Source organism: Trichomycterus rosablanca, chromosome 21 (genome assembly GCF_030014385.1).
Source record: "Trichomycterus rosablanca isolate fTriRos1 chromosome 21, fTriRos1.hap1, whole genome shotgun sequence".
NCBI classification, from domain to species: Eukaryota; Metazoa; Chordata; class Actinopteri; order Siluriformes; family Trichomycteridae; genus Trichomycterus; species Trichomycterus rosablanca.
This window is the reverse complement of record NC_086008.1, coordinates 12,092,757-12,164,845: the sequence shown is the minus strand read 5'-3', so window position 1 is coordinate 12,164,845 and position 72,089 is coordinate 12,092,757. Positions and strand designations below refer to the sequence as shown.

Below are 72,089 nucleotides of genomic sequence, written 5' to 3'. Positions count from 1 at the left end.
TTTTACTAAGGAGTGGCTTCCGTCTGGCCACTCTACCATAAAGGTGTTATTTGTGGAGTGCTGCCTGGATGGTTGATCTTCTGATAGGTTCTCCCATCTCCACAAGGATACGCTGGAGCTCTGTCAGAGTGCTGACTCACCTCCCTGGCCAAGGCCCGTCTTCCCAGATCACTTAGTTTGACCGGGTGGCCAGGTCTATGAAGATTTTTGGTGGTTCCAAACTTCTTCCATTTAAGAATGATGGTGGCCACTGTGTCCCACTCTTTGGGACCTGTAAAGCTGCAGCAATTTTTCTGTACCCTTCTCCAGATCTATGCCTTGACACAATCCTGTTTCTGAGGTCTGCAGATGATTCCTTTGACCCTATGGCTTGGAGTTTGCTCTGATTTGCCCTGTCAACTGTGGGACCTTATATAGGCAGGTGTTTGCAATTCCCAATCATGTCCAATTTATTGAATTTACCACAGGTGGACTCCAATTAAATTATAGAAACATCTGAAGCAGAATCAGTGAAAACACAAGCTGCATCCGAAATCGCATACTTACAGAGTATGTACTAGATTCGAGGAAGTACGCACCGCTCGGCCGGTAAAGAAGTACGCGCTTTGAGTACAGAAGTATGCAGTATGCACGCAAAACCCCTACGTACTACGTCCACCATCTTACCAACGTCAAGTGATGACGTGAGGACGTGATGATGTAATATCACCATAGTTACAGACCGCGTGCTCATTACAAGCCCCACTCGGCAAAATTTTGGCAGCTACAATGCATCTCAGCTCACTTTTGGGTGTCATATCAAAGGGTGTGCACACTTGTGTACATATGATATTTTACATTTAGTTTTTTAATAAATTAGCACAGATGTCTAAAAACCTGCTTTCACTTCATTGTGTGTCATTGTGGCTATTTTGTGTTAAATTTTGTGACAAAAAATGAACTTAACCTATTATAGAATGAGAATGTAATGTAATAAAACGTGCAGAAGCTGAAAGGGGTGTGCAGACTTTCCGGCTTGACTGTAAATGTATCCATCTTTGGTCACTTATATTGTTTCCTTTTGCTATCACATGAAAGTCATGGCCAGATATGCCTGTTTGTTGTTGTATATGTATCTAAATTTACTATATCCTCATGACTGCTGAGTTACGCTACAGTATTAATCTGTCACTATATCAAAGAACCTTTTTCATGTGAATGAATGTGTATAAGTGTGTCTGTATTTGACAGCTGTTTTCCAACTGACTGTTTGCTAAACTCCCCAGAGATATCAATAGAAAATTGCTTTTCTGCTCCAAAGCCACTTAGCCACATTAGAAGGCGTAATAGACTTTGCCAAGAAGAGGGCAGCAGCACACTTATCGATTGTGCTTACCGCGTGCAGTTGAAGTCAATTTGCATTCTGAATTATTCATGTCTTAAATAAAATCTTTGTTCTAAGTGTCGTAATATCTGGCTGCGGCAAAGTCGCGTCAAACAAACTTCGCCCGTTTTCTCTTATTAGCAGAATGTTAATGCGTATAAAGCACACCAAAATGAAATACAGGTGTATTAAATCCACAGTGGAGTAGGATCAATATAAGAAGTGCCAATAATGCACACCAAGATTGATAATATTCTTAGTATTAATGGCATGAATTAAAATTAGAAATAGCGTAAATGCCTAGCTTGCACTTTTTGAACTCTCTGGTTTGCCCTGCAGCATGAAGATCAGCAAGCATAAAATTTGTATGGACTTTCAAAAAAAAAAAAAATAGATGACTTAACAAGGCCTGCGGTAACATCTGACCAGTAGTTACTGTTCTTAATGTCATCAAATTTAAAGTGCTACGCAGACTGGCACAAGATTACAATCCGTGAGGTCCTTTTATAAAATAGTCATAAAAGTAGTCATAAAGAAGTCATATTAAATGTAAACCTTCAGTACAGGATATATTTCCCAAGTGAGCAGATGTGATCAGAATAAATGTACAGGTTCTACACAGAGCGGCCTGTTTCTAAAAATTCTGCCGGAGTTTCACTTATTTCACTAATATTGTTTGTATTATTTTTATTGTATTTGTAGAGTTTTTATTCATTTTTATTATATAACTACAGTTTTACAGAACTAGTGTAATGTGTTTTGCTCAATAATAATAAAATGTAAAAATAATGAGAATAAGGGCCACTAAGGTGGTAAAAAAAAAAAACACGCTGGAACTAGAGCTGGGATCTCGAATACATCATATCGTATTGAATCTCAGCTCTGCCTACCGACTGGGCTGGGCGGCTGCATGAATAACAACTGGCTGTTATTCATAGGGTTAAGGGGTAAAAAGTCAGATCATAGGTCCTCATAAATGGTGCAACTGCGGCCCCTGCTGGCTGACTGATGGCGCCTGCACAGGGCTGAGGAATAATGCTGATGGGGGTGTGGCCCTCCGTACACAGTGCCCGTCGGTGTATGAACTCGACTTTTGCAGGTGAAAAATGCAGTCTGTACTGACTGTACGTGCCGGAGGGGACGTGTGTCAGTTGAGAGGTATCCTCAGTCAGCGGTGAAGGGTCGAATCAGTATAGAGGACGCGATCAGGGTAATTTGACAAGACTAGATTACAGGAGAAAATTGGGGGAGAAAAGTGGAAAAAATAGAAAATTAAAAAAATAAATAAATAATGAGAATAATGTGATTGTAAAAAAACTTTTGTTACACTACACATTTGCAGTCATGAATGATAAATATAAAATAAATATAAAAAGCGTAGATGTTATTTTACAGTAATTTTCTGGGTAACCTGGGACATTTTTAAAAACAGTAACTTTTATTTAGCTTAAAAAATGACTTTGTTCTGGCTGACCAACTTGAATGTATTTTTAAATATAAATACAATTTTATTATCACGACTGTTTTTTCTCCCTTTTTTTAGTGCATTCAATTTTTACCCGATTGCATTACGCTTCCTCTCTACTGGTGCTGACCCCTGCCCCCAATTGAGGAGAGCAAACTGTCACACGCCACCTTTGACACGTGAGCAGTAGCCGACTGCATTTTTTCACCTGGATCAGCCTTGTGCACGGAGAGCCACACCCTGATCAGCATTATTCCTCTACTCTATACAGACGGCATCAATCAGCCAGCAGAGGTTGTAATTGCTTAAGTTATGAGGTCCCTGTTCAACGATAGATAGATAGATAGATAGATAGATAGATAGATAGATAGATAGATAGATAGATAGATAGATAGATAGATAGATAGATAGATAGTTTTTATTATATTATATATGTTATATAGTTTTTTATATTTAGTTTTAGTTCATGTCATGGAATACCCCCCCTCCCCCCTCCATGAACCCCAATGCACCTGCACCTGAAAAAATGGCTATATCTCTGATGGCTATAATGTTATAGTTTGAAAACAAATATATGTTTGACAGATTGGATTCATTTGGTGTGCAAAAAAGTTCTATGATACCATTTAACTTTGTGACAAAGCCTTCTGATTCCTTCTTACTGCTTAATATCTGGGTGGTTATGCGTATTACAAGAGCTATAATATAGCTGGTATTAGCCTTTCCCTGCTTAAGCTACTGTCTTTATAGCTCTGAAAGTTTCAAAGTCTATTATCAACTTTATTTGTTTTTATTTTAGTTAACAAGCTGATGTTGGAATGAAGCAAACAGCCGTCTAAGCATGATTTTGTTCTTGACTCAGTAGGAGAAAGTAGATGATGAAGCAGTTTAATTTCCCAAAGGCTGAATAAAACGTGGGGTTGAGAGGGAGCGGTAAAAATTGCTTCACCTATTTGTCCTATTAAAACTTTTTCCTTTCTTTTTAAACAAGTAAAAACATGCTTGAAATCTATCTATCTGTCTGTCTATCTAAGTCTATATATATATACTGATCAGCCATAACATTAAAACCACCTCTTTGTTTCTACATCCTTGTTTCTTGTATTACTGACTGTAGTCCATCTGTTTCTCTGCATGCTTTGTTAGCCCCCTTTCATGCTGTTCTTCAATGGTCAGGGCCCCCACAGGACCACTACACAGTAGGTATTATTTGAGTGGTGGATCATTCTAAGCGCTGATGGAGTTTTTAAACACCTCACTGTCACTGCTGGACTGAGAATAGTCCACCAACCAAAAAAATATCCAGCCTACAGCGCCCCGTGGGCAGCGTCCTGTGACCACTGATGAAGGTCTAGAAAATGACCGACTCAAACAGCAGCAATAGATGAGCGATTGTCTCTGACTTTACATCTACAAGGTGGACCAACTAGGTAGGAGTGTCTAATAGAGTGGACAGTGAGCGGACACTGTATTTAAAAACTCCAGCAGCGCTGCTGTCTGATCCACTCATACCAGCACAACACACAATAACACACCACCACCATGTCAGTGTCACTGCAGTGCTGACAATGATCCACCACCTAAATAATACCTACTCTGTGGTGGTCCGGTGGGGGTCCTGACCATTGAAGAACAGGGTGAAAGCAGGCTAACAAAGCATGCAGAGAAACAGATGGACTACAGTCAGTAATTGTAGAACTACAAAGTGCTCCTATATGGTAAGTGTAGCTGATAAAATGGACAGTGAATGATCAGCCATAACATTAAAACCACCTCCTTGTTTCTACAGTGTGTATATATATAAAATACATAAAGTTGGCTGTGTACAGTGTTGGAACCATTTGCAGTTGTGGTCACGTCCTAAATCCACCTCTATATCACACCTATAACACAACTTTAATCAATTATGCAAACAAAACCACAGTTTCAACTGTAGTAAGCAAGTCATCTAAGTGACTGTCTTTAAAATAGGCTTACCTTTTGTTTCAGTTCTCTCTGGGGGGTTTTAATGCACCGATGTTCTTTTTCAGTCTTTCTTGTGAGGGACAGTATTCCATTACAACAACAAATGACTGTGTCCGCTGATTATTTTTTTGGCTGCATCATCTTTATAGTAAACAACAGAGAATCACAGCACCATTATTCATTGCCTCCTGTACATAAATTTTCTTCTGTGGTGAGGAACAGTGGAGTCAGCTTTACCTGAACAGTTCATGCCTTGTAGTACTTATTTTTTACTAGATGTACTGTGTTATCCGCACTTGCACTTTATATAGTTAGGGTAGCCAGATACAGGTGAATTCCTAGCTTCCATCCAATGAGTCATTTACCTATACAATTGGTTGTGCACTAATCAGACATACTATTATTTTACTTTTTTTATTATTATTATTTTCTTTATGCATTTTCTCCCTTTTTTCTCCCTTTTTTGCACGTCCAATTGCATCATGCTTCCTCTTCACCAATGCCGATCCCTGCTCTGATTAAGGAGAACGAAGCTAACCCACACCCCCTCCGACACGTGGGCAGCAGCCGTATGCATCTTATCACCTACACTTTGACGAGTGCAGTGCAGCTCAGCTCAGACTCAAAGAGACAAGCACTGACCCCTGCAAGGTGCCTCGGGGTACTAACCTGGGTCCTTACACAGCGTCGAAGACCCCACCCCTTTTTAGTCGGGTCTTTTCCCACCCTGCAGACTTTAGTGGCTAATTTTTTCTGCTGCAGGCACTTGTAACAGTCCCTTTAAGTGGTATGAGCATGCGCATTATTGTGTGTGAGAGCATTCAGACATCGATAGATTAGCTCGGGTTGTAGCCTGAGTGTTCTATCCTGGATTGTGCTGAGTGGAAGTGTGGATGCTCCTATGCCTAATAAATACTCTTCATTACCCTGCACTGGTCATCTCCTGTGTGTATTTCCTTCGGAGGACAGGTCAAGTAGCTAAGCGACATTAGTCTCTCTCCAAGGGAGCTTCCCCACGCTAACCTGTCTGTTGTTCCTGCTAGTGGGTGCCCAGTCGACCGATAGCAAAGCTGAAATTCAAACTCAGGGAGTTCCCAGCACTGGTGCGCAAATTTAGCACAATCCATGTACTGTACATATTAATGTGACTCTTTTACTATCAGTTTGTTCATTTCACATTTATACTTCAACCAAGGTGACAAAATTACCTTGAAGTTTTCTACAGAACTATAAGTTTGTGTCCAGCCTTGATATTTAGAAAATGCTTTGTATATGAGTGAGTGTGTTGTTGAATGAGTTGTATGTACAGTATGTGGGTGGTAAGTCGGTTCCAGAACTCAGCGAATCTAGTGGCGTTGATCCCACCACTCCTGAGTCTTATGCAGACTTTTAGATCAATTTTTTAAATGTTTCAGTCAGTTTTTTTGTGGTATGTGGACACATTACCATAATAATGTCATATAAAAAAAAAACATGGGCATTAAACCTACCTCTCACACATCCCATTTAAAGCTCTAAAGCAGAGTGTCAAACTCAAGGGCAGAACAATTGTCTTAAAATACACTGTAAAATCGTACATAAACTGTGTCTCCCACAATGCATGCCGGTTTTGTGACCTGCAACGTGATCGCATCCTGCCACTAGATGATGTTGATATGAAATATTTACAAATAATCCCAAAATGTACAAGAAGAGAAAATTGAAGCAGAAGGAGGTAATTTAATAAAAGACGGGAAAGTGAATACAAGTTTTTGAAGAAAACTTCAAAAAGAAAAACAGGTACATCTCTTGTGTTATGAGGCCGTGTCTGTGGTAAAGAAGTACAATATAAATGTAGATATACGTACATTATAAATATACAGTAAAAATTTGGCGTTTTGACACCAAACACAGAATTTAGCCTCCAAGAAAAACCCAGCGAGATACTTCACAATCAGCCCTTTGAGGGCAACCATAATGCATACATGTGGAGCTTTCAGAGTGAATTTGACGGTTATTCCACACAAATGCAGATTCGTCTTAATTCGCACTTTGATGACGTTTTACCGCATCGCTCAACAAACACATCGAGTTTAGGGGTACAAATTTTCGACGAAGAGCATCGAGTTTAGGGGATGTCGAGTTACAAGGTACGAGTCAGTTTTTTGCAACAAAAAAAATCTACACTATCCACAAAGTATGTGGACATATTACTATAATGGCATCAAATTCAAATAACCATGGGCATTAAACCCATCTTCCACACATTACATTTAAAGCTCTAAAGCATCCACTGTTCTTCCACAAGATATTGTAGTGTGTCTGTGGAAATTCATACAGACACACTGGCCACAATGGGCAACATTTTAAGCACTGGACATGGCTAAAACAACTGACCCCGCCTATTAGCAAAGATGTGCACATTTCTACACATCACCTCTGAAGTAGCAGCTTTAGCAGTTTGTAAAAGCATGTAGGAGATTAATTATCTCCACCAAGAAAAAGAGATGAAATGCATCATTACCTTTCTTACTATTAAATTTAACTCTGCAGTAATTTTCAAGGTGCTGTATAAAGTATGTATTATTATTATACATATATCAATATGAAAAACAGTTCTAATATATGGGGCTTTAAAGTTTTATTATCCGAGCATGGAAAACTGCTAATACCTAGTATTAATCTTTACATGCCCATATAGAATGAATTTAAAATGAAGCCAAATGAAAATAAATGACATAAAACTGTAGTTTTTGCCAAACTACTATTTAAACACAGTGTCTGATATTGCCTTATAATAGTAAGACCCTACTACAGTTATGGGAAAATGTGCTTCCACTGATTTCATGGATTTTTTGTCACATTTTATGGCAGTCATTAAATTACACTCATAAATTGAATGATAAAATAAATGGAAGCTAAAATACACAGCACAGTCTTCATTAATAGTTGAATGTAAACCTAGAACAGAAACCCCCTCTGCACCCACAGAATCAATTGGAAGTTTTCTGAACTCAGTTACCCAAGTGGTGTTTTTAACTGCTTTAGGCTTTGGCATCTTGGACATATTGCCTAACCGATTACTAACTGAATTGCCTTAGGATTTCTAATGTAACAGACTTTTCTGTGGTGTACTGAGCTGACAATGTTTATGTACTGTGTTTACGTACTGAGTGCTTTTTGTCCCTTTGGAGATTCCATAATCAGTGGAACAGTGTGCTTCTCTACACACATGATCATCTCTGTGTAGTCTGTGCTGCGCCTCAAAAGAACAATCCAGTAAAGTATTATGCTTCCGATAGTTTGTCTATGTACAATTTATTTCCTACTTTATAAACTCAGCAAACTCTGAAGACACTCGGTTACACTAGGACCACCTCGTAATGCAAATTAAGCAGTAAACATGAAGCTGCTCAGGTGGCACAGCAGAGCTGGGATTTTGAGTACATCGTATCAAATCTCAGCTCTGCCATCCAGCTGGGCTGAGTGGCTATATGAACAACGTTTGGCTGTTATTCATACAGGGTTAGGGAGCCAGAGAGGGACCTCATAACTGATGCAATTACGACCTCTGCTGGCAGTTTGATAGTGTCTGCACAGAGTAGAGGAATAATGCTGATCAGGGTGTGGCTCTTCGTGCACAGGGCTGATTCGCATATGAACTTGGCTGGTGCAGGTGAAAAAATGCAGTCGGCTACTGCTCACGTATCGGAGGGGACGTGTGTCAGTTCGCTCTCCTCAATCGGGGCGGGGGTCAGCACCAGTAGAGAGGAAGCATAATGCAATTGGGTAAAAATTGGATGTGCTAAAAAAAACAGGCAATGATGAGCTCGTCCAAGTGTGGGGATGCTGGAGGAGATTCCTGCTGTTATTACGACATCTGGTGGCTGATCAATGGTGCTTGCACAGAGACGGGGGATAATAGAGATTGATTTGTGACCCACTTTATGCAGGTGAAAAAGAAGCGGTCAGCTACTGCACACGTGTCTGAGGAAGCGTGTTTTAGTCACAGCCCTCTTTGGTCAGGAGTGGAGGTCAGCAGCAATAGGTAGGGAGATGCAATCAGGTATTTGGATACAACTAGATTTAGGAGAGAAATGGGAACAAATGCATTCCTTGACTATTTCATTTACATTTTTTTGTATCAGTATATGTCTTGCAGAGAAAATAAGGAATATATAAGCCAAGAGATATGACAAAATATGTCAATGGTGGTGAAGACTCTATTCTCCTCAGCTAGGAAAAAGAATTAATGATTGTGCACAGTCTATGTGGGGCAAGAGAGTGGTAAACATGGCTCCCTGTCAGTTTGTGGTTAGCCAGTGAGTAGTAAATGGTCTTGTAAAAATCATAAACTGGCACCGATTTAAAGCTCTGTTAGATGGTTTGTGGGCTCAGTGCTCGGTGGGTAGCACTGTCGCCTCTCAGCAAGAAGGTCCTGGGTTCGATCCCCAGGTGGAGCGGTCCAGGTCCTTACTGTGCGGAGTTTGCATGTTCTCCCTGTGTCTGCGTGAGTTTCCTCCGGGTGCTCCGGTTTCCTCCCACAGTCTAAAAACATGCAGCCAGGCTAATTGGAGACACTGAATTGTCCTATAGGTACCTAGCTGCTAGGATGCATAAACTAGTGCATTGTAGTGCCGGTTCCAGACCCGGATAAATAGGGAGGGTTGTGTCAGGTGGTGGTGTGTTAGTGTGTGTTGTGCTGGTATGAGTGGATCAGACACAGCAGCACTGCTGGAGTTTTTAAATATCGTGTCCACTCACTGTCCACTCTATTAGACACTCCTACCTAGTTGGTCCACCTTGTAGATGTAAAGTCAGAGACGATCACTCATCTATTGCTGCTGTTTGAGTGTTTTAGACCTTCATCAGTGGTCACAGGACGCTGCCCACGAGGCACTGTTGGCTGGATGTTTTTGGTTGGTGGACTATTCTCAGTCCAGCAGTGACAGTGAGGTGTTTAAAAACTCCATCAGCACTGCTGTGTCTGATCCACTCATACCAGCACAACACACACTAACAGACCACCACCATGTCAGTGTCACTGCAGTGCTGAGAATGATCCACCATCCAAGTAATACCTGCTCTGTAGTGGTCCTGGGAGAGTCCTGAGCATTGAAGAACAGCTAACAAAACATGCAGAGAAACAGATGTCACAACAACAAACAAACTACAGTCAGTAATTGTAGAACTACAAAGTGCTTCTATATGGTAAGTGGAGCTGATAAAATGGACAGTGAGTGTAGAAACAAGGAGATGGTTTTAATATTATGGCTTTAATGTCATTTTTGCAGTTCACAGCCAGTATCCTGCTGGTGATGATGCTTTGGTTGTAATTACAAGGCACTTTTGTTACAATTGAGGTAACAAAATATGAGCAATAAAAGCAATAAAATAAAGTTGGGATATTTTGTAAAATGCCATAAAAACTAAAATCTGATGTGCCATACATTTTTAATTAAAGACAGATCTGGACTGCAGGCAGGTCAGTCTAGCACAATATTTTTCAAACCCTGTAAACCAAAAAATCAGTCACAGAGAAAAATATTTATAATTAAGTAAGCCGCTCAGGTCGCGCAGCGGTAAAATCCGCTAGCACACCAGAGCTGGTGCATAATGAGCATTGGCATTGTCTTGCTAAAATAACTATAAACTTCATAGGAAAGAACGTCACCCTGATGGCAGCAAATGTCTTGTACCTTTTGACTTGGGCACTGACACATCTCACACCGTGACAGATGTTGGCTTTTGCACATTTCACTGATAACAGTCTAGCTTGTCATTTTTGTCTTTGGCACTGAAAACCTGACATCTGTTTTTCATAAAAACAAACTTTTTCTAAGAAGAGATGAGCTCAGGCCAAGAGAGTATAATGATGGTTTATCATGCTTCGAAGACCCCACATTTTTAACTGGGATGTCTGGTCATGTCCTGCATGCTTTGAGATTTCTCCAAATTCCCTGAATCTTTTCACAGTATTATGTGTGGTAGATGGTGACAAACTGAAATTATTTGCAATCTTACATTGACAAATGTTCTTCTTGATTGAATTGGCAAGTCATGAGCAGCGATCATCTTTGCTTACAGAGTCTGAGCCTTTAGTGGATCCTCTTTTTATATCCAATAAAAATTCCCTCACCTGTTACCAATTCATTTGCTTATTGTGGAATGTTCCAAATTTGTCAACCTTCCGACTTTAGCGCGTCCAATTACCCGATTGCATCATGGTTCCTCTCCACTAATGCCGACCCTGGCTCTGATTAAAGAGAACGAAGCTAATCCAAGCCCCCTCCGACACGTGGGCACCAGCCATATGCATCTTATCACCTACACTTGATGATTGCATATGCGGATCAGCACTGTGTACGGAGAGACACACCCTGATTAATGCACTTTTTCCTCTTCTTTGTGCAGGCACCATCAATCTGCCAGCAGAGGTAGTAGTTGCATTAGTCATGAGAGAGTCCCTAGCCGGCTTAATATCCCACCTCTTTCTGAACAACAGGCCAATCGTTGTTCATTTGTCTGCTCAGCCCAGCCGGCAGACAGAGCTGAGACGTGATACGATGTAACCGAGATCCCAGCTCTGGTGTTCTAGGGTGTGTTTTACCGCCGTGCCACCTGAGCGGCCAAAATGTCCTACATTTGTATAGTTCTTTTAAAGATATATATATTCTTGATAAAATGTTGGTATTCTTTTGGTAAGTAACATATCGTTCAATCAAGGGCAAATGATCCACTTAATGCAAAACTGTCTCCATTTCAAGTGGTACATCATGAATACATGTTTGACTGCTGTAGTGGAGTGACTGTCATGCTTTACAACAAATTTACAACAAACATCTGATTATAGACTTCATTCCATGCTCAAAAAGAACTACGCCTTCCTCAAACTGCTGCCAAAATGTAAAAGAAAATGTACTTAATACAACTGTTAAAAAATGGTGTGGCCAAGTGGGAACCATGTATTGTATTCCGCAAGATATTGCAAAATGTTCGCCAAGACAAATGTTGTAACCAGACACTTCATCAGGATTTTTTTTTTTTTTTGCTTTATTGGTATTAAAAATTCTGGATTAGCGTATAGTGACTTTCTGTGTTCTTCCTCTTGAGTATCTTTTTCAGATATTTGCAAGGAAGTTAATAACTAACAGGAAATATAGGACACCCCGCCGGCATCCTCAGCAAAATGAAAATCTTTCAGACAGTAAACTATTTGTAGGAATAACTGCTGTGGGGCTAGAATATAACATATGAAATAATTTAGAAAATTTTCATAGTAAAACAGAGTACGTTTATTAATTTGCGTGCAAGCTACAATTCTGTAGTGTACATTGTCTTACTGGGAAGACTGAAGAGGGTTCGTTTTAAGTATTATTCAGAAGTACGTATATTTATGTATTAATTACGTTGGGTACTTGTACAGTGTATCACAAAAGTGAGTACACCCCTCACATTTCTGCAAATATTTCATTATATCTTTTCATGGGACAACACTATAGACATGAAACTTGGATATAACTTAGAGTAGTCAGTGTACAACTTGTATAGCAGTGTAGATTTACTGTCTTCTGAAAATAACTCAACACACAGCCATTAATGTCTAAATGGCTGGCAACATAAGTGAGTACACCCCACAGTGAACATGTCCAAATTGTGCCCAAAGTGTCAATATTTTGTGTGACCACCATTATTATCCAGCACTGCCTTAACCCTCCTGGGCATGGAATTCACCAGAGCTGCACAGGTTGCTACTGGAATCCACTTCCACTCCTCCATGATGACATCATGGAGCTGGTGGATGTTAGACACCTTGAACTCCTCCACCTTCCACTTGAGGATGCGCCACAGGTGCTCAATTGGGTTTAGTCCATCACCTTTACCTTCAGCTTCCTCAGCAAGGCAGTTGTCATCTTGGAGGTTGTGTTTGGGGTCGTTATCCTGTTGGAAAACTGCCATGAGGCCCAGTTTTCGAAGGGAGGGGATCATGCTCTGTTTCAGAATGTCACAGTACATGTTGGAATTCATGTTTCCCTCAATGAACTGCAGCTCCCCAGTGCCAGCAACACTCATGCAGCCCAAGACCATGATGCTACCACCACCATGCTTGACTGTAGGCAAGATACAGTTGTCTTGGTACTTCTCACCAGGGCGCCGCCACACATGCTGGACACCATCTGAGCCAAACAAGTTTATCTTGGTCTCGTCAGACCACAGGGCGTTCCAGTAATCCATGTTCTTGGACTGCTTGTTTTCAGCAAACTGTTTGCGGGCTTTCTTGTGCGTCAGCTTCCTTCTGGGATGACGACCATGCAGACCGAGTTGATGCAGTGTGCGGCGTATGGTCTGAGCACTGACAGGCTGACCTCCCACGTCTTCAACCTCTGCAGCAATGCTGGCAGCACTCATGTGTCTATTTTTTAAAGCCAACCTCTGGATATGACGCCGAACACGTGGACTCAACTTCTTTGGTCGACCCTGGCGAAGCCTGTTCCGAGTGGAACCTGTCCTGGAAAACCGCTGTATGACCTTGGCCACCATGCTGTAGCTCAGTTTCAGGGTGTTAGCAATCTTCTTATAGCCCAGGCCATCTTTGTGAAGAGCAACAATTCTATTTCTCACATCCTCAGAGAGTTCTTTGCCATGAGGTGCCATGTTGAATATCCAGTGGCCAGTATGAGAGAATTGTACCCAAAACACCAAATTTAACAGCCCTGCTCCCCATTTACACCTGGGACCTTGACACATGACACCAGGGAGGGACAACGACACATTTGGGCACAATTTGGACACAATTTAGACATGTTCACTGTGGGGTGTACTCACTTATGTTGCCAGCTATTTAGACATTAATGGCTGTGTGTTGAGTTATTTTCAGAAGACAGTAAATCTACACTGCTATACAAGCTGTACACTGACTACTCTAAGTTATATCCAAGTTTCATGTCTATAGTGTTGTCCCATGAAAAGATATAATGAAATATTTGCAGAAATGTGAGGGGTGTACTCACTTTTGTGATACACTGTATATGAGGGGTTTTCAACTTTTCTGTGCGGGGCACAAGTGCCTGTCCAGGGGTTGTGGCATTAACAGATTTGTTTACTTTTAAAACTAAAGCAATTCACCCACAGAAGACATATTTGATTAGTCTTGCTGACCACGCACACACGCACGTTTAATGTTATCCAGTTCAGTCTGGGGGTGGGGGGCGCAAGTTCGCGGTCGGCACACGAAGGGGGGCGCATGTCCAAAAAGGTTGAAAACCCATGCTGTATACAATGGATTTAGAATGTATTTAGAACAACGATAATTTCAAAACTGAAATCTCTTTTCAGAATTCAAACCCTTTGTTGTGTCACTCCAAATTGCGTTCAGGTGCATCCTGTTTGCTTTAATTATCCCTATGAGGTGATTAGAACTTAATCGGAATCCACCTGTTGCTCTGATTGATGTTAAATAGATTAAACATAGTTTGGAAAGGCACCCACTTGTGTTTACAAGGGCACACAATGTAAACTGCATTGAAAGAACACAAACCAAGCCATTAAGTCCAAGGAATGTGTTAGTGAATGAAACTGTAGCTATATTATAAAACAATATGTGATCCTGGGTGTTCCCTAACCTTAACCCCTTACCCTAACCTCTAACCCTAACCTGAGAATATTTTCTGGTCTGTTGAGACAAACATTAAACATCCACTTACCACATAGAAGCACTTTGTAGTAACAATTAGTCCATCTGTTTCTTTACGTACTTTCTTAACCTGATTTCACCCTATTCTTCAATGGTCAGGACCCCCACAGGACCACCACAGAGCAGGTATTATTTAGGTGGTGGATCATTCTCAGCACTGCGGTGACAATGACATGGTGGTGGTGTGTTAGTGTGTGTTGTGCTGGTATGAGTGGATCAGACACAGCATCGCTCCTGGATTTTTTAAATACCGTGTCCACTCACTGTCCACTCTATTAGACACTCCTACCTAGTTGCTGCACCTTGTACAGTAAATATAAAGTCAGAGACGATCGCTCATCGATTGCTGCTGTTTGAGTTGGTCATCTTCTAGACCTTCATCAGTGGTCACAGGACGCTGCCCACGGGGCGCTGTTGGCTGGATATTTTTGGTTGGTGGAATACTCTCAGTCCAGCAGTGACAGTGAGGTGTTTAAAAACTCCATCAGCACTGCTGTGTCTGATCCACTCATACCAGCACAACACACACTAACACACCACCACCATGTCAGTGCCATTGCAGTGCTGAGAATGATCCACCACCCAAATAATACCTACACTGTAGTGGTCCTGGGAGAGTCCTGACCATTGAAGAACAGCATGAAAGGGAGCTAACAAAGCATGCAGTCATTATGGGTAATTAAGAGTAGAGTGATGGGTAAAATAGCAATCATATCCATTAAGAAAAGTGAAAAAACGTCCAGGGATCTACTACATGCAAGGCTATGCTTGATCATATTTATGTTTTGTTTTATAATACAATTAAGTAGTAGTTATGTTTTTTCTATTTGTTTAGGATATTTCAAGTATTCAAGTATCCAGTAATCAATTATCTATGTTTTTTATTCGTCTGGGGCTGAGGCATTTGTATGTATTGTATAGCTGTCTGGCATACATCTATTAAATGTAATAGCTTTGAGTTACTCTAACCTCTTGGTGTCCAGGCCTTTCATGAATACTAATCCAGGATCCACCTCCACCAGCAAGCTATATCTTGTCTTTGATTTGTTTGGCCTGGACCCCAAAACTCTACTTAGATAAATGCATGCAATCAGCCAGGGCCTATTTTGTTTCAGTGGTGCGAGCACTCCTAATTTCCGCTGTGAACTGAAAGTTCTTTTAGGCGTAGTAAAGTTTTTTCCTCCGCTAATAAAATCATCACTCACTTCGCTGGGCACCTTGAGTGTGCGCGTGTAACCCATTTCCTAATTTAATGCCAGTTAAAATGTGTGAGTCTGCAGAACAACACTGATCTAGGAACCCTAAGGAAATTTAATTTGGGCTTAGGTTGTCAAGAGACCCAAGAAATAGACATTCTGGCAGGCTTGGTTACACGCGGGCTGGTGCCCAGTCACAATGACTGGCAATTATACAGAGAACATATTAGGAAAAGCTCTGGACATTGTCAAAAATATGTAGACAGCTAGTGGATTGGAATTATGCATATGCAAACACAGCTAGGGAATTTACATAGATAAATATGTGCAGTAGAATTAGTTAAATAATTTTGTCAGTTTCTGTCTGGATAGAAATGCCCTTGTCAACCATAAGTGATGTTATTGCAAAATGAAAACATCATAGATAATTGATGTCACATCCATGTGACCTACTGAGGATTTTTATATGGTGTTATCTTTTGGACAAATTGTGTGTCATTTTTTTCTGCGTTGGTTTTAAAAGATGGTATGATTCAATAAATTTTAAATCTGGGGATGATTGTATGTGCCAATCAATCTTGCATTCATTAATATACACTGATCAGCCATAACATTAAAACCACCTCCCTGTTTCTATACTCACTGTCCATTTTATCAGCTCCACTTATCACATAGAAGCACTTTGTAGTTCTACAATTACTGACTGTAGTCCATTTATTTCTCTACATACCTTTTTAGCCTGCTTTCACCATGTCCCTCAATGGTCAGGAACCCCACAGAGTAGGTATTATTTAGGTGGTGGATCATTCTCAGCACTGCAGTGACAATTACATGGTGGTGGTGTGTTAGTGTGTGTTGTGCTGGTATGATTTTTAAATACCATGTCCACTCACTGTCCACTCTATAAGACACTCCTACCTAGTTGGTCCACCTTGTAGATGTAAAGGCAGAGACGATCGCTCACCTATTGCTACTGTTTGAGTTGGTCATCTTCTAGACCTTCATCAGTGGTCACAGGACGCTGCCCACGGGGCGCTGTTGGCTGGATGTTTTTGGTTGGTGGAATATTCTCAGTTCAGCAGTGACAGTGAGGTGTTTAAAAACTCCATCAGCACTGCTGTGTCTTATCCACTCATACCAGCACAACACACACTAACACACCATGTCAGTGTCACTGTCCTGAGAATGATCCACCACCCAAATAATACCTGCTCTGTAGTGGCGAAAGGTGCCAATCAAATGTCCACGAGCCAAATTTTCTGCGCTTTACATGTAATTAGCTGAAAACACCTAACAAGTCAAGCCCACACTTCCCACAGTATTCTGTTAAAAACTAAATAAAAAGCAAAGGAGATTAATTCAACACTCTTGACTGGGTCATTCTTTTTTAATGAGTCTGAATTCATTAACATCACCTTTAACTTTAGTCTTTTTTTAGCCATATACAGTAATACATGGTATTTAGATAAATTACAGTGTGACAAAAAGTGAGGATTCCTGCAAGGCTACCAATTCTAACCTAAAGAATATTTCTAAATTCATATTCTTTAAGGATCATTAAACAAATCAAACTTAATTACTGATCTAAAGTCACATTTCATAGTGGTGCAATGTGTTAAGTAAAAATGATTGACACTATGTTCATCAGTAAGAAGAGTTGTTTTGCCTGTTATATCCCATTCCTTCCTGGGGATATAACAGCTTATACTTTTCTAGAAAGGTTTCTTTGCAATATTTAAGCATGTGTCTGTTGGAATTTGTGCATTTGTGAGGTCAGGCAGTGATTTTAGAAATGAAAGGCCTGGCCTTCGGTTTATATGGAGTTCTTTCATTCCAAACTTGTCAAACCGTGTCTCAGTAAGAATTGCTTTGAGCGAGCGCCTAGGTGGCGCCGAGATTCTTAACTTCTCGGTTCGAAACTTGGCATTGCCACCGGCTGGGCGCCATCTAGCGGGCATAATTGGCAGTGCTTGCAGCAGACACTAATTGGCCACCGTGTCTGCTAGGGGGAGGGATGACCGGACTACGTGGGTGGGGTCTCTATCTGGGAGCAGATAGAGACGCCTGTGCAGAATGCATGGGTGAAAAGAAAGGGTTCACTAGGACTGCGCACGTGGCGGAGGAGGCGTGATACATAAAGTCCCAGAGGTTCTCAATTGGATTCAGGTCTAGGAAACGTAAGGGTCAGTCAATCGCATCAATGCCTAGAGCTGCTCAGGCGGCGCAATGGTTAAAACACACCCTGGGACACCAGAGCTTGGAACTCGAATACATCGTATCGAGTCTCAGCTCTGTCTGCCAGCTGGGCTGAGCATCCACATGAACAACAATTGGCCTGGGTGGGATATTGAAGCCGGATTGGGACTGGCTCATAACTAATGCAATTACGACCTCTGCTGCCTGATTAATGGCGCCTGCAGGAAGACGAGGAAAAGAGTGCTGTCAGGGTGTGTCTCTTCGTACACCATGCTGATCCTGGGTGTATGGGGTGGCCAGGGTGGGGTAGCACCTCTGATGGGGGGGGTTGCTGTGTCCTTTTACAGGACAGCTCCTTCACCATTGGTCGCCGTATGCCCTGCCACCCAGCTCTCACCTGTGGCTCCAAGTAGCCGTAGCATGCACGGCGGCCACACCCTGGTAAACTGTTTCGGCAGATGGGCTAAACCAGGTGAGGGTAACCGACGGGGCTCAAACCCTCGGCGATGACTACTAGGACTTGCTCATCCTTGCATGCCAAGACTGGCACCGGAGGACTGGGCGTTGGATGGCCAGAAATTAGGTTACAGCAAGACATTGTGGAGTGTCCTGGGTACGTCTGAGCACTGAAGACCTGTAGCCAAGGAAGCCACCAGTTGTAATGTTTCTTTGTGCCACTGGATCCCGACTTCTGCGGCCGAGAGGGTAGGGTTGTTTCTGTGCACTAACTTCCTCACCGAAATCTATCTAAGGTCCTATTGCATTTGGTAGAGCAGTTTTATGAGTAGCAGTGTGTATGCACTCATAAAACTGTAATCCCTGGCCCTGAAAAGTGAAGTGATTTTTTCCCTTTTGCTTCATCACTCCTTTCTTTCTTAACCTTTACATGAAGCAGATAAAGCTGTTACTGTCAGTGCCAGTTGAGGCAGACGGGCAGCTGATAAAGTGCCCAAGATGACTGCCAAAAATTTCAGAGAAACTCAAAGATTATCCAGTCCCATGCACACCCAACACAGAGATCATCTTAGAGTTAAATACAGCCAGAAGTGCTTTATGTAATGTAGCCGCTAGCTGGTGCTGGGCTGCCAGGACAAGCCGATTTAAGTAATGAAATAATAATTATGCTTGTATAAAGTTGTTGCAAACCTTGGCAAGTACAGGGTAATTTTGCTGTAACTGATGGTCCACATCTACTGAGGTTAACTGATTTAAGATGAACAAGATTACAGCAAATATGAAGTTACAGGCCTATGTTTGTACAAAAAAGGTGTTTAGCTTACATACACTATATGGTCAAAAGTATTTGGACACCTGACCATAAGCTTGTTGGTCATCCCATTAAATAAAAAACAAATTGTATTAAAATAGAGAGACCTCTATGTGACCTTTCTAGCTAGAACATTGCAACCAATCCTCTGAAAATGCATCTGTCTGTGGGCCTTTGTGCCTATTCAGTCAAAAGAGTGTTAGTATGACTGGGCACTGATGTTGGTCAGGAAAGCCCTAATTGATGTTCCAGGTCATTCCAGAGTTGTATAGTGGTACTGAGGTCAGGGCTTTGTGCAGATCACTGGAGTTTCTTTAAACCAAGCTTTTCTTCTTGTCTTTATAGACCTTGAATTGTGCACTGGGGCAAAGTCATGCTGAAACAAGAACTAAACTGTTCTGCAAAGTTGATAGCATCTAAATTTACAGTGGTACCTTGTAACTCGACGTTCCTCTAAACTCGAAATCTTTGAAAATCAACACCCTTCAGTGGTTCTCGATGTGTGTGTGACTGCCACTTTGTTCAGCGCTTGGCTGAAGCAGTGCACTAACAAGTCATCAAAGTGCGAAAATGAGACGAATCTGCATTTGTGTGGAATAACCATCAAATTCACTCTGAAAGCCCCATATATATCTGTGTTTAGCTGGATTTATCTCGTGTCACTTTTAAACTTGTGTTATAGCTCGAGGTTCTGAGAGATTGTAAGAATCAGCTTTGCAATCAGTTTAAAACACATTGCAATCAGTCTAAAATGCTTATATCGTAAAACAAGCTTAACGTGACTTAATGAATTAAAAGAACGACATAGAAACACTACACCTCTCTTAATTATAACTGCTTAAAATTTCTCTCCACTAATGAAATTCCTTGCTTGTTGTTTTAGTACAATAAGTCACATTAAGCTTTGTGTACTGCCACACTCCACAGGAAATAACAGCATAGCAAGTGCAAAAGCGGTTTTGCTGCTTCTCATGTGAATGCGCTTTTACTGAACGGAATACGGTATTCCAAGATCAAGCATCTCCATGATTAAGAAGCATAAGGAAACAATAAAGAAGTAAAGGTAAAGTGTGTTTATGGTATTTTTAATTAATTATTTTATTTTTAGTGTATAAGTGTCAAAAACAACCCCATTATTTTACATGCCTAAACTACAACCCCTGGCAAAAATTATGGAATCACCACTCTTGGAAGATGTTCTGTCAATTGTTTAATTTTGTAGAAAAAAAATAAATCACAGACATGCCACAAAACTATCATTTTTCAAAATGTCAACCTTCTGGCTTTAAGAAACAATAAAAAAAGAAACAAATATAATAGTTGTGGTCAGTCACAATTGCTTTTTTTAGATCAAGTAGAGGAAAAAAATATGGAATCACTCAAATCTGAGGAAAAAATTATGGAATCACTCTGTAATTTGCAGTTTAAAAACAAAACATCTGCAGCAGATTAGATTTGCTAATTATTCTTCAGTTTAAAAAGAGTGCTTACACCTCGGAGAGCTGTTGCACAAAGCAGATTGTCATGAATCATGGTTCCAACACAAGATATGTCAGTTGAAACAAATGAGAGGATTATAAAACTCCTTCAAGAAGATAAATCATTGTGGAATGTCGCAAAAGATGTTGGTTGTTCCCAGTAAGCTGTGTTTAAAATCTGGACCAAGTACAAACAAAATGGGAAGGTTGTAAAAGGGAAGCATACTGGTAGACCAAGTAAGACATCAAAGCCAAATATGTCTTGAAAACAGAAAATGCACAACAAAACAAATGAGAAACAAGTGGCCGGAAAGTGGAGTCAATGTCTGTGACTGAACTGTAAGAAATCACCTAAAATAAATGGGATTTACATACAGAAAAGCTAAACAAAAGCCATCATTAACACCTAAAAAGAAAAGAACAAGGTTAAAGTAGGCTAAAGAAAAGCAATCGTGGACTGTGGGTGACTGGATAAAAGTGATCTTCAGTGATGAATCGCGAATCTGCATTGGGCAAGGTGATGATGCTGGAACTTTTGTTTGGTGTCTGTCCAATGAAATTTATGAAGAACTGCCTAAAGAAAACATGTTAATTTCCACAGTTGTTGATGATATGGGCCTGCATGTCGGGTAAAGGCACAGGGGAGATGGTCTTCAATAAATGCCAAAGTCCACATTGAAATTTTGGACGCTTTTCTTATTCCATCAGTTGAAAGGATATTTGGTGATGATGACTTCATTTTTCAAGATGATAATGCATCTTGCCATAGGGCAAAGGACGTGAAAACTTTCCTTCAGGAAAACATATAATGTCAATGGCATGGCCTGCAAATAGTCCGGATCTCAATCCATTTGAAAATCTCTGGTGGAAATTGAAGAAAATGGTCAATGACAAGGTTCCAACCTGCAAAGCTGATCTGGCAACAGCAATAAGAGACAGTTGAAGGCAGATTGATGAAGAATACTGTTTGTCATTAGTTAACTCCATGCCTCAGAGAGTTTAAACCATTATAAAAGCCAGAGGTGGTGCAACAAAGTAATAATGGTGCAGTGTTTTCTAATGATTCCATAATTTTTTCCTCAGATTTGAGTGATTCCATATTTTTTTCCTCTACTTGATCAAAAAAAAAGCAATTGTGACTGACCACAACTATTATATTTGTTTCTTTTTTTATCGTTTCTTAATGCCAGAGGGTTGACAGTTTGAGAAATGATAGTTTTGTGGCATGTCTGTGATTTTTTTTTTTTCTACAAAATTAAACAATTGAAAGAACATCTTCCAAGAGTGGTGATTCCATAATTTTTGCCAGGGGTTGTATATGCAGTTCCACTGGACCATGGAACGCATTAACAGGTTTCCCATACATCCTTATAGGAAAAAAACCTTGAAACTCAACACCTTTTAAACTCAACGCCACTCCCAGAACCAACTGACATTGAGTTTCAAGGTACCACTGAACAGAGGTAGCTGTTAGCAGATTGTCAAAATATGCATACAGCAGCTTAGAAACACACACTGGAACCAGAGCTGGGATCTCGAATACATCGTATCGCGTCTCGGCTCTGCCTGCCATATGGGCTGAGCGGCCACATGAACAACGATTGGCCTGTTGTTCAGATAGGGGTGGGATATTAAAAAGCCGGATAGGGTCTCTCTCATAACTAATGCAATTACGCCCTCTGCTGGCTGATTGATGGCACCTGCACGGAGATGGGAAATGAGTGCTGTCAGGGTGTGTCTCTCCATACACAGTACTGATCCGCATTGCACTCGCCAAAGTGTAGGTGACAAAATTCATTCTCCTCAATCAGAGTGGGGATCGGCATTGGTGGAGAGGGAACATGATGCAATCGGACAATTTGACTGCACCTATTATGTGATACAGTGATCTTTTTGTCAGGGTTGGAAGGAAAGCTCAAACTACCATCCAGTGCTAGAAGGAAATGGCCAGGCAGGCATAGGCACTTTGCATCCTAAGAAAAAAAATAACACCTTAAAACTTGACTGAAGTTCTTGCCTGGTAATCTGTTACCCCATGACTGTGACTCATCATTATCACAGAAATAGAACAGCTGTGGAACCATTAAACGCCTGATGACCTGCACAGGACCCTGACCCCAACTTCAGTGCACACCTTTGGGCTGATTTGGAACACTGGTCAGGCCTCTTCCATCACAAGCTTTCAGAGGTGGTGGGCTAGCAGAATACACTGCTGTGCCACCTGGGCGTCTTGTTTTTAATTATGCATGCTTGTATTTTAGTAAGACAGAACAATAACAGTATAAAGACATCGAGAGCCAGTCAAAACAAACCCAGAGGAGCAGACAAAACAATCAGAGAAGAGTTTAATCATAAACACAGATCTGAAGACCATCTCAGAGGACCTAAGGATTATTCAAAGCTTAGTTGTGTCTGTATTGTGTCAAGTATACAAATATAAAAGTACAGATATACAGCCAAGGTCAGGGCAGCCTGTAAACTTGAAGTGAACTTTTAAGGGAATTGGTTTGATTGGCTACTTAGACCCAATTGTCACTGACTGCTACTATTTAATATGATATCAACCATGCCAACACGCTACATAAAAATTGCCGCTATGAAAATAAGAAAAAAGCATATACTGAAAAAATGTGTTAGGTGTTAAGTGAAAGACTTCCCAGCCAAGTGCACATCGTTGTACTGTCTGAGAAGTCGAGATAAGAGGTGATTTTCTGCTTGAATTCCGGAAATCAGTATGTGTCATAAATCTAACAAGACACTTCAGCTAGGTAAACATCTTCCTGAGTGTGTAATGTTGCAGTGGTAGCATTATGAAATGTGGTCAGGATTGATTGGAAAATGAGTGGTGCGCATTACAGACAGATCAGGGATGTTTTTCTCTGCCAAAATGCTTAAACCTAGTAAAAAGTAGTAAGCACCCCAAAAAGCAGGCTGCCAAAGCAACTTTGGAGTGGTTCATAATAACGAAATCTAAGGATCATAACCCAATTGAACATTCAATCAGTATCACTCTATTTTACCAAGTATGTTACACATAGAAAGCATTTATCTTGATGATTTGGTGAGCAAACATACACTGATCAGCCATAACATTAAAACCACCTCCTTGTTTCTACTGACTGTAGAAATTGCCGGTGGTTTAGACATTAATGGCTGTATATTGAGTTATTTTGAGGGAAGAATAAATGTACACTGTTATATAAGCTGCACACAGACTACTTTTCATTGTGTCAAAGTGTCATTTTGTCAGTGTTGTCCCATGAAAAGATATACTTAAATATCTGCAGAAATGTGAGGGGTGTACTCACTTTTGTGATACACTGTATATACACAGTATATATATAGTATAATTCAGTATATTATACTTTTTATATATTATATTATACTATACTAGATTTTCATATATAATATAATATTGTAATATATAACATAATATTATATACTAATAGAAAATAATATTAATAAAAACAATAATGTAATAAATTAATAAAATAATACATATTTAATATCCATATATATATTATTTAAATATACTGGTGCTGGTCATAAAATTAGAATATCATGAAAAAGTTGATTTATTTCAGTAATTCCATTCAAAAAGTGAAACTTGTATATTATATTCATTCATTACACACAGACTGATATATTTCAAATGTTTATTTCTTTTAATGTTGATGATTATAACTGACAACTAATGAAAACCCCAAATTCAGTATCTCAGAAAATTTGAATATTACTTAAGACCAATACAAAAGAAGGATTTTTAGAAATGTTGGCCAACTGAAAAGTATGAACATGAAAAGTATGAGCATGTACAGCACTCAATACTTAGTTGGGGCTCCTTTTGCCTGGATTACTGCAGCAATGCGGCGTGGCATGGAGTCCATCAGTCTGTGGAACTGCTCAGGTGTTATGAGAGCCCAGGTTGCTCTGATAGTGGCCTTCAGCTCTTCTGAATTGTTGGGTCTGGCGTATCGCATCTTCCTCTTCACAATAAGGTCAGGCGAGTTTGCTGGCCAATTAAGAACAGGGATACCATGGTCCTTAAACCAGGTACTGGTAGCTTTGGCACTGTGTGCAGGTGCCAAGTCCTGTTGGAAAATAAAATCTGCATCTCCATAAAGTTGGTCAGCAGCAGGAAGCATGAAGTGCTCTAAAACTTCCTGGTAGATGGCTTTGTTGACCTTGGACCTCAGAAAACACAGTGGACCAACACCAGCAGATGACATGGCACTCCAAACCATCACTGACTGTGGAAACTTTACACTGGACCTCAAGCAATGTGGATTCTGTGCCTCTCCTCTCTTCCTCCACTCTGGGACCTTGATTTCCAAAGGTAATGCAAAAATTACTTTCATCAGAGAACATAACTTTGGACCACTCAGCAGTCCTTTTTGTCTTTAGCCCAGGCGAGACGCTTCTGACGCTGTCTCTTGTTCAAGAGTGGCTTGACACAAGGAATGCGACAGCTGAAACCCATGTCTTGCATACGTCTGTGCGTGGTGGTTCTTGAAGCACTGACTCCAGCTGCAGTCCACTCTTTGTGAATCTCCCCCACATTTTTGAATGGGTTTTGTTTCACAATCCTCTCCAGGGTGCGGTTAACCCTATTGCTTGTACACTTTTTCTACTACATCTTTTCCTTCCCTTTGCCTCTCTATTAGTGTGCTTGGACATAGAGCTCTGTGAACAGCCAGCCTCTTTAGCAATGACCTTTTGTGTCTTGCCCTCCTTGTGCAAGGTGTCAATGGTCATCTTTTGGACAACTGTCAACCCCATGATAGTGTAGCCTACAGAACTAGACTGAGAGACCATTTAAAGGCCTTTGCAGGTGTTTTGAGTTAATTAGCTGATTAGAGTGTGGCACCAGGTGTCTTCAATATTGTACCTTGTCACAATATTCTAATTTTCCGAGATACTGAATTTGGGGTTTTCATTAGTTGTCAGTTATAATCATCAACATTAAAAGAAATAAACATTTGAAATATATCAGTCTGTGTGTAATGAATGAATATAATATACAAGTTTCACTTTTTGAATGGAATTACTGAAATAAATCAACTTTTTCATGATATTCTAATTTTATGACCAGCACCAGTATGTATGTATATATATATATATACTGTATATATATATATATATATATATATATTATATATATATATTATATATTATAAATGATATTATATAATAATATTTTATAATAATATATTAATATATAATAATATATAGGGTTAGGGTTAGACTTACGGTTAAACTAGAGTACCAGGTTCACAAAACCCATGTTGCTCTGCAACAACCACTCTGCCAATTGTGCCACCATGCTATGCCCAGGAAAAGAACATATATATAGATTAATTATTCAGAGAAAATTGTAGGTGGTGACTTGGCAGGTAGTGTGGGTGCAGTACAGCACCATAGTCCTCTAGAACTGTAGTGGGTGGGTTTGTTATTGTAAATTGCATGAGTGAGTGAGTTTCATTACTGTATTTCTTTATTAAGTTTATTGTTTCCAGTTGGCTATGAACCCACTGCAACCCTAATCAGGATTAATCAGTTGCCTAAAAAAGTGCTATAAAAACATTGTTCTGTATGAGCCTGTAGGCATCAGTTGGATAAAAAATTTGGCTAAAGCTAATACTACAGTTTGAATCACTTGTATAATTAATTTAAACAGTATTTTAAACCATTGATCTTTTGCACACTTGTGTTGTGGATTTGATTTTGAATAGATATAACTGCAGGATGGCATCATGGCTCGGTGGGTAGCACTGTTGCCTCACAGCAAGAAGGTCCTGGGTTTGATTCCCAGGTGGAGCGGTCTGTCTTTTCTGTGTAGTGTTTTCATTGTGTCCGGTTGGGTTATTCCCAGGAACTCCGGTTTTATCCCACAGTCTAAAGACACGCAGTCAGGAAAATTGGAGATTTTATCAGCTCCACTTATCATATATAAGCACTTTGTAGTTTTACAATTACTGACTGTAGTCCATCTGTTTCTTTGCGTACTTTTTTAGCCTGCTTTTCCCCTGTTCTTCAATGGTCAGGACCACCACAGAGCAGGTATTATTTAGGTGGTGAATCATTCTCAGCACTGCAGTGACACTGACATGGTGGTGGTGTGTTAGTGTGTGTTGTGCTCGCTCATCTTTTGCTGCTGTTTTAGTTGGTCATCTTCTAGACCTTCATCAGTGGTCACAGGACGCTGCCCTCGGGGCACTGTTGGCTGGATATTTTTGGTTGTTGGACTATTCTCAGTCCAGCAGTGACAAGTAAGTTAAGCTGATGAAATGGACAGTAAGTGTAGAAACAAGGAGGTGGTTTTAATGTTATGGCTGATCAGTGTATATACTGTGGCGCCGGCGAGTAGGAAGGAGAGCGTCGGGGCTGCGAGTGAGCTGCCCTTGGCAGTTCACTCAGTGGATTAGGACAGACACTCATTCATACACACAGACATTCATACAACAGACAAACATAAAGGCTGCCTATCCAGCCCTCACCGTAGCCACCCCAGCCCCAACACTGGGCTACACGGCCACGGTAAGTACGGACAGCATGGCCGCAAGGGCTTCTGGGTAATGCCCGTGGCGGCCCCCTAGCGGTGACACTACATTGCCCCCTCCCTAATGGTCAACCGACCCGGTGACCAACTCGCCAGCGTTCACTGGGTGGCTCCTCGGCCAGACCGCACCCCATTACACTGCCGAGCCGCTCTTCCACCCACTGCTGGACCGGGCACCCTGCCCCTACAGCCACCTGGGCTAGCGCACTCAGACAGACCGGACATATTGGCCCACTGTACCACCAGAGCCACCCAAATGCCACAATCCCACTTCTGACACCAATGTGGCGCCGGCAAGTAGGAAGGAGAGCGTCGGGGCTGCGAGTGAGCTGCCCTTGGCAGTTCACTCAGTGGATTAGGACAGACACTCATTCATACACACAGACATTCATACAACAGACAAACATAAAGGCTGCCTATCCAGCCCTCACCGTAGCCACCCCAGCCCCAACACTGGGCTACACGGCCACGGTAAGTACGGACAGCATGGCCGCAAGGGCTTCTGGGTAATGCCCGTGGCGGCCCCCTAGCGGTGACGCTACAATACAGTACAAATACACAATTTAATTTGGTTCAGTTTTGGAATGTGGATGTACATTTCTAAGAAACTTAGGCTGAAAATAATTCTCTATGTAAAGTCAGCTGAGCCGAATTTAATCAGAGCATTTAATCATCTATAAAAATGTATGATATCTCAAGTCTACTTCAAGAACACAGAGAACAGCTCTTCTTTACATAAAATAAATGAAACACATCTATTATTAATGTTCTTCTTTATCTTGCGAGAGATACGTAGAACAAGAGCTGAATATACCCTCCATTCTTAATGTAAGACCCTGTTCTACTGAATTCTTTATATTCAATAGTTAGTCTTTGTCATATCAAGAACATCTTGTTAAACATGCATGTGTATGCATAGCTAACATATTATAGCATACCTGGGCACTGGGCACATCCAGTAAAGTTTCATATTGGATGCTCATTAAATTTGTTCATTAATTTATTTTACCTTTAAAGTTCATTCCAGACACACTCACTCTCACACTTACTCACACCTATAGGGCAATTTTTTAGTGCATCCAATTCAGCATTGCATGGGGGTTTTAGGGGATTGGAGAAAACCATAATACCAAGAGAAAACACACCCAGACCTAAGAAGAACATGATTAACGTCTCCTGGACAGAAGATCATCTTAAATGCTTGTTGTCTGTCGCAGCACTGAGCATCTTGTATGCATGTGTGGTTGGAAGGGTGCATTTGAATAAACGCAGAAGGGATACCCCCTGGAAACAGCATCAGTGAATTGCTGGGTATGAATTGAGCCGTGAGTATCAAATGGTCAGATTTAAAACGTTTCAACATCTTTGATGTAAATTCTATGTCTAATTATTTAAGATCCCAAAATTGCACACTTTCGAGACTTTGGATCTGTAAGCTCTCTACATAGACAGCATATTATGTCATCATTTTATGTCATCCTACGCACTCTTGAAAAGGAGGCTGTCTGAATTCTTAGATGCATTCAAATGCTGCCTACTGGGATGCCTTATTCTGAGCGATATTCTGAGTGAATAATGAGGGAGCTCCGTGTGCTTCCGCAACCACAAAGGCAATCCCAGCAATCAGTGCAGCACAATTTTTCTCACAAAAATGTTCTAATATGATGGACGGAAACCAGTAGTGAGTGGAGTTATTTTCAAATGCAAGTAATTCTCTTTAGTAGTTACATTTTTATGTGTACAAGTGTAATTTATTTGCATTTTTTTTGCATATTTATTTTGGGTTGCAATGTAGATGTTAGCTGATGTTAGCTGATGTTAGTTGATTTTAATAGCCTGAGGCTAACTCTGTTATGCCAAGTTCACACTACACGACTTTCCAAGCCATCAGGTCACTGTACAGTTCACACTACACAACTGGATCTCTTGTAATCGGGAGTCTTTCAAGTTGGTGTGTATTTCACACTACACGACTGGAACAACTGGAATCGTAAGCGAGCTACTCTGGTCTCCCAAACTACGTTTTGTCATGAAAACAAATGTGAGAAGTGACGAGGGGTTTAATGATACCACGTCCAAAAATGCACGTCAACAATAAGCAAGCGATCAAAGTTTGTGCGCTAATGTGCAGCGTAAAAACAAAGAGGAAAAATAAATGAATCCGAGTGAATTGGGCTACATGGCCAGCAGGGATCGTCTGTTCTGTAGTGAGTTGGAGATTAATAAATATTTTTTGCAATGCAACATTGGTGTTATGTTTTGTAGAGAACGATCAGGTCAGAAATACTGTAAAACTTAAGTGTGCACCCCTGTCCCACCTTTTTACATCTCCTCCCCTGCGTTTCCCCTCACCCTGTCATTGGCTGTTCGACACCGCACTCATTGCCAGTCGGCCGACTCATATCCAGATAATAAGCAAGCTAGATATCGGCGAGCCGCTCGGATCGAGTCGTTGAACAGTTCACACATAGTAATTGAGAGCCGAGTTTCGATCGCCAAGCGAACGCAGAGTTGCTCCCGAGCCGGCAAATCTAGCGCCGACCAGTCAGCGAGCGAAAATCAGGGCAAAAATCATGTAGTGTGAACTAGGCATTAGCTTAGTAAGCTAACACTGGGGCGGTAAGCTAGGATAGCCAAGACGTAATAACTGTCTAAGAGGTGTGTCTTAATAATCTGCCTTCTAAAGTTTAATGTCAGTTAGAATCCTCTCTACTTAGGCAGCTGCTTAGGTAGGCAATAGGCAGCAAGGCAGCTCATTAGCCAAAAAATGACATGTCTGTTTTGCAGATTTGCATTATTCTGTATATGATTTTTGAGTGTAAAATAAGAGTGGTTCAAATTCAAATACGAAGGGATCTTCAAAAAGTTTCCGCACTTTAATATTTTGGTTGGAAACGGTGAGGGTGGGAGGAGTAGTAATTGGTCATGTCTGAGAGACTAAGAGAGAGCTTATAGTCTGGATTTAGCGCCATCTGATTTCCACCTTTTTCGACCACTCAAAGAAGCCTTAAGAGGAAGAAGATTTTCATGTGATGATGTGAAAGCAGCGGTGCATCAGTTGCTACACGCTTAACCAAAAAAATTTTTTGCTAATGGCATTAATAAGTTGGTACTATGCTGGGAAAAATGCATCGGAAAGTGATTATGTAGAAAAGTGACGTAATTTGTTTTTGAAATTCTTAATAAATAGAGTTTAAAACCTTTTATTAATTCATTTTCATGTTCCAGCAGATGCTCCTGGGTGAGGCCTACACACAGCTGTCAACTGCTATGTCACACAAATTATTATTTCTGGTGGCTCAGATGCAGACATGACACGACGCGATATGAGGAATTTCAAAGAGGCCGAGGGTAAATAACAGCATGTACAAACACAGCGGATTCACTTTTCTCCCCTTTTTTGTTAACTGGTCACACTTTTTAACTTCTGTTCCACTATTTACAAGTAGCAATAAACACAATATTACTTTTCCTCAAGCTGTATTGGGCACATCTCATGCATGGAATTAGCTTTACATGGTTTAATATACCAACACAGCAACCCAGGGATGTGACATTTACTTCGAACCTTGTTTTTCATATGGGCTGCTATTTACAGAATAATCATATGGTCTAAATAAAAGTCACTTTAAGCATTATTGGCTCATCGTAAGAAAGTAAAATTTAAACACAATGAACATGAGAATTCATGAGAAGGTAGGACTGGAAGATACACTATATTGCCAAAAGTATTCGTTCGTCTGACTTCACACCCATATGAACTTCAGTGACATCCCATTCTTAATTCATAGGGTTTAATATGATGTTGGCCCACCCTTTGCAGCTATAACAGCTTCAACTCTTCTGGTAAGGCTTTCCACAAGGTTTAGGAGTGTGTTTATGGGAATTTTTGACCATTCTTCCAGAAGCGCATTTATGAGGTCAGACACTGATGTTGGACGAGAAGGCCTGGCTCACAGTCTCCGCTCTAATTCATCCCAAAGATGTTCTATCGGGTTGAGGTCGGGACTCTGTGCAGGCCAGTCAAGTTCTTCCACACCAAACTCGCTCATCCATGTCTTTATGGACCTTGCTTTGTGCACAGGTGCACAGTCATGTTGGAACAGGAAGTTGGGAGCATGAAATTGTCCAAAATCTCTTGGTATGCTGCTCAGCCATGGAAACCCATTCCATGAAGCTCTCTAAACACTGTTTTTGAGCTAATCTGGAGGCCACATGAAGTTTGGAGGTCTGTAGCAATTGACTCTGCAGAAAGTTGGTGACCTCTGCACACTATGCTCCTCAGCATCCCAATCGCTTCCACTTTGTTATAATACCACTGACAGTCGACTGTGGAATATTTAGTAGCGAGGAAATTTCACTTGACTGGACTTGTTGCACAGGTGGCATCCTATCATGGTACCACGCCGGAATTTATTTCACCCATTCTTTCACAAATGTTTGTAGAAGCAGTCTGCATGCCTACAGTGTATCACAAAAGTGAGTACACCCCTCACATTTCTGCAGATATTTAAGTATATCTTTTCATGGGACAACACTGACAAAATGACACTTTGACACAATGAAAAGTAGTCTGTGTGCAGCTTATATAACAGTGTAAATTTATTCTTCCCTCAAAATAACTCAATATACAGCCATTAATGTCTAAACCACCGGCAACAAAAGTGAGTACACCCCTTAGTGAAAGTTCCTGAAGTGTCAATATTTTGTGTGGCCACCATTATTTCCCAGAACTGCCTTAACTCTCCTGGGCATGGAGTTTACCAGAGCTTCACAGGTTTCCACTGGAATGCATTTCCACTCCTCCATGACGACATCACGGAGCTGGCGGATATTCGAGACTTTGCGCTCCTCCACCTTCCGCTTGAGGATGCCCCAAAGATGTTCTATTGGGTTTAGGTCTGGAGACATGCTTGGCCAGTCCATCACCTTTACCCTCAGCCTCTTCAATAAAGCAGTGGTCATCTTAGAGGTGTGTTTGGGGTCATTATCATGCTGGAACACTGCCCTGCGACCCAGTTTCCGGAGGAAGGGGATCATGCTCTGCTTCAGTATTTCACAGTACATATTGGAGTTCATGTGTCTCTCAATGAAATGTAACTCCCCAACACCTGCTGCACTCATGCAGCCCCAGACCATGGCATTCCCACCACCATGCTTGACTGTAGGCATGACACACTTATCTTTGTACTCCTCACCTGATTGCCACCACACATGCTTGAGACTATCTGAACCAAACAAATTAATCTTGGTCTCATCAGACCATAGGACATGGTTCCAGTAATCCATGTCCTTTGTTGACATGTCTTCAGCAAACTGTTTGTGGGCTTTCTTGTGTAGAGACTTCAGAGGAGGCTTCCTTTTGGGGTGACAGCCATGCAGACCAATTTGATGTAGTGTGCGGTGTATGGTCTGAGCACTGACAGGCTGACCCCCAACCTTTTCAATCTCTGCAGCAATGCTGACAGCACTCCTGCGCCTATCTTTCAAAGACAGCAGTTGGATGTGACGCTGAGCAAGTGCACTCAGCTTCTTTGGACGACCAACGCGAGGTCTGTTCTGAGTGGACCCTGCTCTTTTAAAACGCTGGATGATCTTGGCCACTGTGCTGCAGCTCAGTTTCAGGGTGTTGGCAATGTTCTTGTAGCCTTGGCCATCTTCATGTAGCGCAACAATTCGTCTTTTAAGATCCTCAGAGAGTTCTTTGCCATGAGGTGCCATGTTGGAACTTTCAGTGACCAGTATGAGAGAGTGTGAGAGCTGTACTACTAAATTGAACACACCTGCTCCCTATGCACACCTGAGACCTAGTAACACTAACGAGTCACATGACATTTTGGAGGGAAAATGACAAGCAGTGCTCAATTTGGACATTTAGGGGTGTAGTCTCTTAGGGGTGTACTCACTTTTGTTGCCGGTGGTTTAGACATTAATGGCTGTATATTGAGTTATTTTGAGGGAAGAATAAATTTACACTGTTATATAAGCTGCACACAGACTACTTTTAATTGTGTTAAAGTGTAATTTTGTCAGTGTTGTCCCATGAAAAGATATACTTAAATATCTGCAGAAATGTGAGGGGTGTACTCACTTTTGTGATACACTGTAGGTGCTTGGTTTTATACACCTGTGGCCATGGAAGTGATTGGAACACCTGAATTCAATTATTTGGTTGGGTGACTGAATACTTTTGGCAATATAGTGTACTTGGTATTGTTGAGTCTTGCTTTAGTAAATTAACCCATACTGATCTTGTTACCATGTAAAAATCTATGATCAGGCTAAAAACTATATGATCACTATGAGAGGAAAATGTTCATTTACACTAGAAGTATTAATACATAATCAATTACTACTTGGAAAATGTAGAAATTATTAGGGCCAGCAGTCATGTTCCAATATTCCAAGAATACTGCTATTAGAATGTTACTGGATATGTTCATGGTGTATTTTCAATGCTGTCCCAGCTTTTTCTGATTTAGGGTTGTATATAAAGTGTGTATATGTACACTGATCAGCCATAACATTAAAACCACTTACCATATAGGAGCACTTTGTAGTTCTACAATTATTGACTGTAGTCCATCTGTAGACCACAGAGCAGGTATTATTTAGGTGGTGGATCATTCTCAGCACTGCAGTGACACTGACATGGTGGTGGTGTGTTAGTGTGTGTTGTGGATCAGGCACAGCAGCGCTGCTGGAGTTTTTACATATCGTGTCCACTCACTGTCCACTCTATTAGACATTAGTTGGTCCACCATAGATGTAAATTTAGAGACGATCGCTCATCTATTGCTGCTGTTTGAGTTGGTCATATTCTAGACCTTCATCAGTGGTCACAGGACGCTGCCTACGGGGCGCTGTTGGCTGGATATTTTTGGTTGGTGGACTATTCTAAGTCCAGCAGTGACAGTGAGGTGTTTAAAAACCAGCACAACACACACTAACACACCACCACCATGTCAGTGTCACCGCAGTGCTGAGAGTGATCCACCACCCAAATAATACCTACTCTGTGGTGGTCCTGTGAGGGTCCTGACCATTGAAGAACAGCATGAAAGGGGGCTAACAATGCATGCAGAGAAACAGATGAACTCCAGTCAGTAATTGTAGAACTACAAAGTGTTTCTATATGGTAAGTGGAGCTGATAAAATGGACAGTGAGTGTAGAAACAAGGAGGTGGTTTTAATGATGGTCTGAGAAACCATTAGGGCAGATACTTTTAATTCTAGTATTAGATTTGATTACAGATCTACTTGTATTCATGCATATAGACTATTTAATCCATTACTAATTCACCCCAGATATCACTGTAAAAGTTAACAATGTCATTATCAACATCGTTTTTAGGTAAAAACGACTATTGTGTGCTACCTATAGGTCATGATTGGTATTACAGATTGAACATGCACGCCTAATACATTATAACGGCAGCAGAATCTGTCGGTTTAAACTATTAGATTGTGTTGTGTCTTGGTACATGAACCGTAAGAGCAAGTTATTCAAATAATGCACACGACAGCAAGCTTGATCACTCTTCTTCATTATCCGCCATAATAATCCTTTTCTCCTTTTTTTGCATCTCCTCTTTATTCCTTTTCTAACAGTGCGACCAACTGGTCAAACCAAGTAACAGTATTTATGAACATGTACTTTTCAGAATGTAACACAATACATGAATACTACTGTATACAGGACACAACAGATTGTAACTTAAAAGCTGTATTAGAAATAACATTTAAAAGTAGTAAAAAAAAAAAAGACAGTAAAGGCCCTTTAACGTCATCATCTACTCAAGCCAGAGCGCGTGTGTAACGTCATAATGGGAAAAGTGGTTGCTATGGTAATCTAACCAGAGTTTCATCGCTGCTGCCCTCAACGAGCATCAGTTACTCAAACACGCTACTAGAGAGCACACGTTTATGCAAACCCAGCGACTGAATTATTGTCATAATCTTATATTTCTGGACGGTATATTGTTATTAAGTGTAAGTAAAGGTACTTAATGATCCTGAACATATTGCAGCCAGCCGGGGTTCCATAAAGCTTTGTGTAATTAATATTTTTCTTATTTCAACAGGAGGTTATAGTCCCACTATTTGGATCTAGAAAAATAATCTGTTTCCTCTTTGCTGCCTTTGTTCAAGATGATGAAAAGGTAGCTGTCACATCCACATCTTAAGATGAAATAATTACATTATCTGAAGTAAAACCTGTTGCAAGGTATTACAGGAAAAGTTGTAATAGTTTATCACTTTAATATATGTATGTAATGTACTGTATATTGCAATGTATGTAACTTTAGGTCATCCTTTGTAAACGAACTGAGGACAGCTGAGGATATGGAATACGCATCCAGAAGGAAAATAGAGGTACCCAGTTCAACATTGTTTGCACACACAGCGACTTCAGACTCGTGACTCGCAAAAAATGACTTGTTGACAACAAAAGTCGGCAACATTAGTTATGTGTGACCATTATATCTTAAATCTTAAATCTTCAATGGTCAGGAGGACCACAACTGAGCAGGTATTATTTAGGTGGTTACAGTGAGGTGGTTAAAAACTCCATCAGCATTGCTGTGTCTTATCCACTCATACCAGCACAACACACACTAACAGACCACCACCATGTCAGTGTCACTGCAGTACTGAGAATGATCCACCACCTAAATAATACCTGCTCTGTAGTGGTCCTGGGAGAGTCCTGACCATTGTAAAACAGCATGAAAGGGGGCTAACAAAGTATGCAGAGAAACAGATGGACTACAATCAGTAATTGTAGAACTACAAAGTGCTTCTATATGGTAAGTGAAGCCGATAAAATGGACAATGTGTGTAAAAACAAGGAGGTGGTTTTAATGTTATGGCTGGTCAGTATATATATATATAATCTAACATCATTCTGATCGTGTCATTTTCTGCTCTCTAATAACGCTCCGGCCGCAGCGCACGCAATAGGTAAATGTTCCAGCCAGCTTCCAGCATAGTGATAAAGCGTCGCTCCCTACTCCCTACTTTGAATATGCATCTCACTTCAAATGGTGGAATACCTTACGTAGTGCACTTCACAGTAACAGATAATGTGAATGAAACGCTCCTACAGAATTGGCACTAATGATTGAAAGAACCGCTTTCGGAACCAATCAGATCTTCTGATTGTAATTTTTAGTAAGAAATGCTGTTATTTTCATGTATTTAGTTTGCGTCACACAGTTGATTGTCAATAAAACGCTTGATCGGCTTTCTAACAAGTTCGGGTTTTACTTCACAACCGGGAAAAGTTTGGAGGTTTTTAATTATAAGCACATTTACAAAATAACATTATATTCCTAATGGGACACACGGTTATAAATTTAACAGTATCTGGAAGAACATAAGCTAAGGTAAGCAGTGGTTTTGGATATTTTGCTGTGTTTGGGATTTTGACCGCTGTGCCGTAATTTGAAATGAAAAAAAAAAACGTCAGTTTAAGCTTTTAACTGGTACCTAGGAAAGTAAAGGCACTAAGTAAAATGGCAAAATACAGTCACTAATCTGTTGTTGTTTTTTATCTGAACTTACAGATTATTTGTTTATTTCTACGCTACATTTCTAGTATATGTTTTGTGTAGATTATATTGACTCGTGACTTGACTCGGACTCTAGCCTAATGACTCAAGACTCGACTCTGACTCGTATTTTGTGACTTGTGAACATCTCTGGTTTGTATATATACGTAGAAATGAAACATTCTTAATTTCTACTTTGGTTTTGATGATACTGTTGTTAAGTATGAACAGAATATGTTCAGTCTCTGAGCTACACTGTAGAAGCACAGAGAAATCATTGGTCATGCTGTTTTGTTTACAGATTGGATCCTTGGATGTAATTAAACTGCGAGACCCAGACCCACAGTCCAACCGGACCAAAGGTAGTGGGTTCTGGAAAGGCTTGCTGAATATGATATGTCCCAGCAAAAGGAGGGAGCAGAAAAGGATTCAAAAACAGCAGGAAGAGAAAAACGCACTGCATGAGGTGCAAATGCTGAAACTGGAGATTGAGAGAGATCTGTATGAATTAAAGAAGCAAGTGGACAAAAATGAGAAGGAGAGAAAACAAAAGAATCAGAGGCTGCAGAAAAAAGAGAGAAAAGTCAAGAAATTAGAAGAGACCAAGCAGCAGCTTCAGCTTGGAATGCTTAGAGAGATGGATAGAATGCACAAGGAAGAAGCTCAAGCTCAGAAGGTTATTTAAGACTGTGTTTATACTATTGCTAATGAGAAAGGAAGTGGGGGGGGGCATATATGTATATATATATATATATATATATATATATATACAGGGGTTGGACAATGAAACTGAAACACCTGGTTTTAGACCACAATAATTTATTAGTATGGTGTAGGGCCTCCTTTTGCGGCCAATACAGCGTCAATTCGTCTTGGAAATGACATATACAAGTCCTGCACAGTGGTCAGAGGGATTTTAAGCCATTCTTCTTGCAGGATAGTGGCCAGGTCACTACGTGATGCTGGTGGAGGAAAACGTTTCCTGACTCGCTTCTCCAAAACACCCCAAAGTGGCTCAATAATATTTAGATCTGGTGACTGTGCAGGCCATGGGAGATGTTCAACTTCACTTTCATGTTCATCAAACCAATCTTTCACCAGTCTTGCTGTGTGTATTGGTGCATTGTCATCCTGATACACGGCACCGCCTTCAGGATATAATGTTTGAACCATTGGATGCACATGGTCCTCCAGAATGGTTCGGTAGTCCTTGGCAGTGACGCGCCCATCTAGCACAAGTATTGGGCCAAGGGAATGCCATGATATGGCAGCCCAAACCATTACTGATCCACACCCATGCTTCACTCTGGGCATGCAACAGTCTGGGTGGTACGCTTCTTTGGGGCTTCTCCACACCGTAACTCTCCCGGATGTGGGGAAAACAGTAAAGGTGGACTCATCAGAGAACAATACATGTTTCACATTGTCCACAGCCCAAGATTTGCGCTCCTTATCAGCCATAACATTAAAACCACCTTCTTGTTTCTACACTCACTGTCCATTTTATCAGCTCCATTTACTCATTCTCAGCACTGCAGTGACATTGACATGGTGGTGGTGTGTTAGTGTGTGTTGCGCTGGTATGAGTGGATCAGACACAGCAGCACTGCTGGAGTTTTTAAATACCGTGTCCACTCACTGTGCACTCTATTAGACACTCCTACCTAGTTGGTCCACCTTGTAGATGTAAAGTCAGAGACGATCGCTCATCTATTGCTGCTGTTTGAGTCGATCATCTTCTAGACCTTCATCAGTGGTCACAGGACGCTGCCCACGGGGCGCTGTTGGCTGGATATATTTTTGGTTGGTGGACTATTCTCAGTCCAGCAGTGACAGTGAGGTGTTTAAAAACTCCATCAGCGCTGCTTTGTCTGATCAACTCATACCAGCACAACACACACTATTGCTCTGTGGTGGTCCTGTTGGGGGTCTTGACAAAGAACAAAGCATGTAGAGAAACAGATGTACTACAGTCAGTAATTGTAGAACTACAAAGTGCTTCTATATATTAAGTGGAGCTAATAAAATGGACAGTGAGTGTAGAAACAAGGAGAAACAAGGAGGGTGCATATGGTTACCATAAATAGTAATAGTAACATGCTACCAAATTATTATCGGTATTAACTATAAATTAAACATATTTGTTTTTTGTTTTTTTTTGCTATAGAGAAATAACTTGAGACACATCGTGCAGGAGTTTTTGACAGTGAAGCGAAGACCAGGAAAGAATATGGCTTGGAATAAGATAGATGACTTTACCACAGCAAACCACAACCTGACACAAGGATCATCCAGGATACAAGATTCAAACCAGGTGAACCAGTGGTTTAAAGAGAAGCTGAGTCGAGGTGGAGCAGTGTTCGATACTGCACAGCTTTATAATGAATCTGGCACTGAGAGTCTTAGGAAAATGTACCACCACCAAAAGGCCGAGACACTGAGGACAAAAGAGCAAGAGGAGCAACTGAGAGGAGAGCTGGAAGAGATGAAAGAAACCATGAAGCAGACAGAGAAAGTGCACAGGTTGGAGATGCAGGTGGAGACTGAGAGAGCTAAATGGACTTTGTTACAAAAAATGAAGAAAGAGCAAGAGTTGGAGAGAATGAAGGAGGAAGAGAAGGAAGAGGCATTAAGGCGGGAGCTTGAGAAGCTGAGAAAAAGAATAGAAGAGGCAGAAGAACTGAGGCAGATCGATCAACTGCTGTATGCTGAGGAAGTAAAGCGGGAGCAGTTAAGAAAAAGAATGGCAAAAGAAAAGAAAACCCTAAAGCAGCAGGCTGAGAGAGAAGCTGAAAGAGTCAAAGAACTGCACGAGGTAAATGAAACAGAGGAAAAGATTGAGGAAATACAAATGCTGGAAAGGCAGGAACAGACTGAAAGAGGAATAGAGGACATGTCAACGCTGGTGACATTACAGAAGGAGATCAGAATCAGAATATCTTTATTGTCATTATACCAGATATAATGAAATTAAGGTGCAATACTCTCTAGTGTTATAAACAATACATTTAAAGAAAAACTAGAATTTACAAAATACCAAAATTTGCATTTGCTAAATTAACAGAAATTACAATAACAATAATGACAATAACACAATAACACACAAAAATAGACTTTCTGTCAGTAACAAGCTGGTGGAAAATTGCACATTACCCTTAGTAAACATTGTAGAATTGCCAGAAAATTGCACATTACCCTTTGTAATTTAAATTGCACATTACCCTTTGTAAACATTGTCCAAAAATTAACAGTCCCATTGTTAGTAAAATTGCACAGTCCCATGTGTTTAAAATCACTTATATAGAAATATTTAATGGAGTAAAAGATGGAGATAGAGGCAGAGATAGAGGATAATACTCCAACAATGGTGACATTACAGGAGGAGATGGAGAAAGAGGCAGAGGTTGAGGATGAAAAGCCAACACTGGCGTCATTACAGGACGAGATGGAGAAAGAGTCAGAGGTTGAGGATGAAATGTCAACACTGGCGACACTGCATGAGAAGATGGAGCCAGAGGCAAAGAGGCAGGATGAAACGCCAACACTGGCGACATTACAGGTTGAGGATGAAACGCTAACACCGGAGACATTGCATGTGAAGGTGGAGACAGAGGCAAAGAGACCGAATGAAATGCCAACACTGACGATACCGCAGAAGGCAATGGAGAAAGTAGAGACAGAAAACAGCATTAAAGAATATGAGAGCAAAGAAGAGCAGATCCAGGAGAAAGCAGCCAAAGTAAAAGAACTTGAGGTGAAAACTAACAACCAATCGGATGAACAACTGGATGCGATGAGAAATGAATGGAGAACATGGGGACTGCAGAAGGAGACAGAAAGCAATGAGGAAAAAGAAGAAGATCTGTTCAAGATGTTTGGGAAGAAGCAAACTCAAACACAAAATCAGAAGGAGAATCGTACTGAACCGCTGGTTGCACGAAAAAGAGAAAGAACACAAAAGGTGCCAGAGATACGAAACAGCATTAAAGCGAATGAGAGGAAAAAAGACCCGATGCAAGAGAAGGCAGCCAAAGTAGAGGCAAAAGACACCAGCGTGATGAAGGAAATGGATTTGTTTGACATGTTTGTAAAAAAGAATGACAAAAAGCAGACCCAAGCTCAAGATGAAATGAAGAATCTGACTGAGCAGCTCGCTCTGAGGAGAAGAGAAAGAACACACAAGGTTCTGGATGAAACGCTGGTGGAGAAAACAGAGAAACGACTAACAAAGCCTTCTAACATCCAGCACAGAGCAGGGAGACAGAGAGAAAAGACTGAGAGAAAACATCTGGATGATGATCTGATTCTGATGTTTGGAGCTAAATAAAAAGAGGTAAAATATGATAACATTTAAAAATGTAAATCCAAAACTGAGATTGGTATTGAGTGTAACTTAAACTTTGTTCCTCACAGGAGCTCTCTTCAGCATGAGACACAAGCAAACATGCAGAATTTAAGTTTGTGACCCCCGGACCTCCACCAGTTGGGATTATGACTTGTCTTTTTTTTTCTTTTTTTATTATTTGTAAATAATCTCAACAAACTAATACATTTTGCAAAAAAGTTTGGCATGTTCTTTATGTTTCATTTCACCGTGTTCTGTGATAGCGCTGTTCCACCAAAAGAACCCTGGTTCTTGAACCGGTTCTGTTCAGGTTTCTTTGAACCTTGGTGTTTTGTAGAGAACCAACACACGTTTCCACCAGCTTTTGGGAACCAAACCTGCGTCATCAACGGTGGTCGTTGCGCAACGAAAGTAAAGAGTACTACTCATCTGCAACAGCCATTCAGAAATTAAAACACACTGATCTACTTAAACTTTAAGCATTTTAAAAAATCATCTACTACTGCCACATCTAAAAACACTGTTTAAACACAATAAAAATCACTTTATAAATGATAAATTGCTCACCTGAGATAAAGATCTTGTCCCGGCTTGGAGATCTCTCACATCCTCAACCATTTATCCATTAGTGTTATGAAATAAAACAAACTACATCGTTTCCTGTTTAGCCACAAATGTCCTCTACAAAATCCAGCAGGGTTTAATAATCTAAAAATGTAACAGAACTTTAACGGAAATTCTCAACTCAATTCTAGTTGGACCATCGCGTTTGATTGACATCAACATCTTCCAATTGTGGACACTTTTGTTAAACAAGGCAAAACTGGTGCTAAATGTTCTGTGTGTAAAAGTTAAAATAAAAACAGCCGTTTTGCATAAGTGTGATGTATGTTCTGTATTTATTCCTTTAGAATATTTGTTTCACAGTCTGAGCATTGCTATTTAGATAGCTAGTTTAACCAGTGATAGCTCAGTGGTAGTGATAGCTCAGTGGTTAAGGTACTGGACTAGTAATCAAAGCCCCACCACCGCCAAGTTGCCACTGTTTGGGCCCCTGAGCAAGAATTAACCCAAAAATTGTGTTCAGTCATAACTGTAAGTAGCTTTGGATGAAAGCGTCTGCTAAATGCTGAAAATGTAATGTAATGTAATGTAATGTAGCCATGGTGCATTGAGACTGCTTAGTTGTTTGAGAGGAAAAATGACGATATCAGATTGGTATTTGTAGATACTCAATTCGCAGTATCGGTATTGGTATCAGACATGAAAAAGTGGTATCAAGCCAGCCCTAGTAATTACTTATAAAAATGTTACAGCAAGGACATGTAATGTGCTTTTCCCATTGGCTGATGGCAGAGGGTAGCAATTTGTTTACCTTAATAAGTGCATTGAATGTGTCCATGGCTCTTTCTGAGCTAATCCTATTTACCAGCAACTGCAAAAATAAATAATTTACCAGCACAAGTTTTAAAAGTTCTCCAGTTCAATTATATACACATGACATGCCAGTATAAATCCTTATATGTGGCGGCTGCTACAGTAAACAAGCTAAACAGTTTATCAGGGCTTTGGTAATCAGAAAGCTCCTTTGAAGTGCTCTTTTTATTCAAATTACATATTACATGGACCATGTTTTGGATATTTCTTTTGCATCATTTCAAATTAAAGGGTTTCTTTTGTGTCTGAGGCTGAGCATTATTTGTGAGTGTCTTGAATGTTAGGTAACGTATTCCATCCTGGGGGAAATCTTCCTCTTCTTTCTTATAATGGGCATGACGGCAAGCTTTCCATGCAGAAAAAAAGGAATAAACTTTAGCATCCTTCATCAATGCAGCACAGACACGTTTACAACTGCTGAATGGTGCTCCAACCAGAATTTACCTCAAAAACCTATTGGCTCTAGATGAACGGACCATTACACCTTAACTGCTGGGTTTAACGGCAAAACTGGAAGCGCTGTAAACAGCCAATTTGTTCCACTTTGGCTTGTCAGTAGATTGTAAATCGTCTTAATGATGGTATTGTGATGTTCTGTTGCATTCAAACCTTTTTTTTATCTTTGCAGTAGGAAGCTATGCTTTACATTCTTCAATTTCATTCATAATTGTAATATTTTCAGACTTTTGTTTTGTTTATGCATTTTCTCCCCTTTTTCTCCCTTTTAGCGCGTCCAGTTGCCCCATTGCATCATGCTTCCTCTCTACCAATGCCGATCCCTGCTCTGATTGAGGAGAACGAAGCTAACCCACGCCCACTCCGACACGTGGGCAGCATGCCGTATGCATCTTGTCACCTACACTTTGACGAGTACAGTGCAGCCCATCACTGTGTACGGAGAGACACACCCTGAGAGCACTCTTTTCTCATCTCTGTGCAGGCGCCATCAATCAGCCAGCAGAGAGACCCTATCCGGCTTAATCCCACCCATATCTGAACGACAGGCCAATCGTTGTTCATGTGGCCGCTCAGCTTACAGGCAGAGCTGAGATTTGATATGATGTATTCGAGATCCCAGCTCTGGTTCCAGTATATGTTTTTACCGCTGCGCCACCTGAGCGGCTTAATATTTTCAGACTTCAATATAATAAACAAATTGTAAAGCTCACTAATTAGACAGTACTTTGGACCAAACAATGTTCTACCTTCCTCTTCTTTTCATCACTAAGACAATGTTATGTAAACAAGTTATTATATATTATTAGACAAGTTCCTGTCTGTACCATTATGGCATTATGGGAATATGATAGTCATTGCAGTGGCATTGCATCAACCTTGGTAATTGCAATGATGTGACAGGGGTTGATATACAGTAGATGGCATCATAGCTAGATGTCCTGCCGACCTTCAGATTGAAGGCCAGGTTCATCTCCTCTCATTTTCATCCTCCTGCTATTTCTGCCATGCAGGTTTGTAAGACAGTAGATTACACCAGCAACATGTAATTAGGACTTATTTGGATGGGATTTGAGTGTCAGGTTTATGGATTCCTCTAGTGATAACTGTTGGGAGAATGTGTTATTTTCTTTGACTGCTATTTACAACCCTTATATTAAGTTTTAGACTCCTGAAAAAAACTAAAACCATTTGCTGCACCTTAGTGCAAGAACGTTTTAGTGCAGTTGTTACAAGAAAGCAAATAAATCTAAATCAATGAAGTGAAGGGGAGAAGGGTACATATAAATGACAAATGATCGGTGTTTTTTTTTTTTTTTTTTTTTTTTTTTTTTTTTTAGAGCAACAGTAGAGCTATATATCATTTTTAAGTTACAAATAACAATCCACTGACAGCAGCTGTAACCTAGTGGTTAAGGTACTGGTCCAGTAATCAGACGGTTGCCAGTGTAAGCCCCACCACTGCCAGGTTGCCACTGTTGGGCCCTTGAGCAGGGCCCTTATACCTCATTTGCTTAGATTGTATACTGTCACAACTGCAAGTAACTTTGGATAAAAGCGTCTGCTAAATGCCTAAAATGTAATGTAAATCAAATCGGATGTTTTTCAGATTTACTGCTTATTATTATTTATTATTATTTTTTGTTGTTATCATTATTATTTTTATAAGCATTATTCTGATCATTTTCATTATTATTAGTTTAATTATTATTTAAATTTCTATCTGTCCATTCGTTTGTCTGTGGTTGCTCTAGTTTGACCATATCTTGTTGTAATCACACAACACTTGGACCCATGAAGGTAGGTTTAGATTTAGGATTAGGGTTTGAGAAAATGTTTGTACAAACTTTAACTGAACTTTTGAACTAATGCTTTTATTTCCAGTAGGGTGGACTATTGTAATGGTCTCTTAACTGGACTTCCCAAAAAGACCATTAAACAGTTACAGCTCATTCAGAACACTGCTGCTAGAGTTTTAACCAAGACGAAGAGAACAGAGCACATCACTCCAGTTCTAAAATCTCTACACTGGCTTCCGGTTAGTTACAGAATAGAGTTTAAAGTGCTGCTACTAGTCTATAAATCACTGAACGGATTTGGCCCAGAATATATCTCAGATATGTTTAGAGAGTATAAACCCAGTAGATCTTGGTCAGCTAGTCGAGCCCAGAGTACAGACTAAACATGGTGAAGCAGCATTGCAGTTACACTGCATATAACTGGAACAGACTGCCAGGTGATATTAGATGTGCCCCAAATGTAGAAATGGTTAAATCCAGGTAAAAAACTTTTCTCTGCCGATCAGGTGGTGCAGCGGTAAAAACACCTGCTGGCGGAATATCCCGCTGCGCCACCTGGGCGCCCCAATACTGTTAAATTTTTACCAATAACAATATCCCCACCTCAATAAGTCAGAGCACTATGCCATAATGACCAGTTTCTCTCATACATTACAAGTCAGATAAAATCTCCCGGAATCTAGAACGAGCGACCAGGAGCGACACACACATGCACACGCAGGCGACACAGACTTTTCCCCCGATCGCGTATGCACTATGTAGGGAACATAAATCCGTTATCTGATATACAATTTAGCGCACTGTGTAGGGAACATTAATCAATTGTCTAATATACTGTCTAGTGCACTATGTAGGGAACATAAATCCGTTATCTGATATACAATCTAGCGCACTGTGTAGGGAACATCAATCAATTGTCTAATATACTGTCTAGTGCACTATGTAGGGAACATAAATCCGTTATCTGATATACAATCTAGCGCACTGTGTAGGTAACAATAATCAATTGTCTAATATACTGTCTACTGCACTATGTAGGGAACATAAATCCGTTATCTGATATACAATCTAGCGCACTGTGTAGGGAACATCAATCAATTGTCTAATATACTGTCTACTGCACTATGTAGGGAACATAAATCCGTTATCTGATATACAATCTAGCGCACTGTGTAGGGAACATTAATCAATTGTCTAATATACTGTCTACTGCACTATGTAGGGAACATAAATCCATTATCTGCTATACAATCTAGCGCACTGTGTAGGGAACATTAATCAATTGTCTAATATACTGTCTAGTGCACTATGTAGGGAACATAAATCCGTTATCTGATATACAATCTAGCGCACTGTGTAGGGAACATTAATCAATTGTCTAATATACTGTCTAGTGCACTATGTAGGGAACATAAATCCGTTATCTGATATACAATTTAGCGCACTGTGTAGGGAACATTAATCAATTGTCTAATATACTGTCTAGTGCACTATGTAGGGAACATAAATCCGTTATCTGATATACAATCTAGCGCACTGTGTAGGGAACATTAATCAATTGTCTAATATACTGTCTACTGCACTATGTAGGGAACATAAATCCATTATCTGATATACAATCTAGCGCACTGTGTAGGGAACATTAATCAATTGTCTAATATACTGTCTACTGCACTATGTAGGGAACATAAATCCGTTATCTGATATACAGTTTAGTGCACTATGTAGGGAACATAATTAATTATGTAATAGACTATCTAGTGCACTATGTAGGGAACACAAATCATCATCTAGTTATACTTTCTAGTGCACTATGTAGTGAACATGAATGCTTTATCTAATACTCTGTCTAGTGCACTATGTAGTGAACATGAATGCTTTATCTAATACACTATCTAGTGCACTATGTAGGGAACATAAATCCGTGATCTGATATACTGTACAATCTAGGGGGGATTTCGGTGTCCGGGTCCAGGGGTACCTCCCTGAAATGAGTTTTTGAAACTTGGGATGTCTGAAAATATGACGTCCTAATAAATAAATAAACTCTCATACATTCTCTCTCTCTCACACACACACACACATTTTTGCTCTTTTATTTTATTTGGCTAATTATTATTATTATTGTTGTTCCTTCAACTTTTAAGAATTCATTAAGCCTTGAAACGCGACTCAGTCAGCCGACTACGTTTCCCAGAAGCCCTTGCGACATTGTATTACGCGGTACGTTACCCATGATCCTCTCCGGTGTCAGTACCTGCAAGGTCGCTGATATAGAGAGAAGCAGTGTGAGTAGAGTTGTAGTTTCTCTGTGAGGAAAGCAGCAGATCTAACTGTTCATCATGCTCGGACAAGCAGTTCGTAGATTCACCACCTCCGCCATCCGCTCCTCTCACTATGCTGAGGGACCCGGACAGGTACCGTTCATTCACTTCACACTGCGCTAACCTGCTCTACTTAGCATTAGCTAACCAGACCTTGTTCTGTGCTAATGTCTGTTTGGAGGTCACATAGCGAAGTAAACTCTGCCTAATGAAAGTGTATTTTACAGAGTTATTTACATTTACAGAGACGTTAAAACCTGCATGTACCGCGCGTGTGTGTGCGCTAGAATTATTACCACTTAATAACCAATTAATGTTAGCGGCCCGCTGCTTTAGCTAGCATGCTAACCATAACTGCCGTTCATACCGCTTAACCAACCGGTTCCACTTCCTCGTTCAATTTACGCTCAGTTTATCAAAAAATTGCATACTGCAACGTTTAATTTATCATTTTATTGTTATTTAATAATACACTAAGTCTTTATAAAGATAATTTAACTTATAGTAGAAGTCGAGCGAACTGTCACGTTGGTTAGTTACTGTAGCTAGCAAGTAGCGTAAGGTCAATGTTCCACATACCCCAATATATTATAAAATTTATTTAAAAATGTAAAATTTTACATACATTTTATAAAACTGACATTTTAATGTCTACAGTTTTATTATATATTTATATATATATATATATATGTTTATATGTGTGTGTATATATATATATATGTATGTATATATATATATATATATACACACAAAAAATTATATATACATATAATTTAAAAATAAATTCTAAATCTGACATTTTATTATTATATTAAAATTAATATTATATCATAGTTAAATTATATATCGAGTACTTGTTTTTGTAATTGCAAGGTACAATGTCACCCTATATATGTATATATATATATATATATTTTTTTTGTTTACATAAATTTATATAGCTGACATTTTAATGTTCATAGTTCAGTTGTGTATCGTTTTTGTAATTGCAAGTTAGTCACCCTATATATATATATATATATATATATATACAGGGTGGGCCATTTATATGGATACACCTAAATCAAATGGGAATGGTTGGTGATATTAACTTCCTGTTTGTGGCACATTAGTATATGGGAGGGGGGAAACTTTTCAAGATGGGTGGTAACCATGGCGGCCATTTTGGATCCAACTTTAGTTTTTTTCAATGGGAAGAGGGTCATGTGACACATCAAACTTATTGAGAATTTCACAAGAAAAACAATGGTGTGCTTGGTTTTAACGTAACTTTATTCTTTCATGAGTTATTTACAAGTTTCTGACCACTTATAAAATGTGTTCAAAGTGCTGCCCATTGTGTTGGATTGTCAATGCAACCCTCTTCTCCCACTCTTCACACACTGATAGCAACACCGCAGAAGAAATGCTAGCACAGGCTTCCAGTATCCGTAGTTTCAGGTGCTGCACATCTCGTATCTTCACAGCATAGACAATTGCCTTCAGATGACCCCAAAGATAAAAGTCTAAGGGGGTCAGATCGGGAGACCTTGGGGGCCATTCAACTGGCCCACGACGACCAATCCACTTTCCAGGAAACTGTTCATCTAGAAATGCTCGGACCTGACACCCATAATGTGGTGGTGCACCATCTTGCTGGAAAAACTCAGGGAACGTGCCAGCTTCAGTGCATAAAGAGGGAAACACATCATCATGTAGCAATTTCAAATATCCAGTGGCCTTGAGGTTTCCATTGATGAAGAATGGCCCCACTATCTTTGTACCCCATATACCACACCATACCATCAATTTTTGTGTTCCAACAGTCTTGGAGGGATCTATCCAATGTGGGTTAGTGTCAGACCAATAGCGGCGGTTTTGTTTGTTAACTTCACCATTCACATAAAAGTTTGCCTCATCACTGAACAAAATGTTTTGTGTAAACTGAGGGTCCTGTTCCAATTTTTGTTTTGCCCATTCTGCAAATTCAGTGCGCCGATCTGGGTCATCCTCGTTGAGATGCTGCAGCAGCTGGAGTTTGTAAGGGTGCCATTTGTGAGTAGCTAATATCCGCCGAAGGGATGTTCGACTGATGCCACTCTCCAGTGACATGCGGCGAGTGCTACGCTGTGGGCTCTTGCTGAATGAAGCTAGGACAGCCACTGATGTTTCTTCATTAGTGACAGTTTTCATGCGTCCACATTTTGGCAAATCCAACACTGAACCAGTTTCACGAAACTTTTGCTAACTGTAGCGTGGGAGATGGGTGGTCTCGTAGGGTGTCTTGCATTGAAATCTGCTGCAATGACCCGGGTACTGCGTTCACCAGACATCAACACAATTTCTATCCGCTCCTCACGTGTTAACCTCTGCGACATGTCAATGGCTGTAAACAAAGAGAAGCTTGTAAATAACTCATGAAAGAATAAAGTTACGTTAAAACCAAGCACACCATTGTTTTTCTTGTGAAATTCTCAATAAGTTTGATGTCACATGACCCTCTTCCCATTGAAAAAACTAAAGTTGGATCCAAAATGGCCGACTTCAAAATGGCCACCATGGTCACCACCCATCTTGAAAAGTTTTCCCTCTCCCATATACTAATGTGCCACAAACAGGAAGTTAATATCACCAACCATTCCCATTTTGTTTAGGTGTATCCATATAAATGGCCCACCCTGTATATATATATATACAGGGGTTGGACAATGAAACTGAAACACCTGTCATTTTAGTGTGGGAGGTTTCATGGCTAAATTGGACCAGTCTGGTGGCCAATCTTCATTAATTGCGCATTGCACCAGTAAGAGCAGAGTGTGGAGGTTCAATTAGCAGGGTAAGAGCACAGTTTTGCTCAAAATATTGCAATGCACACAACATTATGGGTGACATACCAGAGTTCAAAAGAGGACAAATTGTTGGTGCACGTCTTGCTGGCGCATCTGTGACCAAGACAGCAAGTCTTTGTGATGTATCAAGAGCCACGGTATCCAGGGTAATGTCAGCATACCACCAAGAAGGACAAACCACATCCAACAGGATTAACTGTGAACGCAAGAGGAAGCTGTCTGAAAGGGATGTTCGGGTGCTAACCCGGATTGTATCCAAAAAACATAAAACCACGGCTGCCCAAATCACGGCAGAATTAAATGTGCACCTCAACTCTCCTGTTTCCACCAGAACTGTCCGTCGGGAGCTCCACAGGGTCAATATACACGGCCGGGCTGCTATAGCCAAACCTTTGGTCACTCGTGCCAATGCCAAACGTCGGTTTCAATGGTGCAAGGAGCGCAAATCTTGGGCTGTGGACAATGTGAAACATGTATTGTTCTCTGATGAGTCCACCTTTACTGTTTTCCCCACATCCGGGAGAGTTACGGTGTGGAGAAGCCCCAAAGAAGCGTACCACCCAGACTGTTGCATGCCCAGAGTGAAGCATGGGGGTGGATCAGTGATGGTTTGGGCTGCCATATCATGGCATTCCCTTGGCCCAATACTTGTGCTAGATGGGCGCGTCACTGCCAAGGACTACCGAACCATTCTGGAGGACCATGTGCATCCAATGGTTCAAACATTGTATCCTGAAGGCAGTGCCGTGTATCAGGATGACAATGCACCAATACACACAGCAAGACTGGTGAAAGATTGGTTTGATGAACATGAAAGTGAAGTTGAACATCTCCCATGGCCTGCACAGTCACCAGATCTAAATATTATTGAGCCACTTTGGGGTGTTTTGGAGAAGCGAGTCAGGAAACGTTTTCCTCCACCGGCATCACGTAGTGACCTGGCCACTATCCTGCAAGAAGAATGGCTTAAAATCCCTCTGACCACTGTGCAGGACTTGTATATGTCATTTCCAAGATGAATTGACGCTGTATTGGCCGCAAAAGGAGGCCCTACACCATACTAATAAATTATTGTGGTCTAAAACCAGGTGTTTCAGTTTCATTGTCCAACCCCTGTATATATAGTAATTAAAAAGTAACATTTTACATAAATTTATATAGCTGATAAATATAGATAAATATAGATAAATTCTATATCAATTAGCTGTTTTTTGCAATTGCAACTTACAATGGCTGCATCCGAAATCGCATACTTCCATACTGAACAGTATGTGAAAGCAGTACGCGAGAGAGGTTAGTGTGTCAGAATACGTAGTATTCACTAAACAGTATGCAAAAAGTACCCAGATGACCTACTGCCTGTGCAGCCATTTGTAAGTATGCAAACAATGCACACTTACGGTCTGATAATCTATCCCGTAATTCAACATTAAAAATGTTATGATTAAGTACAACCCTGAATAAAGTTATGAGTAGCTTTGTGGAGAACGACAGAATTCATTTTGTCAGGTTTTAAAATTGTTAAACTGTGGCAATGTAACATCAGGCATCACATGACGTGGTAAGATGACAGATGTACTTCTGAGGTTGCATGCGTACTGCATACTGAAAGAGCTTACAGCTTTACTGGCCGAGCAAGTATGCGATTTCAGACGCACCCAGTGTAATATATATGACACACGCACACACACACACACACACACACACACAGATAGATAGATAGATTAGATAGATAGATAGATAGATAGATAGATAGATAGATAGATAGATAGATAGATAGATAGATAGATAGATAGATAGATTAGATAGATAGATAGATAGATAGATAGATAGATAGATAGATAGATAGATAGATAGATAGATACAGACAAAGAAAGAGGGTCACATTGTAACTTGGTATTGTAAGGTAGACTTATTCATATGTTCACCAATTTTAACCTATACAAGTTTAAGGATAGAGCTTCAGCCACACACAATGCACAGTGGTAATGACCATGGCTTACCTTTACTGTGTAATTGTTTTATAATTTGATAATTATAATGGTTTAATGGTTATCAAAAATGTCCATCCCTGTGCAGCTTAGCTCTGATTTGTTACATTTTGCACAGTGGATCCATGCTAGGATGTTAAGTAATTTACACAGTTAAGATTTTCCCTGCTCATAAAACATGTTTTTGGTTTTCTTTCACAGAACCTGCCATTCTCCGTAGACAACAAATGGAAGCTGCTGGGGATGATGGTGGCGTTCTTTGGCAGTGGCTTTGCCTTCCCCTTCATCGTAGTCAGACACCAGATCCTGAAGAAGTGATTCATTTGCCTGTCTAATATGGTATATACAGTAAATTTATATTTATATATTATGTTCCTAATTATTGGTGGGGTGTCAGGATTATTTAGTATCTCTAAGTTTTAAAGAACCAGTGATAGTTGACATTCTGCCTGCACCTGTTTAATATGATTCAGACTCAACAGTTACAACAGTATTTTTAAAGACATTTTCAGCATGTTAGCAGTGTATATAATGGTCTGCAGTAACCAGGGTTGCTGGGCATTTGGTCAGAAATACTCTAAAGCTACCTAATGGAAAAGCAGTAACCATCAAGTGTTAAGTTTCCACTAATAAATATTTTAAGAAGACCCTGCCATAAATACAAGTACAGTCATTCAATAAGATGCAGTAAGTTCACGTTAAAACTGGGATTTTTACTCATGTTACCATAAATTTGAGCTTTTCCTATATTAAATTAAAACACTGGTTGTATACTTAAGTGTTTCTCTGATGCACACTTCTACTATTTTCACCTTTTTGTTCAAATTCTCTCCTAAATTAATATGTATAATCCAAACCTTTCTGTGGACAGAAAATTAAGTCACTTCCACTCAATTACTTCCACTGTGACATTCATGTGGTATTAAATAGTTATATGTGTACCTCACCTGTAGATTACAATAGTGTTTCTCTAGAACATTCTGTCTTTTTCGGTCTTTAGGCTTTTTAATGGCCCATTACTCTTCAAATTTTTGACTTTGTCATCCAGGGTACTCAAGTTTCCACCTGCACCAAAAAAGGTGTTTGTTTGACTGTGTACTGTATCTGAATATACAATGTATACATTTATACAGGGTGTTGATAACTAATAACTGAAAAAATCATTGTTTGATTAATGCTGGCTGTTAAAAAGGTCATTTTAATTATTTTATTGTTTAAATAAAACACACTAATAGCAAATCTTTATTCACATTCTGTACAGAACTGATTTGTAATACACCGTCGCTGGGATGGGCCAGTTGACTGTGTACGTACTTAAGAGAAAGCGTGCAGCAGTTCTAATCCAACAGAACCTCTATGTATTACCTAAAGCTGTGTCAAAATGAAGTTTGACTGCGTAATAAAGTTCTGCACGTGTGGATGTGCTTTTGCAGCATTTTGAGGACAGAGGGTTAGCACAACCAAGGGCCCAACAGGGGCAACTTGGTGGAGGTGGGGTTTAAACCAGCAATCTTTTTATCAACAGTCCACTGAGCCACAGCTGTTCAATGTGTTTGCAAAGTTCACAAGTATACATTCAGAATGTTGAACTAGTTCTTCCAGTGTTTGTTCTTTTTACTGTTCTTAAACAGAACTGGTATTTCAAACCAGATCAGAGATCATAATTGTGTAAATATTATGAACTGAAAATAGACTTATTTGAGAACTGTGTATATGTAATGTGAACAGTCATTGATGCCAACCTGACATCAAATCAAACACAATCTTACTGTTCTAAATTACTGCTACATTCAGCAGGAAAACCTGAGTATGAAACTTAATGTTTTAATGGGACTCAAAGATTATCGGTTAATGGTTAACCCTTGACAAATGATGGTCAGTTACTGGTTAAAAGAAATTGGCAAGAAAAGTTTTAGTTCTCAAAATCAAGTGTTTAAAACTATGATTTAAAAATTTTTTTAATACAGTTATCATTTTATTGGACTGTATTAAAACTGTTCATTCTCACTGGGTTGCAAATGGGAACCAAAAAGCATTTTTACACACTGAGTTTTAAACAAATTACAAGGGAAATATTGCAGTACAAACCATGTTGACTTTACTACCACGTTAGTGTGTGTGTGTGTGTATATATATATATATATATATATATATACACAGTGTATCACAAAAGTGAGTACACCCCTCACATTTCTGCAAATATTTCATTATATCTTTTCATGGGACAACACTATAGACATGAAACTTGGATATAACTTAGAGTAGTCAGTGTACAGCTTGTATAGCAGTGTAGATTTACTGTCTTCTGAAAATAACTCAACACACAGCCATTAATGTCTAAATAGCTGGCAACATAAGTAAGTACACCCCACAGTGAACATGTCCAAATTGTGCCCAAATGTGTCGTTGTCCCTCCCTGGTGTCAAGGTCCCAGGTGTAAATGGGGAGCAGGGCTGTTAAATTTGGTGTTTTGGGTACAATTCTCTCATACTGGCCACTGGATATTCAACATGGCACCTCATGGCAAAGAACTCTCTGAGGATGTGAGAAATAGAATTATTGCTCTCCACAAAGATGGCCTGGGCTATAAGAAGATTGCTAACACCCTGAAACTGAGCTACAGCATGGTGGCCAAGGTCATACAGCGGTTTTCCAGGACAGGTTCCACTCGGAACAGGCTTCGCCAGGGTCGACCAAAGAAGTTGAGTCCACGTGTTCGGCGTCATATCCAGAGGTTGGCTTTAAAAAATAGACACATGAGTGCTGCCAGCATTGCTGCAGAGGTTGAAGACGTGGGAGGTCAGACTGTCAGTGCTCAGACCATACACCGCACACTGCATCAACTCGGTCTGCATGGTCGTCATCCCAGAAGGAAGCTGACGCACAAGAAAGCCCGCAAACAGTTTGCTGAAGACAAGCAGTCCAAGAACATGGATTACTGGAATGCCCTGTGGTCTGACGAGACCAAGATAAACTTGTTTGGCTCAGATGGTGTCCAGCATGTGTGGCGGTGCCCTGGTGAGAAGTACCAAGACAACTGTATCTTGCCTACAGTCAAGCATGGTGGTGGTAGCATCATGGTCTTGGGCTGCATGAGTGTTGCTGGCACTGGGGAGCTGCAGTTCATTGAGGGAAACATGAATTCCAACATGTACTGTGACATTCTGAAACAGAGCATGATCCCCTCCCTTCGAAAACTGGGCCTCATGGCAGTTTTCCAACAGGATAACGACCCCAAACACAACCTCCAAGATGACAACTGCCTTGCTGAGGAAGTTGAAGGTAAAGGTGATGGACTAAACCCAATTGAGCACCTGTGGCGCATCCTCAAGTGGAAGGTGGAGGAGTTCAAGGTGTCTAACATCCACCAGCTCCGTGATGTCATCATGGAGGAGTGGAAGAGGATTCCAGTAGCAACCTGTGCAGCTCTGGTGAATTCCATGCCCAGGAGGGTTAAGGCAGTGCTGGATAATAATGGTGGTCACACAAAATATTGACACTTTGGGCACAATTTGGACATGTTCACTGTGGGGTGTACTCACTTATGTTGCAGCTATTTAGACATTAATGGCTGTGTTGAGTTATTTTCAGAAGACAGTAAATCTACACTGCTATACAAGCTGTACACTGACTACTCTAACTTATATCCAAGTTTCATGTCTACAGTGTTGTCCCATGAAAAGATATAATAAAATATTTGCAGAAATGTGAGGGGTGTACTCACTTTTGTGATACACTGTATATTAGTTAAGTATCACAATACTGTTCCATACAGTCTTACCTTTTGTTATTTGTGTTTTACAGGTCATTGTGAATCCTTGTCCACAAAGACTGTCTAGATTTCTTCAGATGTGGTTCTCTTAATGCTATTTGTAAATAAAAATATAAATACAATTCTGTTTTTTTCCTTTTATTTGTTTGTCTATTAGCAGTTTTGTGCATCAGCACAATCATGAAAGTATTTATGTAATTAATAATAACTGATTAGATGTTCAATAATAATATAGTTATTTTAATTATTCTCAAATATGGCTTCTACCAGAGGTGAAACAATGTGCACATTTCATATAAGGCCCTACAAAATTTCATGGGTTTTAAAGAAAAGTGTCATTTCATGGCAGTCCTTTAATTACAGTCATAAATTGAATGATATAATAAATGGAAGCTACAATATACAGCACCGTTTACATTAATGGTTGAATGTAAATCTAGAACATCCAGCAACGGTCTCAAAGATCAAAATTGGGAGTTTTCCAAACCCGGTTACCGGAGTAGTGTTTTCAGCTGCGTTAGACTTTTTGACTAGGCGATTGCTAACTGGATTGCTGTAAGATTGCTAGGACTGCCTAATAGTGCAAATTAACCAGAAAACGTGAGGCACTTGAACGCTACGTGAATGAACAATGTTAATGAATTAGGTAGGGCCTTATCTTTAACTATGTATATCATTCTCAACTACTTGAATTAAAGTGTTTACTTCCTCTTTTAATCTGTCCTGAAAAGACTTTCTCTGGATTGTTACAGCTACTCCCCAAATTCAGTAATGGATTGCAATGGCACAGTGAATACTTTTCCTTGTGGCACAAATACTGCACTGCTTGGACTGATATACAATAATTGTGCTGATTTTAGTTTTAAGCACATTTATTCGTAGCACCACACAACAAAATATAGTATGCGTTAATTACATTTCAAGCTGATTTGCATTCAGTTTTTACTTTAATTTAGCATTTTTATTTTTTTAAATGCAAATCCTTTAGTGAAATGATAAAGAAATGTGAAAGGCATTTCCTATTTTCCAATTTCTCTCCTTACAGTTGATTGGTGAATAGCGGAATTCCAGCACAGCAGTGTTGACTTTTTTTCATCTTAATAATAAGTGCTGTCAAATTGATTGATTCCCACTTCTGGTGACCATATGGATAATATTTCTCTAGAACATTTTGTTTTCTTTGTGGGAACAACTCAGCCACGAAGTTTTAGGCTACGTAAAATGACAGAGCGTGGTCGGTGGATGCTGAGGAGCATAGTGCGCAAGGGTCACCAAATTTCTGCAGAGTCGATCACTACAGACCTCCAAACTTCATGTGGTCTTTAGATTATCTCAAGAACAGTGTGTAGAGAGCTTCATGGAATGGGTTTCCATGGCCGAGCAGCTGCATCCAAGCCTTACATCACCAAGCGCAATGCAAAGCGTCGGATGCAGTGGTGTAAAGCACGCCGCCACTGGACTCTAGAGCAGTGGAGACGTGTTTCTCCGTCTGACAATCCGATGTAGGAGTCTGGGTTTGGTGGTTGCCAGGAGAACGGTACTTCTCTTACTGCATTGTGCCAAGTGTAAAGTTTGGTGGAGGGGGGATTATGGTGTGGGGTTGTTTTTCAGGAGTTGGACTCGGCCCCTTAGTTCCAGTGAAAGGAACTTTTAATGCTTCAGCATACCAAGAGATTTTGGACAATTTCATGCTCCCAACTTTGTGGGAGCAGTTTGGGGATGGCCTGTTCCAACATGACTGCGCACCAGTGCACAAAGCAAAGTCCATAAAGACATGGATGAGCCAGTTTGGTGTGGACGAACTTGACTGGCCTGCACAGAGTCCTGACCTCAACCCGATAGAATACCTCTGGGATGGATTAGAGCGGAGACTGTGAGCCAGGCTTTCTCGTCCAACATCAGTGTCGGACATCACATATGCGCTTCTGGAAGAATGGTCAAAAATTCCCATGAACACACTCCTAAACCTTGTGGAAAGCCTTCCCAAAAGAGTTGAAGCTGTTATAGCTGCAAAGGGTGGGCCAACATCATATTAAACCCTATGGATTAAGAATGAGAGTCACTCAAGTTCATACGAATGTGAAGGCAGACGATTGAATACTTTTGGCAATGTAGTGGTTATGTATCTATTTTGAACACTACACCTGCATTGCGGTATCGTTTTAAAATGTGCAACACGTACCTGCGTATCTACGATCCCTCGAACTTGGCTGGTGCGTAATAGAAAGGAAACGAGACGCCCGAAAACAGAATAGCTTTACTCCGTGGGGTGTTTAAATAGGCCTGTCGATGTGAATTCAGTACACTCATCGGGAGAAAGCCGGCTATTGTTTTCTAGCGGCGCTTGAACTCTGATGCTAAATTTCACCAGACAGCCAATTTCAGTTCAATTAACCTTTCTGTTGCAATGAGCTATGAACATTCTAGAAACAAGTAGCAGAAACGGGGTGACTGTGACAGTGCAATAGATCTCTGCCAGCCAGATTATTATTATTGTAAAAGCTTTTCATGTTTAAGATTGTACGTAGCTGTTGGTGATCTAATTGTGCAGACGGGATTGATATTGATTTGTTCTGATTGAAGAAACTTCGACAAATTGAGCTCCTGTGGTAAGAGGTGGTGGTAAGAAGGTATTTTGAAGCTTTGCTTTGGACTGTAGGAGTAACTGAAACCATCAGAGCAGGTATTCCAGTAATTTGATGGTTTTTTTTAGACAGGATGATGTGAATTGAAGGTGTGAATGAAATTGGATGAATTAAAAAAAAAAGTGTTAAAGGGTCAAGAAGTGATTGTTTGTAGGCAACAATGGGACTTAACACTGATCAGCAATAGCATTAAAACCACCTCCTTGTTTCGACACACATTGTCCATGTTATCAGCTCCACTTACCAAATAGAAGCCCTTTGTAGTTTTACAATTACTGACTGTAGTCCATATGTTTCTCTACATACTTTTTTAACCATCGTTTACTCTGTTCTTCAATACTCCCCACATGCATCAATGAGCCTTGGCCGCCCATGACCCTGTCGCCGGTTTACCACTGTTCCTACCTTGGACCACTTTTTAATAGATACTGACCACTGCAGACTGGGAACATCCCACAAGAGCTGCAGTTTTGGAGATGATCTGACCCAGACGTCTAGCCATCACAGTTTGGCCCTTGTCAAACTCGCTCAAATACATTTTTCCTGCTTCTAACACATCAAAATGTTCACTTGCTGCCTAATATATTCCACCTACTAACAGGTGCCGTGATGAAGAGATAATCAGTGTTATTCACTTCACCTGTCAGTCCACCTGCTTTATAATAAGCAACTTCATTGAACAGTTTGCCATTAGTACAATCAAGCCCCCAACCTCCAATTACATGTACCCACCAGAGCAAACTTTTTTTTAGCATAAGGTGACTGTTGTCACTATAGTTTTGTCTAATGGTGCAGTTCATTTATCCCTATTTAAATGGGTATAAAGTAGTCAACAGCTTGGTTTGGACTATTAATAGTCAGTTATAGTCAGCTAAGACCTCTGGCCCTTATTATAATCACTCAGGTCTTTATGGCTGCTCATATCTGGCCGTTCAGCATTTTTACCAATTTTCCTCCCAATCTAGTCATATCCAATTACCCAGATGCATTACGCTTCCTCTCTACTGCTCCTGACCTTTACTCCTGACCAACGAGAGCCGTAACTAACACACGCCACCCTCCGACACGTGTGCAGTAGCCGTCTGCATCTTTTCACCTGCACAAGATGAGTTCATATGGGGCTCAGTCTCATGCATGGAGAGTCACGCACGTCTCTGTGCAGGCATCACTGATCAGCCAGCAGAGGTCGTAATTGCATCAGTTATGATGAATCGCCTTTGCTATCCAAGACAATCAGTCAGTGTAGACGCCCAGCCTGCCGGGAGCAGACCTGAGATTAGAACTCGAGTTTGAGATGTCACCATCTGAGCGCCCAGCCCAATATTTAATATTGTATCCCTGGAAGATGGACATCACCATGCACATTTTTGAAGGGTGGATCTAATGTTTTGGCTATTCCGTGTAGATGTTCATGTACAGTGTAAAAAAATCTTATTTTTATATGGATTTTTAAAGCACTTATAAAAACATTTTTTTATAAAACATGTTACCTTCATTCAAAGTGACCCGTTCCTGATAATCTTGAGTTTTTAAGTTCAAGGTGGCTTTCACATTCAGGGTTATTTATGTTGTCAATCATAGCTGGCATCAGATTCCTTTCAAGGTTTTTCTTCAGCCCTGAATGAGGCTGCTGCTCTCCATCATGCCTGCTGAATTTGCCGTCCATCATGTTCGGTAAGACTTTTACAGATCAACTACTATATTTACTAAAGTGCATGTTATATTTTTGTATTAAGATGTATTAGAGATGCAAATTCTCTTTGCCAGGCAATCAGCTTGCACTATACTGATGCCTGCTTATAAAAAGTATTAGACGATTAATTTCGAGGACATCTGCTGTGTGGTCTTCTGTATGGATTATGAGTACACATCAGGGTCATGCTTCATATGATGTTCTCTAGCTCCTGAGGGAGACCTTGGAGATAGGTGAGTATTCTTCCATTAATATAAGTTTTACTGGCTTAAAATTGCAAATAAATCTCTGCATGGTTGTTGCATTATATGGCCATAAGTATATGGACAATTCTCAGTCATACCGATTGCTAACTGCTTTATCAGATTGGTATTAATATCTATTTTTAAAAAAGTCCTTCATTTTAAAGTTACATTACCATAAGCTTGTTGGAGGGCGGCATGGTGGCTAAGTGGGTAGCACTGTCGCCTCACAGCAAGAAGGTCCTGGGTTCGATCCCCAGGCGGGATGGTCCGGATCCTTTCTGTGTGGAGTTTGCATGTTCTTCCCGTGTCTGCATGGGTTTTACTCCTGGAGCTCCAGCTCCGGTTTCCTCCCACAGTCCAAAACCATGCAGTCAGGTTAATTGGAGACACTGTGTGTCTGCCCTGCGATGGACTGCCGTCCTGTCCAGGGTGTTACTGTGTGCCTTGTGCCTATTGAAAAGCTGGGATAGACTCCAGCACACAGGACCACTAGGACCCCCACAGGATCACCACAGAGCAGGTATTATTTGGGTGGTGGATCATTCTCGGCACTGCAGTGACACTGACATGGTGGTGGTGCGTTGTGCTGGTATGAGTGGATCAGACACAGCAGTGCTGATGGAGTTTTTAAACACCTCACTGTCACTGCTGGACTGAGAATAATCCACCAACCAAAAAATCCAGTCAACAGCAGCAATAGCGATCGTCTCTGACTTTACTTCTACAGGGTGGACCAACTAGGTAGGAGTGTCTAATAGAATGGACAGTGAGTGGACATGGTATGAGTGGACATGTGTCTGACATAGTGGTGGTGTGTTAGTGTGTGTTGTGCTGGTATGAGTGGATCAGTGTCACTGCAGTGCTGAGAATGATCCACCACCTAAATAATACCTGCTCTGTGGTGGTCCTGACCATTGAAGAACAGTATGTAGAAAATTAGATAGATTACAGTCAGTAACTGTAGAACTACAAAGTGCTCCTATATGGTAAGTGGAGCTGATAAAATGGACAGTGAGTGTAGAAACAAGGAGGTGGTTTTAATGTTATGGCTGGTCGGTGTATATTATTCCTCATCAACCAGTAATCTTTCTCCAGAATGATGCCTGCTCAAATTTATAGTACCATATTTCAGCTACAAAAGGGTAAAATAGAGTTCTGAGATTGTCCGGGATTTATATTGGCACCCTTAATTCAGGTCAAGCCAAATCTTAATGCTACGATATTAAATGACATTCAAAAAAATTGATGGCAAAAGTTTGAGAAAGGTCTTTTCTCATTTTAGCACAATGAGAGATCCATAAAAACACTTAATCAAGTCTGGTGTGAAAGAAAGTGCATGTCCTGCATTAAATCCAGACCTCAGCCTAATCTTACACATTTGGAATGAATTGAAACCATTTTTTTGCTATTTTATTTTTGCATTTTCTCCCTTTTTCTCACAATTTTAAGTAGCCAATTAGTCTACATTTACATTTTAAGCATTTAGCAGATGCTTTTATCCAAAGCGACTTACAGTATACTGTCTAAGCAATTGATGGTTAAGGGCCTTGCTCAAGGGCCCAACAGTGGCAACCTGGCAGTGGTTGGCCTTGAACCAGCGACCTTATGGTTACTAGTCCAGTACCTTAACCACTAGGCTACAACTGCCAACTGCTTCAATTCTATGTTTTAGGCCGCCAAGTTGGCAAAGCGGGATATTCTAGTGGTAGTAGTCTAGTGGTAGTGGGGACCCCAATGCATGTACAGTCCACCGATCCCTTATTTATCTGCTGTAGGCACTGCCATTTGTGCCTACTAGAGGTGCCCAGATGACCGGTAGGAGAGCTGAGATTCAGAATATCCCGCTTTGCCATCTTGGCGCCCTAATACATAGAATTAAAGCAGGTCTTACTATCCAACATCAGTGCTTTTGTTACTAAAGTTCTTGTGGCTACATGAAAGCAAATTCCTGATTCATTTGCCAGAATCTAGTTTTTAAAGTGTTTAAGAGAAGGTTGTTAATGCTTGAAGGCCTGGTCAACTCCAAATTAACGTCAAGGTTTTCAAAAATGTTCATGTCCACCTACTCTTGTCATGTAGTGTTTTTGCAGCCAAGAGAAAAGCTCTTGACCTTTCCTCAGGTTAAAAATTTGTTATCGTAAGTGGTACATTTTGGAATTGCAATCCTTCATTATTTTAGGATGGATTTCCAGCAGGACGGTTGAGGCAACCATCCATTCCTGCCATCGGCAGTTACTTTTGTAGCACTGTTGTCTTTAAGATGAAAGAAATGATCATTTTATCTTCCAAAATACACTGAATTCTGGGTGACTGTCAACAGTTGTTTCATTTAAAGTGCATCAATTGTGAATCAATATCATAATTACATCTGAGTTTTTAATGATTCTGAATGCAGTCTTATAAAGCTAATGTACCATTAAATTCCCCCTAAAGCAACAGAAGAAAATGCTAGAATAAACTTGCTTGGTTGTTGTTTTCATTTTCAGATCAAATCAATAGCTGATGTTTACTGTTAGATCCTCAAGCTGAGGTACTAGAATTTTTCCAGGTGGTACCCGTGTGCTGCAAAGTTGCCACTGCTGATCCCCTGATCAAGGCGTTTAACCCTTGATACAAATAATAAGGAACAAAGTAAATACAAAATCTTCCAAACTACTCTGAATTCTGTGTGGCTGTTAACAGTTTCATTTAATATATATCAATTCAGAATCAATATCATAATTACATCTAAGTTTTAATGATTCTGAATGCAGTTCTGCAGAGTTAATGTACCATTAAATTTTCCCTAAAGGAAAAGAAGAAAATGCTACAATAAACCTGCTTAGTTGTTTTCATTTTCAGATAAATAAATAGCTGATGGTTACTGTTTAATTCTATTCAATCTCAAGTTGTGATACTAGTACCTTTTCCACATGGTACTTCAGGGTGGTGGTAGCTCAGTGGCTAAAGTACTGGATTAGTAATCAGAAACATGCCAATTCAGGCCCCTCTGCTGCCAAGTTGCCACTGTTGAGCCCCATAAACAAGATGCTTAAGCCTCAATTGCTCGAATTGTATTCAGTCATAATTGGATATTCTATTCCAAAGCTATGCAGGAATTGCAGGATGACCTAAAAACAGCAACAACAGTAACATGCTAAACAATAACAATTAACTGTAGTAAGTACAGTATCATGACCATCAGTCGAGTATCACCAAAGTACAAAATCTTCCAAACTACTAGTTCATGTATCATCAATTTTCCCTTAAAGCAACAGAAGAAAATGCTAGAATAAACCTGCTTGGCTGTTCTCATTTTCAGATTAAATCAATAGCTGATGTTCACCGCTGGATCCTATTTAATCTCCCCCTCCACCACGTCTGCAGTACCGACCACTTCTTTTTAACCTGCACGAGGTGGGTTCATACTAAGATCCGTATTATGTACAGTGTCACGCACTAATCTCTATTATCTCCTCTATATCTCTCTCTATATCTTATCATGTAGGTGCCATCGATCAGCCAGCAGAGGTCATGATCAGCCAGCAGTTATGAGGAACCCCCTCCACCCTCAGATGAGCCATTTTTCATATATACACCTTGCCTGCCGCTAACTGAGCATATTCGTGAGCCTGTTTTACCACTGCGCCCTCTGAGCGCCCCAGTAAGTAAGTAAAACTGGTTTGATAATAGTGAGTTTAAGGAACCAGACAGGTGCACCACACAAAATTTCACAATGATTTGAAAGTTTAAAAACAAAGAACTGCAGGATGACCTGAAAACAGCAGGAACAACAGTAACATAGTGAAGAATAAGCTATGAACTGCACTGCAATCATGTACTGATTTGGTTAATAAATAAACACACAGATGCTTTTCTGAACTTAGCGTTTAAACAAATGTGAAGCGTTTTTTTCTATATTTTTTATCAAAAATATAATTTTCTTTATGCTTATAAATACATACGTTTTGTTTATAAGTACAAAGCAGATTTATGCATGAAAAATTATATTAATACGAGCATATTAAACAAAAGTGGTAAAGTCTTCCCCTTGTGACGTCCCATTCTTAATCCATAGGGTTTAATATGATGTCGGCCCACCCTTTGCAGCTATAACAGCTTCAACTCTTCTGGTAAGGCTTTCCACAAGGTTTAGGAGTGTGTTTATGGGAATTTTTGACCATTCTTCCAGAAGCGCATATGTGAGGTCAGACACTGATGTTGGACGAGAAGGCCTGGCTCGCTGTCTCCGCTCTAATTCATCCCAAGAGTGTTCTATTGGGTTGAGGTCAGGACTCTGTGCAGACCAGTCAAGTTCTTCCACACCAAACTGGCTCATCCATGTCTGTATGGACCTTGCTTTGTGCACTAGTGCACAGTCATGTTGGAACAGGAAGGGGCCATCCCCAAACTGTTCCCACAAAGTTGGAAGCATGACATTGTCCAAAATCTCTTGGTATGCTGAAGCATTAAGAGTTCCTTTCACTGGAACTAAGGGGCCGAGTCCAACTCCTGAAAAACAACCCCACACCATAATCCCCCCTCCATCGAACTTTACACTTGGCACAATGAGGTCAGACAAGTACCGTTCTCCTGGCAACCGCCAAACCCAGACTCGTCTCTGGATTGCCAGACAGAAAAGCGTGATTCGTCACTTCAGAGAACACGTCTCCACTGCTCTAGAGTCCAGTGGCGGCGTGCTTTACACCACTGCATCCGACGCTTTGCATTGCACTCGGATGCAGCTGCTCGGCCATGGAAACCCATTCCATGAAGCTCTCTACACACTGTTCTTGAGCTAATCTGAAGGCCACATGAAGTTTGGAGGTCTGTAGCGTTTGATGCACTATGCGCCTCAGCATCCGCTGACCCCGCTCTGTCATTTGACGTGGCTACCACTTCGTGGCCGAGTTGCTGTCGTTCCCAATCGCTTCCACTTTGTTATAATACCACTGACAGTCGACTGTGAAATATTTAGTAGCGAGGAAATTTCACGACTGGACTTGTTGCACAGGTGGCATCATGGTACCATGCTGGAATTTACTGAGCTCCTGAGAGCGACCCATTCTTTCACTAATGTTTGTAGAAGCAGTCTGCATGCCTATGTGCTTGGTTTTATACACCTGTGGCCATGGAAGTGATTGGAAAACCTGAATTCACTGATTTTGGCAATAGTGTATTTATGGTAGAGTGCTGCCTGATCCAGGGTATATTCCTGTCTTCTGTTGGACATTTCCAAATGGTGCAGGTCTTACCGTGACCCTGACCAAGATAAAACAGGTAATACAAAGTATAAGTCACTATCTAAAAAGACAAATGATTGACTGCAGTTATCTGTGTGACACATGATTGGCAGCTAAAATGTTCATAATGGTGACTGACCCTACGTGACAAATCTGCTTCATTCTTTGCAATTGTATCATATTTCACCTCCAGCAATAAAATAATCACTTTTTTATAGCCACTTTTACATTCTCTCTTATGTCCTTACAGTTATCAGATTTCTCTTGATCGTGTCTTCAATAAAACATCATTTATATCATCAGCATATAAAAGCTCCATGGTTAGTAAAGACAGGTTTAATTTAATACCCATAAAACTGTTTCTATCTTGGGGAGCTTTTTGATAGCGATTCCACATCCTTTCATTCAAGCTTGTCATTTTCACCAAAAGTATGTGGACACCCCTCCTAATGATTGAATTTATTTATTTCTGCCACATTCATTGCTAACAGTTGTATATATACACCCATCAGGCATAACGATATGACCACCTTTCTAATCTTGTGTTGGTCCCCTTTTGCTGGCAAAACAGCCCTGACCCATCAAAGCATGGACTCCACTAGACCCCTGAAAGTGTGCTGTGGTATCTGTCACCAGGATGTTAGCAGCAGATCCTTTAACTCCTGTAAGTTGCGAGGTGGGGCCTCCATGGATCGGACTTCCCACAGATGCTCGATTGGATTGAGATCTGGGGAATTCGGAGGCCAAGTCAACACCTCAAACCCGTCATTGTTGTGCTCCTCAAACCATTCCTGAAGCATTTTTGCTTTGTGACAGTAGCATTATCCTGCTGAAAGAGGCCACAGCCATCAGGGAGTACTGTTTCCATGAAAGGGTGTACACGGTCTGCAACAATGCTTAGGTAGGTGGTACGTGTCAAAGTAACATCCACATGGGTGGCAGGACCCAAGGTTTCCCAGCAGAACATTGCCCAAAGCATCACACTGCCTCCGCCAGCTTGCCTTCTTCCCACAGTGCATCCTGGTGCCATGTGTTCCCCAGGTAAGCGACGCACACGCACCCGGCCATCCACGTAATGTAAAAGAAAACGTGATTCATCAGACCAGGCCACCTTCTTCCATTGCTCCGAGGTCCAGTTTCAATGTTCTCATGCCCATTGTCGGCGCTTTCGGCGGTGGACAGTGGTCAGCATGGGCACCCTGACCGTTCTGCAGCTATGCAGCCTCATACACAACAAACTGTGATGCACTGTGTATTCTGACACCTTTCTATCAGAACCAGCATTAACTTCTTCAGCAATTTGAGCTACAGTAGCTCGTCTGTTGGATTAGACCACACGGGCTAGCCTTCTCTCCACATGTGCATCAATGAGCCTTGGCCGCCCATGACCCTGTCGCCGGTTTACCACTGTTCCTTCCTTGGACCACTTTTGACGTAAATAATATGCTTTTAACATTGTGACAAGATTAACTGAATGGGCACAAATTCCCATAGTCTTGCAGAAAGGCTTTGCAGAAGAGTGGAAAATATTGAAGCTAGAAAGGAAAGAGAGAGCATTTCAATATGAATAGTCATGGTTTTGGAATGGGATGTCCAACAAGCTCATGCTCAGGTGTCCCAATACTTGTATTTATATAGTGAGGGCGGCTTGGTGGGTAGCACTGTCGCCTCACAGCAAGAAGGTCCTGGGTTTGATTCCCAGGTGGAGCGGTCCGGGTCCTTTCTGTGTAGAGTTTGCATGTTCTCAAAGTATGTAAAACATGACATTAAAATCCTCACTCACTTTCTTAACCGCTTATCCAATCAGGGTCGGGAAGGGGGAGCCTATCCCAGCTTTTCAATGGGTGCAAGGTACACAGTAACACCCTGGACGGGGCGCTCATACACGCACATACACACTCAAACACACACATTCACCTATAGGGCAATTTAGTGTCTCCAATTAACCTGACTGCATGATTTTGGACTGTGGGTGGAAACCGGAGCTCCCGGAGGAAACCCACGCAGACACAGGGAGAACACGCAAACTCTGCACAGAAAGGACCCGGACCGCCCCGCCTGGGGATCGAACCCAGGCACTTCTTGCTGTGAGGCGACAGTGCAACCCACTTAGCCACTACATCAAAATCCTAATAAATTAAATAAAAAATAAATCTATGTAGTGTACCTTGGACTACTGTCAGATTCATATACTGATAAATGTATTGTGCATGGGAACAATTTAATCAGTGATCAGACTAAACACAGTCAGATTGACCTTAAACTCAAAACACAAGCATTACAAAATACCAAGCACTGTTAAAACCAGTGTTTAGTTCACAAGCAATTGATAACATTTGTTTTATACTGGTGCTTGTGAGGCATGACCGGCAAAGCCGAACGTACCTGAAATTGTTTCTGACACTTAAGTCTTTACTAGCGGCGAGGCAAAAGGTCATAAGACTGTATTTGGTGTTTTTTCTTCACACTTCAAAAAGCATGCAACTAAAGTCAATAGCGAAGTAGCTCTGAAGCGTGAAATTGCACTTCATACACACAGTGCTGGTTTAAAAAACTGTATTATGTTAACATTTGTGGAACCGAGCAAAACCATAAAGAACAACACAACTGCCATCTTAAACTTTTTGAGGGTTATTTTCAGGGAAACGGCCCCAAACAGCATCATGTTTGAATCCACTTGGTAAGCAGAGTACAGTTAAATCCCCAGGCAGGCGGTCCGGGTCCTTTCTGTGCGGAGTTTGCATGTTCTCCCCGTGTCTGAGTGGGTTTCCTTCGGGAGCTCCGGTTTCCTCCCACAGTCCAAAAACATTTAAGTCAGGTTAATTGGAGACACTGAATTACCTATAAGAGAATGGGTGTGTGTATGTATGTGTGTGTATGAGTGTCTGCCCTGCGATGGACTGGCACCCCGTCCAGGGTGTTTCTGAAAAGCTGAGATAGGCTCCAGCACCATAGCGACCCTAATTGGATAAGCGGTTAAGACAGTGAGTGAGTGAGTGAGTGAGTGAGTGAGTGAGTGAGTGAGTGAGTGAGTGAGTGAGTGAGTGAGTGAGTGAGTGAGTGAGTGAGTGAGTGAGTGAGTGAGTGAGTGAGTGAGTGAGTGAGTGAGTGAGTGAGTGAGTGAGTGAGTGAGTGAGTGAGTACAGTTAAGTCGAATGTTTACATTTACTTGAAGAGGACGTGCCATGGTGGTCTTGTGCCTTGTTTGTTTGTAGTGATTTGGTGGGTAGCACTGTCACCTCACAGCAAGAAGGTCCCGGGTTCGATTTCTAGGTGGAGTGGTCTGGGTTCTTTCTGTGCAGAGTTTGCATGTTCTCCCCGTGTCTGCGTGGGTTTCCTCCGGGAGCTACGGTTTCCTCCCACAGTCTAAAAACATTCAAGTCAGGTTAATTGGAGACACTGAATTACCTATAAGAGAATGGGTGTGTGTGTGTGTGTGTGTGTGTGTGTGTGTGTGTGTGTGTGTGTGTGTGTGTGTGTGTGTGTGTGTGTGTGTGTGTGTGTGTGTGTGTGTGTGTGTGTGTGTGTGTGTGTGTGTGTGTGTGTGTGTGTGTGTGTGTATGTGTGTCTACCCTGCGATGGACTGGCACCCCGTCCAGGGTGTTTCTATGTGCCTTGCGCCCATTGAAAAGCTGGGATAGGCCCCGCCCCTAATTGGATAAGAGGTTAAGACAGTGAGTGAGTGATTGAGAGTACAGTTAAGTCAAATGTTTACATTCACTTGAAGAGGACGTGCCATGGTGGTCTTGTTTGCCTTGTTTGTTTGTAGTGGTTTGGTGGGTAGCACTGTCACCTCACAGCAAGAAGGTCCCGTGTTTGATTTCTAGGTGAAGTAGTCTGGGTTCTTTCTGTGTGGAATTTGCATGTTCTCCTCATGTCTGTGTGGGTTTCCTCCCACAGTCCAAACACATGCAGTCAGGTTAACTGGAGATACTAAAGTCATGCTAGGTATGAGAGTGTGTATGTGTGTGTGTGTGCCCTATGATGGACTGGCGACTTGTCTGGAGTGTTTCCTACCTTTCTGTGCGTAGTTTGCATGTTCTTTGGTGCGGCAGCACGGTGGCTCTGTGGGGTAGCACTGTCGGCTCACAGCAAGAAGGTCCTGGGTTCGATCCCTGGGCGGGGCGGTCCGGGTTCTTTCTGTGTGGAATTTGCATGTTCTCCTCATGTCTGTGTGGGTTTCCTCCCACAGTCCAAAAACATGCGGTCAGGTTAATTAGAGACACTGAATTAATTGCCCTATAGGTGAATGGATGTGTGTATGTGTGTCTGCCTTGTGATGGACTGGTGCCCCGTCCAGGGTGTTACTGTGCGCCCTGCGCCCATTGAAAAGCTGAGATAGGCTCCGGTCTTTACTCTTTTGAGAAGGCTTTCCACAAGATTTTGGAGTGTGTCTGTGGGGATTTATGCCTATTTAGTGCTGACCTTGCTCACAATCAACGTTCCACATTAGGAGAACATGCAAACTCCACACAGAAAGGATCCAGACCTCTTCACCTGGATATCAAACCCAGGACCTTCTTGCTGTGAGGAGACAGTGCTACCCACTGTGCCGTCCACCTCTGATCCTCATCTGTATTAATACTTAACGCTTTCTGATGCTACAACATCTTACATAATTACATAAAAGAACAGTCGTACAGGTGTTTCTAATAAAGTTACCAGTGATTTAATGCATCTTTTATTTCCAGGGACCCAAAATTAACATGCTACCTCGAAACAAAAACCATTTCAGCAATTTTACGCTAGGCTAATAACCAGAGCAGAAAAAGGTGTTGAATTATTCAAATTGAAGCAGTCCGTGTCAAGTATAATGGAATGCATACATCAAAGCTTTATATTCTCTCCACTCTGGTTCCCATTATGTTAGCCTTAACGGCTAGATGAAACTGTGAAAATGTGAAAGTGGTACATTTATGGACAATAAACTCACTTTCACACCCAACCACAGTCGTCTCTTTCAACAGTGGTTCTTCAGAAAGTCGCTAATGAGGGGTGTTTTTTCAAGACGCTCTCACATCTTGTATATTGTAAACTAGACGTGTTTCCTTCCAGGATGAGGAAAGAACTTAGTTCATTTATTCATTCATTCATCTTCAATGAGCAAATATTCTTAATTTGATTGGCAGTGGGTCCGGAACCATTTGAAAATCACTGGGTGCAAGGTAGGACGGTGTCAGACCATTTCAGGGATCGATACATTAAGCCAAACACATAGCGCTGCTGGAGTTTTTAAACACCTGACTGTCACTGCTGGACTGAGAATAGTCCACCAACCAAAAATATCCAGCCAACAGCGCCCCGTGGGCAGCGTCCTGTGACCACTGATGAAGGTCTAGAACAGGGGTATTCAACTAAAATTTGAAGAGGTCCAGTTAGAGAAAATTTCTTGAAGCAAAGGTCCAGAATGTTTAACTATATATACAGTATATATCTATATATACAGTGTATCACAAAAGTGAGTACACCCCTCACATTTCTGCAAATATTTCATTATATCTTTTCATGGGACAACACTATAGACATGAAACTTGGATATAACTTAGAGTAGTCAGTGTACAGCTTGTATAGCAGTGTAGATTTACTGTCTTCTGAAAATAACTCAACACACAGCCATTAATGTCTAAATAGCTGGCAACATAAGTGAGTACACCCCACAGTGAACATGTCCAAATTGTGCCCAAATGTGTCGTTGTCCCTCCCTGGTGTCATGTGTCAAGGTCCCAGGTGTAAATGGGGAGCAGGGCTGTTAAATTTGGTGTTTTGGGTACAATTCTCTCATACTGGCCACTGGATATTCAACATGGCACCTCATGGCAAAGAACTCTCTGAGGATGTGAGAAATAGAATTGTTGCTCTCCACAAAGATGGCCTGGGCTATAAGAAGATTGCTAACACCCTGAAACTGAGCTACAGCATGGTGGCCAAGGTCATACAGCGGTTTTCCAGGACAGGTTCCACTCGGAACAGGCTTCGCCAGGGTCGACCAAAGAAGTTGAGTCCACGTGTTCGGCGTCATATCCAGAGGTTGGCTTTAAAAAATAGATACATGAGTGCTGCCAGCATTGCTGCAGAGGTTGAAGACGTGGGAGGTCAGCCTGTCAGTGCTCAGACCATACGCCGCACACTGCATCAACTCGGTCTGCATGGTCGTCATCCCAGAAGGAAGCTGACACACAAGAAAGCCCGCAAACAGTTTGCTGAAGACAAGCAGTCCAAGAACATGGATTACTGGAATGCCCTGTGGTCTGACGAGACCAAGATAAACTTGTTTGGCTCAGATGGTGTCCAGCATGTGTGGCGGCGCCCTGGTGAGAAGTACCAAAACAACTGTATCTTGCCTACAGTCAAGCATGGTGGTGGTAGCATCATGGTCTTGGGCTGCATGAGTGTTGCTGGCACTGGGGAGCTGCGGTTCATTGAGGGAAACATGAATTCCAACATGTACTGTGACATTCTGAAACAGAGCATGATCCCCTCCCTTCGAAAACTGGGCCTCATGGCAGTTTTCCAACAGGATAACGACCCCAAACACAACCTCCAAGATGACAACTGCCTTGCTGAGGAAGCTGAAGGTAAAGGTGATGGACTAAACCCAATTGAGCACCTGTGGCGC

The 72,089-nt window shown here is 40.9% G+C and overlaps 2 protein-coding genes across 2 annotated transcripts; both read left to right on the top strand.

The window, feature by feature from the left end:
- Positions 1–35,287: 35,287 nt before the first annotated feature.
- LOC134335474 (trichohyalin-like) lies at positions 35,288–41,923 on the top strand. The gene is made up of 6 exons (XM_063018011.1): positions 35,288–35,324; positions 35,472–35,538; positions 37,018–37,392; positions 38,884–39,531; positions 40,096–41,049; positions 41,130–41,923. The coding sequence occupies exons 1-5, from the start codon at positions 35,314–35,316 to the stop codon at positions 41,041–41,043; spliced, it is 2,049 nt and encodes a 682-aa protein (XP_062874081.1). The 5' UTR covers positions 35,288–35,313; the 3' UTR covers positions 41,044–41,049; positions 41,130–41,923.
- A 5,064-nt stretch (positions 41,924–46,987) lies between these two features.
- On the top strand, positions 46,988–55,790 carry LOC134335500 (cytochrome c oxidase subunit 7C, mitochondrial). Its single transcript, XM_063018039.1, has 3 exons — positions 46,988–47,170; positions 52,098–52,235; positions 55,701–55,790. The coding sequence occupies exons 1-2, from the start codon at positions 47,096–47,098 to the stop codon at positions 52,212–52,214; spliced, it is 192 nt and encodes a 63-aa protein (XP_062874109.1). The 5' UTR covers positions 46,988–47,095; the 3' UTR covers positions 52,215–52,235; positions 55,701–55,790.
- Positions 55,791–72,089: the final 16,299 nt, after the last annotated feature.

Bases quoted from the DNA above. Each gene is read 5' to 3' on its own strand.
- LOC134335500 (XM_063018039.1), top strand. From the start codon at position 47,096: ATGCTCGGACAAGCAGTTCGTAGATTCACCACCTCCGCCATCCGCTCC. The intron at 47,171-52,097 runs GTACCGTTCATT...TTTCTTTCACAG, and splicing joins ATGCTGAGGGACCCGGACAG to AACCTGCCATTCTCCGTAGA.
- LOC134335474 (XM_063018011.1), top strand. The intron at 35,539-37,017 runs GTACCCAGTTCA...TTTTGTTTACAG, and splicing joins CATCCAGAAGGAAAATAGAG to ATTGGATCCTTGGATGTAAT. The intron at 37,393-38,883 runs GTTATTTAAGAC...TTTTTGCTATAG, and splicing joins AAGAAGCTCAAGCTCAGAAG to AGAAATAACTTGAGACACAT.